At 43.0% G+C, this 71,563-nt stretch overlaps 5 protein-coding genes across 5 annotated transcripts in view; 3 read left to right on the forward strand and 2 right to left on the reverse strand.

The window, feature by feature from the left end:
- The first annotated feature begins 3,024 nt into the window (after window positions 1-3,024).
- On the forward strand, window positions 3,025-8,645 carry ramp2 (receptor (G protein-coupled) activity modifying protein 2). The gene is made up of 6 exons (XM_071925754.2): window positions 3,025-3,282; window positions 4,008-4,073; window positions 4,200-4,235; window positions 6,366-6,398; window positions 6,625-6,802; window positions 6,904-8,645. Exons 1-6 carry the CDS (start codon window positions 3,123-3,125, stop codon window positions 7,151-7,153), a joined length of 723 nt encoding a protein of 240 aa, XP_071781855.1. The 5' UTR covers window positions 3,025-3,122; the 3' UTR covers window positions 7,154-8,645.
- A 2,546-nt stretch (window positions 8,646-11,191) lies between these two features.
- On the forward strand, window positions 11,192-15,039 carry LOC139932054 (keratin, type I cytoskeletal 19-like). The gene is made up of 8 exons (XM_071925728.2): window positions 11,192-11,554; window positions 11,831-11,913; window positions 12,063-12,219; window positions 12,302-12,463; window positions 12,662-12,787; window positions 13,751-13,971; window positions 14,415-14,467; window positions 14,747-15,039. Exons 1-8 carry the CDS (start codon window positions 11,192-11,194, stop codon window positions 15,037-15,039), a joined length of 1,458 nt encoding a protein of 485 aa, XP_071781829.2.
- A 2,417-nt stretch (window positions 15,040-17,456) lies between these two features.
- Window positions 17,457-19,337, reverse strand: apnl (actinoporin-like protein). Its single transcript, XM_071925707.2, has 3 exons — window positions 19,179-19,337; window positions 18,460-18,596; window positions 17,457-18,333 (listed from the first exon to the last, which is right to left on the reverse strand). The coding sequence occupies exons 2-3, from the start codon at window positions 18,561-18,563 to the stop codon at window positions 17,883-17,885; spliced, it is 555 nt and encodes a 184-aa protein (XP_071781808.1). The 5' UTR covers window positions 18,564-18,596; window positions 19,179-19,337; the 3' UTR covers window positions 17,457-17,882.
- An 806-nt stretch (window positions 19,338-20,143) lies between these two features.
- Window positions 20,144-23,097, reverse strand: LOC139932079 (uncharacterized). Its single transcript, XM_071925770.1, has 3 exons — window positions 22,962-23,097; window positions 22,416-22,524; window positions 20,144-20,667 (listed from the first exon to the last, which is right to left on the reverse strand). Exons 2-3 carry the CDS (start codon window positions 22,517-22,519, stop codon window positions 20,223-20,225), a joined length of 549 nt encoding a protein of 182 aa, XP_071781871.1. The 5' UTR covers window positions 22,520-22,524; window positions 22,962-23,097; the 3' UTR covers window positions 20,144-20,222.
- A 42,661-nt stretch (window positions 23,098-65,758) lies between these two features.
- Window positions 65,759-71,563, forward strand: part of c1ql1l2 (complement component 1, q subcomponent-like 1-like 2) — a 13,067-nt gene continuing 7,262 nt past the window's right edge. The window contains exon 1 of the mRNA XM_071925750.1: window positions 65,759-66,367. Within this exon, the coding sequence (XP_071781851.1) occupies window positions 65,759-66,367 (609 nt within the window). The remainder of the gene's footprint in view (window positions 66,368-71,563) is intronic.

A 71,563-nucleotide genomic window follows, 5' to 3' on the forward strand; every position in this document is an offset into this window, starting at 1 on the left:
TAGGCCTATATGTCATGCTGAATAAGCCTGTAGTATCTCATTAATTATTTGAATCTTGCTCCAGGATGCATTTAAAAATCTAATTGGAGAGGGTAATTCCTCAAAGCTGGTAAAAAAAAGAAGAAAAAGAAGCAAGTCTGTACCCCTCACTTCTGAAATGATGTCTCTGCCCCTGTGTAGACATTTTAACTTCTCTCATCACTGCATCCAGATAAATCACATCTGCTAATACAAATGTCTTCCAGACAAGTTCATCAGGTCAGCTGCTGCCAGACAAATCTACACGTAACAGCCTACATCTGTTAGTAGAACACACAAGTTTAACTTTATTTTGATCAGGTCTCAGAAATCTCAGAAAGTCACCTTACAGACAGAACCGAGGGCATACACAATACATGACTTGCTGCTATTTGATTATGTTATATTTAATTCCATTCTAAACTATTTAAACTAGTTGTTAATTAGGTTCAGTGTTATTGACATATCAGGGGAAGCAGTCAAATAAACAATTTGAGGGATAAAAGTAGGCTACTGTAACATGTAACTCTGTATAATTTATATAAGGCTGCTAGTCGGTCTTACTGTTCCATTATTATTTTTTTGTAGATCAATCAATGGCTTAGAGCAACGTCTAGTTTGGAGTCAACTTTCCAGAAAAAAATACCAATTCACCATCTTATGGTTTAATGGAAACTTCAAGAATGCTTTACTTGCACACAAGGTGGCACTGTTAAGCTACTTTTTTATCCTATGACACAGCACTTGCATGCTCAATCACACACACACACACACACACACTCTCACATGCATATACTGTATGTCTGATAAGGCTGATTAAGCCTGGTCTGGAATGATTTGCTGTGTAATAGAGCTATTCCATCATGATCCACTCCGCGGTGCGTACTGTATATCATCATGTTTGCTAAAGAAGAGTTATTGAGCAGGACTGGTGGTGCTAATGCAGTCAGATTCAGATCACTGTGATGTTGCTCATCCATACTGTTGTGTGGGTCCGCTGTAAAGGCTTAGCATTCCTGGTCACTAGTCATGTATTCAGTGAGCACAGTATCTCCTACTGATACAGCGTGTCTGGCATGTGTGTTGAAGTCGGCCGTGCCATGTTGATACTGAACTGTCAAACAAAAGCAAACACACACAGGAAGATAAGCTTGGGAGGGAGGCCTTATCAGCGGAAAGTTTTTCATTATGTATAAAGTAAACTGTGTGTGTTGGTCTTGGCACCTGAGATTGGGACTGATATCTTCAAATGTGCTGCAGCCTTTCTGATCTGTGTCAAGAGCCTGGAGATGAAACGGCTCAACAGATTTCACAGTGCAGCTGAAGAAATAATTACCTCTTAAGTCATTTCGAACATTACTGTAACTGAGGTAAGCGTTCATTCAAGGGAGATGTGCTAAGTTGAGTAGCAGCGAGTAATGGTAAAGTTTCACATATCCTGCCTTGCATAAATAAAACACGTGAAATGTGTTATGCTTTCCCTCACAGGCAAATCCATGCAGGGTATTCAACTTCACTCATAAGTTTGATGCAGATGTATCTAAGCTTCTATTTGCGTTTTTTTTCAGTTACATGAAAAGAAAGCTCTCGTTTATCTGAATTAAAGATGTGGAAGCAATTTTGGCCCAGGGCTGCCTGGCCCCGTCCCAGGCCCAGCAGCTGAGTAAGAGAGGAGCAGTGACGTGGATGAGTGCATCGTTCTCCGTCTATACTGGAGGTCCCCGCTGCCTCTCTGTGCCACAGCAGCTCAGTGTGGACGTCAGTCGCATGGGGAGAGGCGGTGGGGTGGGGTGGGGAGAGGCGGTGGGGTGGGGTGGGGTGGCGTGCTTGTCATCATCAGCGATGGCCTAACACAACACAGATACTGAAACTGATTCCTCACGCACTGCCAGTGACAGATACAGTATTCCCTCACAACAGGAAAGTGAACCCATAATCTGGATGATGTAGCCTTTATAGTCAGTGTTGAGTTTGTACAGGTTACATTTGTTTCCCAAGGGTGACATATTACAGCAGTACAACAAAGTCAGACAACATTTCATAACCTTTTATCTCATAAAAGTGAACTTTTGTGGCATTGTTTTTAAAGCTGACAACCATGCACCTTTTTTTAATTTTAAGCAGCGAGCTGACTTCACGACTCCACCGGTTATGAAATGTACTCAGCGCAAAATGACTCTGCAAAGTTTCAAGTAAAACAAGCAAAACACAAGTTGTCGACTTATCAGATATTCGAACAGCAGGGTGAATCCATTAATTTCAGTCCAAGATGAGTCACATGCTATCAATAGTTGGCCTTGTAAGTTGTACAACCACTGCTGTGTGAACCTTCAGTTGACATCTAAAATGTTGTTTGTATTGATAAAGGGATTAAACAAAGACAGAGGGAGAGATAGAGGGAGTAGGAGAGAGAGGAGGAGAGAGGGTGGAGTGAGAGAAAGAGAGAGAGAGAGAGAGGGTGGGGGAGAGAGAGAGAGAGAGACAGATAGAGAGAGAGTAGGAGAGAGAGGGAGAGAGAGAGACAGAGAGAGACAGACAGACAGAGAGAGAGGGAGTGGGAGAGAGAGGGAGTGGGAGAGAGAGGGAGAGAGAGAGAGAGGAGGGGAGGGAGAGAGAGAGAGAGAGAGAGAGGAGGGGAGGGAGAGAGAGAGAGAGAGGAGGGGAGGGAGAGAGAGAGAGGAGGGGAGGAAGAGAGAGAGAGAGAGAGAGGAGGGGAGGGAGAGAGAGAGAGAGAGGAGGGGAGGGAGAGAGAGATAGAGAGAGAGAGAAGGGGAGGGAGAGAGAGAGATAGAGAGATAGAGAGAGAGAGAGGAGGGGAGAGAGAGAGATAGAGAGAGAGAGAGAGAGGAGGGGAGAGAGAGAGAGAGAGAGAGGAGGGGAGGGAGAGAGAGAGAGATAGAGAGAGAGAGAGGGGAGAGAGAGAGAGAGAGAGGAGGGGAGAGGGAGAGATAGAGAGATAGAGAGAGAGAGAGAGAGAGAGAGGAGGGGAGAGAGAGAGAGAGAGAGAGAGAGAGAGAGTGATGGTGGTGGACCGGTGGACCACAGTAGTTCTCCCCTTATCAGGGGCTCTCTGTCCCATTGTGGGAATCCGCCCATCCTAGGAAATGAGAGCTTCCTGTTGTTTTATAGAGCCTTCCTGCAAAAAGGTTGAGATATGTAATCCGTACCCACCAGGGAAGAGGGACAGAGCACTGTCAGGCAAAATGACAGCCACCAGTTCCTCACCTATGCTTTCTGGGTGTTTTGTGACGCTTCTCCTCTGGGGTAAGTAAAGGATTTACCACTGTCCAGCTCGGTGCTCTTATAGTGAGAGGCTCCACCACAGCTTTTTCTCTTGCCCTCTCTCTCACCTCTCAAGAGGAATGCTCAGGAACTTTCAGTGATTGAGTGGCTTTAGAAAGGAGCTTAGCTAGTCCCATGATTGAGTTTTATACCTAAAATAGTTTGGCGTAAGAAACACACAGTGATTCTGATTATATGTTGAGGCAGCAAAGTAACTCTTAACGTTTAAAAAGGATTTTTTGTGTTATTGTTGAAAATGTTATCAACAGGATTATTACAGTTTGCTGTGGTTATTATTTGGTCTTCATTAGTATATTAGCTCAAACTATCTTATAATCCTTCTGAGTGGAGAATGACTAACGCCAGGTCTACATGACCAAGTCCTTTCCTTGGAAATATCCAGATTTCCTCATAGCAGTGGAAGACAAAGGGAGGATGCACTACTTACCAATGACCCATCCTCTCCCTCCAGCTTATTCCTTCTTCTTACTTTCTTTACCTTCTCTACGTTCAGAAGTCCTTGTATGTGTGTGCTTTATATTATCTTTATTGTCTTCATTTAAACATGTTAGTGACATTTTTAAGCATAGGCCATGTGTGATGATATTCAGTTTTAATAGTGTATGTGTTACTAATTGTAATATATTCAAGCAATGTTCATTACTTATCTTAATAACAATCCTACTCTTGTTGTATTTCTCCTACAGCGGGATGCACAACAGTGGTCGGCCTGGTTGATGAAGAGTTAGAGGTGCTACAGGTCACAACACCAGGTAGCCTTTGTGTATTTTTTATTTTTCCAAACATCAAGAAAGACAAAATCCAGTAAGCGCTTGACTAACATATACCTCATGCTTTACCACAACTACTGTGACTAACTTGACATCCCTTCTCTACAGGGTATCACATAACAGAGACAACGAATGGCATTGCTAGTAAGTTTACCGTTTTAAAACCCTTTCCTGATCACACATCAGAATATATTGTGTTACTATGTCAGCATCTCCCTGACTAATGACTTGAATTTGCCAAATGATCTGCATTTCCCATCAGCATGTTGATTTAGCATTATATCCTTGACATGTTAAGCTTTGACATGAAATGTATACTATATATTTCTCATATATTACATAATTATACATAGTGATGATAAATTTGGATCCATGGGGGACTGTCCTGGACCGTTTTTCCTAAACTCATTTTCCTGGCTTGGGACCGACAAACGTCTTGCAGAGAAACACACAACAGACATCCTGCATTCTGCCAAGATCTCAGAGTGTGTGTATTGTCATGAGAACCCAAGACAAACTCCTGGGGAGGTCTGTAACAGTGAGGGGTCAACGGCAGTAGACACAAGGCCCATAATTGTTTTGGGTCAGAGGTTAACTGAAACCTCATTATGAGCAGCCCCCACCTGGCTTCGCTTCCTCTATTTGTTCGTCATTCACCCCATGCAACGTCTGTGATCAACGCATGAACTCTGAATTGTGAAACAACTGGAACTTTGGAACAGCCCCCCTTTCACTGTTCCTCATCCCGTGCCTTCCTTTTTTTTCTTCCCCCGACTGTCCCCCCTCCTTCCCCTGCCAACTCCCCCAACTCTGAGCTCCTCCTCTGCTGAAAAGACACATTTCCTGATGTCATTACTAAATCAAAACGTTGCTCGGCAAACAGATGTTGTGAGAGGCCCAACATGTGGATGCAGTGACATAAATTAACATGTTTGTCCTGAGAAAACATGCAACTTACATTTGAGTTTCCTTCAATCAATAAAACCACCTCTGTCATGAGGTGCTTCAAGACTTTAATCATTCTTCTTTGAAGATTATGGATTGTGTGGTGACTTAATGAGTTGCCTTTGAAAAGCAGTGTGAGACAATGAGAAACCAGTCTACAGATGTAGCACACTCATGAGCTCCGCATAGCAGGGAATGGCCTATTACATAAAGAACCAAAAGTCCTCCCATATTCCCACACTTGTGAAGTCAGGAGGTCCTACACTGTACGTTTTTCTTTACTAGCCTGTGTGGGGGGAGAGAGTAGGTCTTTAAAAACAGCTGGTTAGCACTGACTAACAACTTCTTCCAGGTTTGATCAAATTAACCCAAATATGAAATCATGGCTGTCTGCACAGCACACCCTGCAGAGTCATGATTACATCCACCCCTAAACGCTGAGCCCTAAATGTTTACTTATGTTTCCTATTTGGCAGAGGCAGCCCAAAAGGCAAATAAATCACATGCTGTGAGCCGGCCAGGCCTTCGACTGTGAGAAACTGAGACTAAAAAGCAGAACAAGAGTTAAAGAGTAAAGGGTTTTCAGATGTGAGTCCAGCCCAGCTTGGGTGTGCTCCCTTTTATTTGGGAGAATGGAGAGGACAATCTTTGTTGCCTCCACCCCTTTAAAAAGGAAGAAAATCCCAAAGAAACGTGTGTTGGAGAGGGGAAGAGCTGCTGCCAAGGCGCAGGGCAGTCAGACAGAACTTCGAAGAACATCTGGTAACCGCGGGTAACACCGTTTGGACATCTGGTAACCGAAGGTTACACTGCGTCTCTTCCACCCTGTCGGGTTTCCTGTTATGCCTCGCTGTGCACAGTCTAAGAAGTTTAGGTTCATTATCCATGGTCATCAGTTGGGGGAAACGCACCTTTATTCATTTTTTTTCTGACATGAAGGGAGCGCTTGGTTTCATTGGGGTATTCCTCTCCTTTCTCTCCGGTGAGTGTGTGGTCTCCCTTCTACAGCTGCAAATGCCTGCTTCAGTGCTGGAAATGTGAAGGGACTTCATGAGCTCTAGAAAAGAATCAGATACAATTCTGCTTTACATTGAAATGTGCTAGCATGCATGTCTTGTTTTGTTTACTGAACTGAACTGAATGGGCCATGACTTGGCATTTTAGGCTGCTTTCATTAGTGTTAATGTTAACTATGGGACTACAGTATGTTAACTACCAGGTAACCTAAACATATGGAATTGTCAATAGCCTAAATCAGCTACATGAAATGTTAGAAAATCTAGGTCTAAGTCTAAATCTAAAAAATGTCTATTATTTTTCTCCTTTTAGATACCAGTTATGGAGACTCTACCAGGCTGTTTGGTAGGATGACATTTTATAGCCTTGTATTATCATTCTCTATACAAAGAGCCATCCAGAATCCAGAGATCTTTTAAAGATGTCCAACACATGTTTTGTAATTTTATAATCTCTCTCTCTCTCTCTCTCTCTCTCTCTCGCTCTCTCTATCACACACACACACACACACAAACACATACACACACATACGCATACAAACAACACAAACCCCTTTATCCATTTCATGCAGGTTGCGGGAATAAGACTCAAAACTGTGAAGCGTTTTGCAGCCTCTGCAATGAATTGTTCTTAGCACCAACAATGGAGTGCCTTGGCTTCCTGATTCAAGGGGTATGTGTCAAACCATTTGAGGATGCTGTGGGATCGCTAAACAGCACTGACTGGTGCATTTGGAGTAATGTGAGGGGGTAAGTAGACTGTTAAGTAGTTGCAGCTGAAGTTAATTATTTTTATCATTGAAGATATTAACAATAATCACCTCCCAATTCTCCCTCTGTCCCCGCTGCAGTGTGTATAACAACTTCAGCCTTTGCACAGAGGAAATATCTGACTGTCTTCTGATCCCGTGGCCCAACCCTCTGGTGGAACAGACCTTTGTGGATATCCACTCCAAGTTTTTCCAGGACTGTCCCTCGGAGGAGCTAAGCGACCCGCCACCAGGCATCGTCTTCGCCCTGGTGATAACTCCCATCTGCCTGATCCCAGTCATGGTCATCCTGGTGGTGCTCAAGACCAAGAATGGGGATGGCAGCTCCTGATAGTCCCGGATTGTGGCTCTGCCCGCAGCCCTCCCAGAATATCCCATTTCTACCCTTCCCGACCTGAGGACCGCAGCTTATTTACACATGGAGCTTTCATCTCACCGGTGACTGAACCTTCCCGACAAGTTTACCTACACTTCACAGCCTCGCGGAGTTCTGAAATATCAGCCGCACAGACAACAACACAACAGACAGACGACATGCGGTATCGCACTGATTCAGAGTGAATGTCATGTCAGTGGCATCAGGATTATTGTGGCTGTTCAGTGACAAACTCCCCTGGGAGTTAAGAGAGACTTGTTGTGACAATATCTATTTTAATGTGATTCCTGTACCCTACTTCTTCTCATAATACTTTCTAACAAACAGCGGTGATGAAAGTGATGTTTTGAACCACCCATCTCTAGATCTGAGAGCGAACACTGATAAATGTTGGCCACATCAAAATGTACACATAAAATGTCCCGAAATCAGAAAACAGTGCTTCATGTAAACTGGATGAGTCTTTTGTTCTGCACTTTGTTATTTCTCTATTCAGGGTATGATGACAAAAGCTGTCAAGCTTGCAAATGCCAAGGCAAAATATATTCATGTTGACGCTCATCACATTGCTGGGCACTCTGGTTGAGTTGATAAAAGGCATAAGGTAATTTTTTGATAGCAGAATTCCTAAACTCTTCATACTAAATTCCTTTTTACTGCCGTTCAAACTCTTTACTCTGGTCTGAGCGAGCAATTATCCATAAGTAAAATGTGCCACAGCAAAACAGACGACATATGCCGCCTAAAGTGGCTGCTTTGGTGTTTTTCAGTTCATTATGTGAATTGAATAGTTTGTCAGGCTTTAATCTGTGATAAGGGTCTTCTCTGACTACCAGTATAGCGTGTAGGTGAGGGAGGAGAGGACAGAGACTTGGGAGAGTCTGTTGTATGGATTTGGTTATGTGAGTCATAGCACATGGAAGGTTTGGGTCAGGGGTTACAGATGGGACACAATGAGGGGGTACGCCCAGAATAGGAGATCTCTTTCCTGGTATTGTCTATTTTCTGAACCGAAAAATAAATCCTTCAGCACTTTCCTCTGTCCAGACGATGACAATCCTCACTGTCCTGTGATGAGCCGGCTGAGGCAGAGTCTGTACCCATCGGCTCAGTCCAGCATCAAAAGTTCAGACCGAAGACACTTGGGCTTGTCTGTTCAGCATAGCGGTAAACACTGACCAACGACAGGAAGATAAAAATGTTATCTTTCGCCCGAATCATGATAACGTGGTTTTGTATTGTTCAGTCTCGGATGACAATGAAGCATTGTAAGTGCTTTCAGATTTGGAAACAAAGAAATATATGTGTATGTATATACTGTATTATATTTCTGCCATTGTCAGGACTAACTGGACTTACTGTACTGTCTGAGAGAATACATCCCGTCTGTTCTCACACTATGTACTGTATGCATTTTGATATTGATACAATTAAATCTACAATCGGATTGTTAGGTGTTTGATTGCTTTTACTGATCTGAATCTCCTGGTGAATTAATTACATAGGAATGGAAACCATCTAAGTGCATCTCTGAAACTTGATCTCTGTATTAAAACCTCTTGAAATACACAGCTGATCCTGACATGAAAGAAGCAGCAAGTTTGTTTCCATGTTCAGCTCAAGAGGATATACTGACATTCATTCAGGCTAAAGAAAACTTTAACCTTTCTCTTTATTTGAGTAAACACTCCTGTCCCTTGAGTACAATGCAGGCGCTATTGCTCTATGCCTCTGGTAGCATTTCACTGTATTTTCAGTGAGCAGTTTATTTCAGTGCAGTTGCTATGCTGTGCAAGTGCTGATGTAGTGAAGGAAGCAGTGACAGCAGTCATGTATCACACCCTCATCTGGCACACACAACACTGCTGGGTGGGCCTGTGTGTGTGTGAGTGTGTGTGTGTATGTGTGTCTGTCTGTTTGGCAGGGTTGGGTGGGAAAGTGTGTTTGGTGACCTTCTTCCTCTCTAGAAGTCAGGTCATCCTCGTCCCCGCCCCCTGCTGATCTCATCCAATTCTGTATTACTCCTTAGTGTTACAGCGGGCCAGAACACTTATTTTTTCCAAATGATGTTCAAACGTGTCATAACTATTGTATTGGTACATCCATAGTGCACACACTCTAGTTATTTCCTTTTACAAGCAAAGCCACACAACATTCATACAAGACGGCACATATTGAGCCATACTAAACCATACCACACCATACCATAACCTACAATACTATACCGTACTGTTCTGCTTCATATTGTACTGTACCACAACGTATCATACTAAATTAGTCTTACAGTACATATAATATAGACAGAAACATGGAACCACACCTTTGATGCAATTATGCAAAATGTGGCTGTGAAAACATTACTGATCACATTTTATTTTGTTAATCACATTAGATCAATTGTTGTACAAGTTGTACATTGTATTTGACATTGTATTGTGTACAATGCAATGTCAAATGCCCAAGGGCAGCCAGCTTATTAATACATGATGGTTTTAAAAATGTTGAATATTTCACTTGTCAAACTTTGCCCTCTAGTGGCTTTATGTGCTGGAGTGATGAATCACTGCTTTATGGCCCAATAACAGTCAGGTTTATTTCAGCACCTACCAGGATGTCACATATTATTTCATATATTAAAAAAATCGACCTCAATCTTGATGGTAACTCAAAACTAGTAAGTTTTGATTCAATGTTTCCTGAGCAACACTGACATCACCATTACTGCCATTACAACAGCTTACCTGCTACAAAGAAGCACCATTAGTGTTTATAGATTTGAAACAGACATCCTGCATTCTACCTACACTAGGTCTGTAGCAGGGTAATCACACATGCAGTTTTATAGCTAGTGCCACATATATAGGCTGGATTTATATTGGCATCCAGCTGCAGGTGGCTCCCCATGTACATGTAGCACATGTTGAATATGTATACAACAAAACAAGAATTAAACCATATAAAAATAGGCTTATGGCTACAGATTTGGAGCATGTCTCTGTCCAAATTTGGATTGTTTTAACACCATGTCAGTCATTTTGAACACCCACAGCATCCACCATTAAGATAGACAGACTAATGGTAATGCAGAACCAGCATAGCTGGCTGAAACAATGCAACCATGAGTCTACATTTAACAAGAAATTCAGTTTTGTGATCCAGATATGATTTTTTACTGGAGGCTAGACATGACTAAAAGGTCACTGTAATCTTAAAAATTAAAATTGGTGTTCTTGTATAAACACAGACATTGTCTTGCAAGAGGATTATTATGCTATCACCAGAAATCTTTTAAAACAGTTTTGGAGGCCAATAGTTAATTTCCCATACCCTCAGCTGTGCCATAGCATAATTACATAACATTATGAGATGCCTCAACTTGTACATAAATCAACCGATTAAAAGTGTCCCGTTGGCCTCGGTTTCAATGATTTGTGCTGACATGGAGTGGGTTGACATGTTGCTGTGGGGCTGTTATCGCTTTCTACTGAAATGACCTGGGGAACATGTGTGTAGACACATCTTGTTATGTAATACCTGGCAGATTTATGGAGCGTGTATTTAGTGTGTTTAAGTTAGTATTTAGTGACAAATTAGTCAAGTAGCTTATTAATAACAAGAAAATCAGGGAAACAGGAAACTTGAGCTGAAAACTAAAACTGAGCTGAAAATAAAATAAAAACTAATGAAAAATCCCAAACTATAATAATCCTGGTGATTGTGTGTGTGATCCTAGAAATAGATTGATCGCTTTAGGCACATTCCACATGCCTATGAATTAAGCTTGATTTCAAATTTGAATGTCACACCCACCCAGTCGAGGATATATATTTCTAGGAGGGGGACCAAGGCTGCACTGAGTTCGAGGACAGCAGGCACCTTCCTCTCTCTGCAGTAATGATCGTCCTCTCCAGCCGCAGCAGCCTCTTCAGTCATGGGCTGGGCTCTGGAGCCTCTGCTGGGGGCTTTAGGTCTTCTCGCTCTGGGACGGCCATCATGTCCCAGAGATCTGGCAGTGTGTACGGAGGGGCAGGGGGTAAGGGCATCCGTATATCCTCTGGCAGATCCAGCATCATGGCTGGGGGCTTTGGCTCTGGAGGCGGTGCTGGTGGGAGCTTCGCTGCCTTCTCCCTGGATGCTGGCGCTGACCCTGAAGGAGCATTCAGCAGCATAAGCGAGAAGCTGGTCATGCAGAGCCTGAACACCCGTCTGGCCGAGTACCTGGAGAAGGTCAGCGTCCTGGAGCAGGCCAATGCCAAGCTGGAGGGGCAGATCAAGGAGTGGGTTCTCAATCGTGGCACTGTGGCAACTCGAGACCTCACCACCCACCTGAAAACCATCGATGAGATCCGGGCAAAAGTAAGGCTCTGCACAGGTTCCCACTGCTATGTGCATATGTAATGTAGCAATAGATCCGCTGCTGTTATGTTTTAGATAGCTCACTCAATGATGTCTTTAATTTTGTCAAAACAGTACCTTTACCTTCATCTGTGAGCATTATATGTTCTTTCTCGCTGACTGATTTATTGGAGCATGTGCACAATGGAGTTTTGCCAGACTTGATGAAAATTAAATGATTGTGCCCATTGATGCGAGTTATTCAATGTGACATGAGTAATTACTTTCTTGTGCAAGATCCAAGCAGCTGGCACTGTTGTGTCAGAGCTGACCCTTCAGCTGGATAACACCAAGCTCTCAGCAGACAACTTCAGAATCAAGTAGGTTTGACATCAATACTTATTGCTCCATCAACCTGAATAAACCCATAGAAATCCACAGCATAAACATTCTTAAATACTCTACACCCGGCTGTTTGAGACTTTGAGAAGTGACAAAAGTCAGATATAGTCTTAAATCCTCCTTCAAGGTTTGAAAGTGAGCTGTGCCTGCGCCAGTCTGTGGAGGCCGACATTAGCAGCCTGAAGAGGATTCTGGTCGATTTGTCCCTGGACAAACAAGGCGTGGAGGGGCAGCTGGAAAACCTGAAGGAAGAGCTGGTCTACCTGAAGAACAACCATGAGGAGGTGGGACCAGCAGGATCAGGCTTACTGAAATTATCTTAGAACTAACATCGTTTAATGTTTTTATCATTACTATCTCTCCTAGGAGACAAAGGAGATGCGGAGCCAGCTGAGCGGTCAGATCCACGTGGAAGTGGATGCAGCTCCGGCGGCTGACCTGAACGCTGCCATTGCTGACATCAGAGAGCAATATGAGGGCTTGGTAGCTAAAAACCACAGAGATGTTGAGAACTGGTTCAAGAGCAAGGTAAGGGGCCATATATCACACTGGCATGAGTACAACCCACGCTTGTGAAATAGAGTGGTCTAGACTAGAGTGCATGTTGAGCAGTAGTTTACCTTCATATCCTACTGTGTTTGAATGATCTTGTTACTTCATATCAGAAATAGGTAACAAATGAGAAATGTGGCAGGTGCAGATTTGAGTGTGTGTGGTTCCTCTCAGGCAGAGGCAGTGCAGCAGGAGATGAGCGTCCATACAGAGCATCTGCAGACCTCCAGTGTGGAGCTGAAGGAGGTTCAGACCAAAGGCAGAGACCAGGAGCTGGAGCTGCAGACACTCCTCGCTGTGGTAAGCAGTGTTGGCCTCGATAATAAGTAATAGATTACTCAGTACTCATGGCTCATTTCCAAATTAATAGTATCACTTTACTTATTACTCCCGGGAAGAAGGAATTTGTTGCAGTTGTATTACTCATCTGTAACACCTCCAAAATTAGCGCTTGCACTGTTTGCATCTCTTATCTTCAAAATTAGGGATAACTGAATTGCCTCTCCTGTGTGTTTCTGTGTGAATGATCAGGGTAACTAAATGGTGTTGATGTTCATTGTTATTGTCATCTCTTTGCTCATTAAAATCAAAGTAGTGAGAAAACCTCCACTCGGGGAATGTAAACCTTTGTGCCATTTTGAATATAAGCTAGCTCAGTGTGTGCCTCCGTCAACTGAGAGGACAATGACAAATTATGACAAAAACAATCAGGGGTTGGGGGTGGGATATAGTTTTTGGATAGCTCAACTTCAATCTAATATTTGGAGGGGGTGATAACAAAAGTACCAACTTATTTTTGATTGGTAAATGTGATATTACTGGAAATAAAAATAGGAATGTAACATGTAACTGAGTAATGCGTTCACACCCAACACAACTCATCAGCTAAATTCATCAAACATTACAGCCACAGAGCAGCAAGACTGAAGCATCGTAGAAGGTCATTTCCCTGCGATATTTTAAGAGTACAGTAGAAATTTAAAGTTTCCGCCCTTAAGTGATCTGTATCATTACATGATACACATCTGTGTCGCTCCCTGCATGCTGAGAAGCTCCAAAATAACACACTAACACAATGAGACAATTCCCAAAGCCTGCCAGAAATAACATAACCTTCAACCTTCACTTCTCGACTGTAGGAACTATGAGCAGTCTGTGGAAAATAACCCACAGAAATTTACAAAAAAACAAAACAAACATGCAGCAAAAATGCAACTCCAGCTTGGCTCAAATCTGTGCGACTGTATGGCTGTGCCCTTGCAGAAAGCCTCTCTGGAGGGGAACCTGATGGAGATTGAGGCCCGTTATGGAGCTCTGATGGTGGGGCTGCAGGCGTCTGTTGTCAGCCTGGAGAGCCAGCTGACGCAGATCAGGGCAGACACACAGCGTAGTGCCCAGGAGTACCAGGCCCTGCTAGACATCAAGACCCGCTTGGAGAAGGAGATCGCAGAGTACCGCAGGCTGCTAGAAGGAGAAGACACAGGGTGAGCCAACCAATCAACTCCCACCCCTGCCGAGCCACATTAATAGCCCTGTACGCTGATAATGATGGGTTTTCTGAAGACACGCAGTGCTGTTCTGCTCAAAACCTGTCCTTTCCAGATTTCAATATATTCTACATACATGCATTATGTTTTTCTTTTACTGCAGTATTACTACAATGTCTAGAAATGATTTTGAATGATTTGCAATGGTGCAAAAAGCCTTCTGAATTTTTTTTAATTTTTTTGACTAGGAATGCCTATAGTGCTTAGAGCAGTTAAGCTGTAAATTGTGTGTGAATGTACCTTTGAGTCACCTCTAGATGGCAGCCTTTGAGAGCATATGCTGTAGTTGAAGGCACCCTAAAATTGGACCTTTTGAGTATACTCCCGTTCAGTTTGGGAGAGAATACGTAGTCTCTTGCTGATTGTACCTTTGTTCACAGGTATGCAGTGACATCAGCTGTTGAAAGTGCTGTGGTTGACACTGAAACCTCAGGTCAGGAAAACTCAATCCTCCTTTTTATTCTTCTGTTTGGACACTCCCATATTAAGTCAATATGCAGTACCGATATTATTGTGTGGGCTTAATTTTAAAGCAAACAGTACGACCGCAGTTCAAACAGAACTGAATCTTCCATGCAGATCCAGTTTGTGATCTCGTGACACTCCAAAGTGAACCGTAGCACCCTGCGTTCGTCAGCTCAACTTTCTGTCTAGTGTCTGTAAAAAAAGGCACCGTTAAAATGTATTGAGTGTGTTCTTTTTATTTCTGCAGCATCCACTGAAGAGTCAGAGCCACTGGACGATCCCAGTTCGTCAAGCATCACTGTTACAGTGGTGACAGTGGCAACAGAGGAGGTGAATAGAGAGCTGGTCAACTCCACCACAACTGTAAATGCAGAGGAGGTGAATAGAGAGCTGGTCAACTCCACCACAACTGTAAATGCAGAGGAGGTGAATAGAGAGCTGGTCAACTCCACCACAACTGTAAACACAGAGGAGGTGAATAGAGAGCTGGTCAACTCCACCACAACTGTAAACACAGAGGAGGTGGTGCTGGAGGCTTAGCTTCACTCTGCAGCCATTTCGCTCTTCATAGCTTGAGAACTGACGGTTTGCAAGAAACAAATAAAGACAAACAATATTCTGTTGCTGCTTTGTGAGTCTCAGTAATTTGTGATTGACAATTTTATTTGACAATTGAACATTCTATTTTATGCATATCTGCACTTAAAATACTTTGTGAAAATACATGCAAAACTGAGATAGGCTATCAGGAAAATTATAAGCATTATTGCATCGTGCCAATGAAGGCAAAACTGAAAAAGTAAGAGACCCGGAAGCCAAGTAAATGTGTCAGTCTATTTGGAACATGGAGTTTCTTGGCTCCAGACCTTGTTTTCTAGTTTTGATTTCCAAAAGCCCTCTGAATTCAGGGCATGTGGCTGGGGAAAGTAAAGGAACTGGTCCTTAGGAGTAGGAATTTCTTAGAGTATCCTGTGAGATCCTTCTTGCAAGGCTGATCCAGAACAATTATTTGCCATCATTCATCATCTTTGCTTGTGTTCTTGCAGTAGCTGTAGCCTTACGATGGTTTGGTGTGATCAGTTGATTTTCGTATCAATGAAAAGATTTTATAACCTCAGTGGAATATCGGCACTCTCCTATCCCCCTTTCCTCTAACATCCAAGAAGGATTTCAATAGAAGAACTCGCCTTAGCTTAATGGCATGAGGGACAGTTAGACCCAATCCTGTTTAGTGGTAAATATCATCAGTCTCAATCCACAATGCTGAGCTGCTTAAGTTGATCTACACAGGGAAATACATTCTTCATGCATACATACATTCAGAGATGCTCATGGACACAAGTGTGCGCACACACGCACACACACACACTCACACACACACAAACAAACACTCATACACAGAAACACAAAGACACACACAATAAACAATACCATACAATACATGAAAGAAGACGTAAATGTATGCAGGTATAGAGAACACACGAGGGAGACTGAAAGCAGAAATGTGAAAGGAGTGTGTGGGAATTTATCCCCATTTCAAAGCTGCGGCATACAAAAGTTTCTGCTTAGTGTGTCCCCATCTGTTTATAGGGACGGCATGTCATTCCTCCAATACACCACTCGACAATGCTTCAGGGATTGAGCCTAAACAAGCCTAGTTTATGCCTCTATATTATGTATGGCTTTTATGCAAATGCAAACGGTGACAGCGAGCAAAAACCTTTGATCTGGGCGTCTTTGTGGCAGGAACCAGTTAATGCTGCAAAAGCATAATGAATCTAGCGGGGAAGCAGAGTCAGAAATGCAGTGTTGAGATTGTAAATAGAATTGCGGTGAGGAACCCAATAACTTCTGCCTGGGATGTAAATTGAGAGCTTATACACTGCCTCCTCCTTTAGAACGCCATATTTTCCAAAGGTTAATGACTGCATCTGCACAGACGTAGCTGTGCCAAGACAAAGTGTGGAGGATGTTTGATGATATGATAACACATCAAGATTGTCATTTCTCCCAGGTAGAGAATTATGAGCCTGTTAGTGAACGTAATGAGTTGCTGGACAGTAGGGAAATAATGGGGTCTTCACCTAAATGCATTCCTGTCTCACACTACTTTGTTTGTCGTCCCTGCTAAGGTTATAATCACAAAAGGAGCGTCTATGGAAGCCCTTGTGAAAAATTTGACAATAATCACTCAGTTGAAGTAGTTTTAGTGTTCTGTCTTCTATGCCATGATGGTGAGGAAGGTAGTTAAAGCAATCTTTATCTCTAAAATGCTATTTACTACTTTCACCAACTTGATCTTCTGGATACAACTACAGTTGTGCTATATAATAATTCACATTAGTAACTTAGACTAATAACTACTATTGCATTTAGCCAGTACTTGAGGTTTTGAGGTCTTTGTAGTGAGATTAAATGGGAGTTTTCACCGAGACAGATTTAAAGAGATTCATCAGTTGTGTCAAACTGGACTCATCAGTACATAACTTTATAATTTTAATTATAAAAATGTTGAATGTTGATATAACTTCAAATATAATATGTGTGATTTTAGACTTATAAAGATTTAAATAAATTGAAAATAGTCTAATATTTAGTTTAAATTGACATTGACTTACATACATACTGCAAGTTTCAACAATGCTTTGGGCTTCACAGTGCGGGATATGCTTTGATGCTTTGATGCAGTCAGCATGAGAAAGGGTGTGTCCTGAACCTGTTCTTACACAATTCCCATGGGAAAAGCTGCACCTTCCACTTCTCTTCAAAACTCAGTTCCACTTCACAGCAATCGTTTTTAATCCGTTGCAAATGCACACTCGAGCACACTGTGGATGGTTAATGGTAAGCAGCACATTGAAACGATCATTCGTATTCATAAAATTCAATATTATTTCTCTTTAAGGACTTCTTGCACTATTCCGAACTCAATCAACAGACACTCATACACAAATAGCTTCAGCAAAAAAAAAAAATGTTTATTTTATTCCTCCAGACTACAGTGTCAAGGTAAATACAGACAAGCTCTGAGTGTGTTCTATTAAGCTATGCGCCCTCGTCCTCCGGTGAGTCATCCTTTGATTTCCATTTCTAAAGATGCCATTTTAAAGCCGGATGCTATTGAAGCAGACAGAGGCTTCGGCTAAAAAGAGGGGATATTGCTGCCTGGATTTATAAACAAACTAAACTCTGATCTTAAGCAGATTTACTGAAGGGTAATACCTAGATATACAGACACATGTCAGCAACAATACATCTGTTAAACCATGCATGTCGACTGTAATAGAAGCAGTCTGCCAGGTAATAGCTTGAGGTGGGGGGGTGGATTCTGCCATAGGGACGCATCAAAAGTATGACAAAAACAGATGGAGGAGGGGGTCTCTCTAGCACGCCTGCTGGCCCATGGGTATGAAGAGCTTATCCCACACCTCCACCTTCATAACGGCCTTGCCCAGCGGTGACATGGTGGCCCTGATGTCTAGGTAGTTCCCCATATAATTGATTCCTGAACCAGTGGCTTCCTCCCTGACAAACCCCTGCTGGGTCTTGTCGTAGTACATCTCTTTGTACAGCGACTCATCGCAATTACGGCCCTTTTTGTAGATGCCCACCGCGAACCAGTTCTTGTACAGGTTGTAGTCCCAGGGAACGGAGAACATGATGGCCAGGGTCTCGATGTAGTCGTTCTGCGACCTCTCGAAGAGGTCATAGGTCATCACGCCAACGCTGCCGGTTGGTTTGCTGCTGCACTTGCTGAAAGTGCAAACCTCCGTCTTTAGGGGGCGCACCGTAGGCTGGGGCGGGTTGTACGTCTCCCCATTGTCCAGGAACACCCTACACACACACACACACACACACACACACACACACGCATTACATGTTTTATTTGTATCTGTGTAATTGCTTTTGTGCACTAACCTCAAAATACATGACAACCAGTCCAATACAATCAGGACTTACCTGGGGTTGACGAGGCAGTAGTTGTTAGTGATGTTGCTGATCTCAATGGTAACATTTCTCCTAGTGTTCACATTAGCGGCTACGGCTTCGGCTGTCTCTGTCATCTTGGAATGGCTTTGCTGTCTGCTTGTGATTCTCTGAAACAGAGGCAGTGTCAGTGTTAATCAGCTGAGGCAGACGGCTTCAAAGCTGCACATACCACTGCCACTCCCATTCCTAACATACTGGAGAAGAGCATTCCCCTTATTACAGAATACAGAATATCCTCTTGACCTCTCTTATGCTCACTTGCTCTGTTGGCAATGCTTTGACATTCAGTTGCACACATAGAATCTATGTCTTTCCTAGCTGGGTGTGTACGATATACATCAGAGGCTAATGAGACAAATTTCAAAGCAGTTGTGAATAATCATAGAGTAGCTGCTGACTCTTTTTGCCTCATTAGAGCATGTTAGAGCATCTTCAATTACACCACTAAGTACCATGCAATAATGAAGTTAAAGTGGAAAAATACTGGAGAAAATAATCATCCCTTTAATCAACAGATACAACATACAAATCAAACAAAAGTCTCATACAGCTTCTATGTGCTTCTATAAATTGCTGTTTTCTTACACACATGAGCTGTTGCCGATGAGCCCTACTCTATACTGTCTTCTATCAAATTCTCCTGTATTCCAATAAACTTTGTTGCCCAAATGGAGATCTAGCGGTCTTACCTGTTGAGAACCTCTGCTCGTGCTCCAAGTTCCAAGATGAGAAAAGCTTAACAGCTAGAGGGAGGTACCGATATTTTTTCAAACAAGGATATATGCCATCACCCAGGAAACCCTCCCACTTGCAACATAACCCCAGTGGGACAGTATCCACCCTCTTTCAACACAGTTACTAATAGCCCACGGCAAATATAGAGATGAAACTATGAAAAGCAAATACTGCCTTGTTTTCTTTCTCTGGGAGAAAACTGCCACACCCTAGTCTCTGGCAAAGTTGCCAGACCTGAACAATTTCCAGCAGTTTCCCATTGGATCCAGACTTGTTAGGTAAACAGGGATCACTCACTCGGCACTCATTTTGTCCTGTGTGTGCTTGGATGTCTGACTGACTGAGCAGGATAGGTATTTCGTTCCTGTGGTATTATGCAATAGGAACAATATGCAGACTGAACAAGTTCGTACAAGCATCTCTGGAGCCACTTTACTCTCAGTCTTTCTTTGGTTCGACTTGTTGGAGACCAAGGACCTCATCATAATCAAATGTTTAGAACGAAATGGAAAGCCTCACAGCCAGTGAAGAACAATATTATTATCATGATGATTAAAAAACATCTATGCAGATATTCCATCTGTTTGCTACTCATTAGAATTGGATGAATCTACCTAACAGATTGAAAAATGATTATTGTTCATCAGTACTAATGAAAGCATACTGAGTGAGTGCACATACTAAGGAGCGCTGCAAACAAATCCCACAGAAAGCAACACAAGCATTGACTCAGAATGTTTTATTACCATAATCAAACAAAAGTCAGTATATAATATACATAGGCCCAAGAAATAGGCTAATGGGGAATCAATGAGCTGGCTGTCAGATATTGATATCCTTCAGCTGACACAAAATACAGATGACAGCGAAATCAGTCTTGCTCCTCTGGGTTTTAAAAGATGATAACATGAAACAGCAGTCGAGTCAAGTGAAGTTTATTTGTAGGGTGCAAAGGCAACAAATGACATGAAAGCAGAATCCCAGTAGACTCTTCTACTCTAATGACCCATTTTATCATAGAGCTCCACCTTAACAATGGCTTTGCCAATATCAGACATGGTGGCCCTCAATTCAACATACGTAGCCTTATACTCCAGCCCAGAGCCATTGGTCCCACAGCCGTTGGTCCCAGAGCGGGTGAACTTACTGAGGTCCTTCCCATCATACATCTGGTCGTACAGGTGTTTGTCGCAGTCGCGGGACAACTCAAACACGCCCACGGCCAGCCGGTTCTTATACAGGTTGTGGTCAAAGGGCACAGAGAACATGATGGCCACGCGCTCGGAGCAAACCCGGCTCTGCATATGGAACAGGTCGTAGGTCAGCACCCCCACGGCGCCCGTGGCCGTGTTGTCGTCCTTGGTGAAGGAGCACACCTCGGTGTTGGTGGTGCGGATCGTGGGCTGGGGAGGGTGCTGACTGAAGCCCTTGGCCATATACACCCTGGGCAACAGAGAGAGAGAGGTGGTGTTACCCTAAAACTGGTACACACAACTGCTGAGGATCAATGCTAATCAATTGAGAACCTGTACTTCAGAGTTTCAATCTGGTTTCCTGAAGTCTTGTGTTTTTTTTTTAACCTCTTTGATGAAAAAAAAAAACACTTTAGTAACTTTTGCTGAGATGTTCAGAGTACTTTCTGAGTGTTGAGTTTTTCCGGGGCGAAACAGCTTATGCTGATGGATGGAGTGTGACTGTACAAGTACTGCTATGGACTTGTAAGCAACGGTGAGTGAACCTGCATGCAATGTGCAATGAGGCGGTGTGTGTCACCGCATGATGGATAGGTGGATGTTCTCAGCAAAGTGATGTCACACATGAAAACCACCCATCCAAGATATAGTCTATCCTGCCAGAGCCAGATAAATGTAGAAGCATGACACTAATACCAACAGACTTATGTAGTTGTCATTTGTTTGTTTGTTTTTATTCATTTGCCCTTATATTTGAGGTAGAAGAGACCAACTGGAAAATGGAGATGATGTGAGTGAATTTAGTGATAAATTGATTTTATTATAGTGTCATGCACCATACTAGTGCCCAACCCATATAGGCTTACAAGACACTGTTAAACAAACTGATCAAAACAATAGGTACAATACTGATAAACATAGAATACTTACTGTCAATAGATCTACAATTCACCTTCAAATTACATTACAAACAATTAATTTCAGTATTGTAAATATCTAATTCGGAATTCCTAACAAAATAAGGATTCCCTCCTTCTTTCCCACACCTTAGAGATTTATTGAGCAATGTCAAAATGAGATTTTCTGTCTTCGACCATCCTTATGCTGAAATAAATCGCAATGAATTAGCTTATTGCGCAACTTAATTCTTAAATCATTGTTTAAGGAGCAATGAAACATAAAGTGAATTTCATTTTTCAGTCTCACCTAAGCTGCAGAGTGAACATGGTCCATGGTTACATGGCTAAGAAATAAAGGCAGCAAACTAGAAACATTGATTAAAATTATGGTAAAGAGACTGAACACTCTCCTTTCACTTGCATTTTTTAAATCCTTGAGCTTTTACTTTAAATTAATACGAACCTCCTTAAATGGACATAGATTTTTTTTTATGAAAAGCTGCTGGAGAATCAGGGCTCTTTTGCTACAATTATCAGATAAAAAAGTCTGGGATACTCCATATTCCTGGAGGGACTGCGTGCTAATGTAATCAAAACATTGATTTGGAACTGTAATCAGCCATTTAAAGCTGAAAGTACTTCAAAGCCATGCATTTAGCCTTTTGAAAATGAATGCATATCCCTGGAGCCAATCAAACTTGAGTATACGCTATGGCCATGATGCTCTGCAGCAAGGCTATTGGCTAGTTATGTACATGTTGCTAATGGTGTAACTAACCTTCACTGACCTGCGATTGATGCAGTGAAGTATTTCAGCCATAAAGCAAGAGAGCCAGTTAAAATCAATTTAACATAACTTTTGAGGAAGTTCTTAACAAACTGAAAATGTGGATATACTTAGTGGGAGGTGCAAGTCAACAATCAGTTCATCATCATCTTTGCATTTATCAAGTCATTAATTTGAAATTTCAATTTCCATCACATCAACTTTTATCTTTAATGCTATGTTAATGCCATCTTATTTATACATGTGTTTACTCTCTTGTTCATTTTAACATGTATCATACCGGTAAATCCGATTTGTTAAATTCCAACTTACTTGGGGTTGATGAGGCAGTAGTTACTGCTGACATTGGTCATTTCTATGGTGCAGTTTCTGTTGGTGGTGAGAGTGGCTGACACAGCCTCTGCTGTTTCTGGCATCTTGGCTGGAAGTAAAACGGGACTGAAAGCTTAGAATTATATACTCTATAAACAGATCACCATTCAGAAGTTATTGTACAGTAGATAATTCTCTTTTATATAATAGACGTCAACTAAAGACTGAATGGCTCTGAAAGTGCAAATATTTTTTGTAAATTATATAATTTCACATTGTGTCTAAAGACAAGAATCTTTTATCTTTTATCTTTTATATGGCAAACCTTTCATGGCCAAATCAAGCTGAAGCACTTACAAGAGAAAATTACTGTAACGATTTATCATTAGTTATTCATGTGTATACAAACAGGCACACGTTCCTAAAATATTGCTGTAAGAATTGCCCTTCTCTCAGTGTCTTGGAAAATGTCTTCCTACATGATATTTAAGACATAGATCATAATTAAGTTATAATCCTGCTAAAAGTAAGAGTATTTATATTCACCTTTTGGAGTTGAACACCTGAGTTGTACCAGACAGCGTAGAGTCCCCTTCTCTCAAATCCTGTGGAGAGGTGGAGAGCGTCTCCCCTCCTCCGGTTACACCTCCACAATACTTGTTCCAACACAAATACAGGCGTGTCCTCACTGAAATGACACACTGGCATTCATAGAAAAGCATGTTTCAAAAAGAGGCACTTGAGCTACCTAATGTCCTGCCATAATCACCATGATACAGTAAACATAACCGGCTATATGCTAATGAAGTACTACTGAGAAATTACTAATTAAGCTAAGTAATGCTTTAATTAGTAAATATTTCTATGTCAGCATACTTGTGTATGTGCATTAATATGAACTCTGTATCTTAAAGCATCAAGGAGTTATAGTGGTTTCAAGAAAATACATTTTTCCTCATTAATATGCAAATGTATGCAGCAAGGAAGTATGAAGTTTCTATCATGTACTGTTGTGTCCGCAAGAATGAGTCTACACACAGACAGACGTCACCATGGCAACATAACGTCCCGCGTACCATCGACCGTGGTGGCAGGACATAAAAAGAAAGAAGTATATTTGCAATGAGAAACACCGTGAAGTGGATCATGACTGGACTAAACTGACTCCTGGTGAGACCAACTCATCTGAAAGTGTCAGACTGCAAACTGATGTGCTCAGCAGCCAAGATGCAACACTTCCACCATGTTCTCTTGGGCAAGTTCCAGCAGCACCTGTGTTGTGGTGGCACCTACCGCACATGTCATATACACTGTTTACTAGGTATTGCATATGTGCTGCGTTTATACCTAGCTGTGAAACCGATGCACTTCTTCAATTAAAAAGGCTAAATCTGAATTTTATCTTTCAGTTACTACAGAGAACTTGAACAATCCCAGACAGTTTTAGTCTATAAATCTATAAATTCAACATCCTCCAGTAGTAACTGTAGTGTGTTCCCACCTTGTATTGTCGAGGACTCCCTGTACTGGACTGTCCCTGGACTGATTGTTTTAATGAACATTTCATTGAATCTGGCACTTTGTTCAATTCCTTATCCTCTGTGCAATCACTGACATCTACTGATAAAGTGCGACTTTTGACCTGTGATGTAAATATTGGTGAAAATCGCAAATTCTGTTTCATGCCATTCTCTGTTGTTGAGGCAGGACCGGATCACCTGGACCCATGCTTTTTAAAACTGGCCGTTGACTTTATTGCTGAACCATTATGTTATTTTATTAATCTCACTCTTATTAGAAATGAAATTCCTCAAATCTGGAAATCAGCCCACGTCCTCCCATTGTTAAAAGGTGGTGACTCTACTCTTTTGAATATCTAAAAGCCAATCTCCAAACTGTCTGTTTTAGCCAAGATCCTTGAATTGCTGATTAGTGAAAAGCTAAACAAATTCTTGCATGACACTGATATTCTATCTGAGCACCAACCTGGCTTTAGAAGGACAGCACAATTACTGCTGCTTTAAAGGTGTTAAATGACATCACTTCTTGTGATCTTGCGCAGCTCTTTCCATTGATCTGTCTAAGGCCTTTAATACAGTTGACCATGCTATCCTAAAACCTATACTTATGTTTATCTGATGTTGCTGTTGCAAGGTTTATGAATTATCTCTCTGGAAGAACTTGGTGTGTTTACCTGGATGGTATTTCCTCAAGCTCACTGAATGTCTGTAATGGTGTGCCCCAAGGCTCAGTTTTAGGTCCTCTTTGTTTACTATCTACATCAACAACCTTGGCCAAAATGTATCTAATGCTCAATTCCATTTCCACACTGATGATACTGTCATCTGTCTTAATCAGGCTCTTGAATACCTGCAAGTAGCCTTTAACTTTGTTCAGTTTGAGTTATATCAGCTAAAACTTGTTCTGAATGCAGATGGTATTCACAAACCCCCAAAATAAGATACTTATTATCCAGAATATTGTAACCATGCATGGCAAACTGATCAAGACAGTTTCTTGCTACAAGTATTTGGGAATTTCAATTGATGGTTGTCTCTCTTTTGAACCTCATATAGATAACCTTGTAAAACATTAGTGAAACAAGGGTTTTAGTTTAGAAATAAGTTATGTTTCTCATTTAAGGCTAGGAAAACATTGGTTGTGTCCATTTTGTTTTACCCCTAATTGGTTATGGGGATTTGATTTACATAAATGCATTAAGTCATCGTCTCTGCTAGACTCATCATGGAGCCTTATGGCTTGTTACTGGCTTGAAATCAATTACTCATCACTGTACCTCGTGTGTCAGAGCTGGCTGGCCCTCTCTCTCCTCTCACAGACTAAACCATTGGTATAGTTTCATATATCAGTCCGTTCTTGGCTACTTCCTTCATATCTTTGCAATTACATTTGTCAAAGGTCTGGTGGAAGTTACTGTCTGTGTTCACGAGACTTGTTCCTATTGTCTGTGCATAAAGACTGTACAGAGTTGGATAAAAGGGCTTTCAAATACTCTGTCCCTTCTACTGTGAACTCCCTACAAATGATTTAAAACTGGATCACCAAGTGTCACTTGGGGAATTTAAAAACCTCATGAAGGGCCTTCAGGCAAATTCCTTTTTAAACTGCTCCTGCCTTTTGTAGGCTACACAGTTTCACCCTGTTTTCACCCTTTTCACCCCTTTTGACCCTTCACCCTTTTACAATGTATTGTTTTTGTTAATATTTACCTCCGCCAAGGAGGTTATGTTTTCGGTGCCGTTTGTTTGTTTGTTTGTTTGTTTGTTTGCTTGTCTGTTTGTCTGTTAGCAGGATTACGGAAAAACTACTGGCCCGATTTTCATGAAACTTCGTGGAAGGGTGTAGCATGGGCCAAGGAAGAACCTATAAAATTTTTGAGCGGATCCGGATCCGACTCACAAACAAGCAATAATAGCACGAACCTTGGCGGAGGTCTGCGCTCTCCAAGTGCCCTTCTAGTTAGAATCTGTAATTTTGTATGTCAGTTTATTTGGTTTCATGTTGTCTGCAACTTTTATGTATAGTTTTTGTGCTGCTGTTTTGGCCAGGTCTCTCTTAAATATTATCTCCAATTTTTATAAAGTGATTATCCCACCACCTTTTATGTACAGTGTTACACTTATTAGGCCTAATTAGACAATAGTGTATTTGAGAAGCGAGTTGGGTAATTGTTCAGCGTTAGCAGAGGTTTGCCCTCTCCGAGTGCTTTCTAGTTTTCTTTTTTTTTTTTTTCACCACAGACATGATTGAATCCATCCTACTATGGTAGGCAGATTTTAATTACAACCCCCAGAAGAAATTAAGCACTCGATGTTCATCTTACTCACTCTAGGATTTTACTCTAAACTAAAAGCCGGCTCAACATAAACATAACACAAAACTGCAATAAACCTGTTTTAATATATTAAATTATATTAAATCATATTGATTTAATTTCATCATATTTCAATGAGCTCATCTCTTTGCTCTCATGGGACCCACTGTAGCTCAACACATGCACTTCATAAAGGACCTTTATGGAGCATTTCATGCTCTAACTCGCTTAAGATGAAACCAAACTCTCACGATTGCACAACTGGTTGTTTTTGCTGCAGGTGATGGCAGGTGACAGATTCCTTGGGGCGCCACCCTACCCCAGTCACAAATTTCAACACACCGCCAGACTCTTAAATTATTAATTCTTTTACTGCATACTATGCTCCCACTGGAGTATGGAGTGGAAAAGGAGCCACTCCCTTCTTCCACATAGGAGCAAGTTACAATAACAATGTATTATGTAAGAGAGAACTGTACAGAACAGTGTTACATTTAAGATTATAGGCCCTTTGGGTCTTCCCAATTAAGTATGTTTTGCAAACTTTGTCCGTTTTGAGATGTGTTCATTATACCACTGACCGATCCAAGTAATGTGTGGCAGCTGTTCAATTTTATACATCAGGCGACTGGAACTGGATTTGAATCTTTTACAGTAACTTGAACACTTGAAGTCACCAGATGGCACCAAACATGCATTTGCAAAAATACATTTGCACTACACAGACCTTCTGGTAAGTTTATGTTTGCTGTCTGATGGGTATCCAGTGACCATGTCAGAAAATCTCTAAATAACAATATATATATACAGCATACTGCTCTTCCGTTATGTCCTGAAAAAAGGACATGGCTGCATTCAAATAGTCAAATTTTAGGTGCTATACAGTATTTATCTATCTATTATCTATAATTGTGTTGATTGAAAAGAATAAAAAGGAGTTGACACAATCTGCCATAGGACCAAGCCAAGGACTCATCACTCTACTTATGTTGCAACAAAATAATATAAAGAGTAGGTGAAAATAAATAAAAAAGATCAAAATATATCATGAATCATATTGCAGAGGTTCTTGAAGTGTTGCTACAACAGTACTACTGCCTGGACTTACAGGACTGTCCAGTTAAATCGGAGAGGGGAAAATGAACGAGCAATGGTCTCCACTCTTTCAATAAGTACTGCTGTTGCCCTTGAGCAAGGCACTGAACACCCAGGTGCTCCAGCGAAGCCGCTCAGTGGCCGACAGCAGTAGACTGTGGCAGTACTGATCGGCTCCCATGTGTGAGTGTGTGTAACATTATGAATGTGACGCAGGGGCACGGCTGAAAAAAATCATAATGTGGTCAGTAAACCTTGTTTGAATAAAGGTTAAAAATACGTAATTAGGTATTTGAATATAGGCCTTTACACTAAGTTGATATGAGGCTGATGTCAAAGTTCAGAAAATACCCTTTCAGTGTATTTTCACTCTGAGAAACAGGAGCTACTAGTTAGCATTTTAGCTAAAGGACCAGTCAGAGTTTATGATGGAAGACCACAGAGAAAATTAGCAGAGATTCATTCATTTTGTTTTATTCAGACCAAATAAAGGGTCGTCTCTTTTTCTCTAGGGGAACATCATCAGTTTTTTCATTCTAATTTTCTTAGAAGTTTTATATTTTGTCATTGTCAGTTTCAGAATGTGTAGGAAAATGAATATATCCCATGAGCCAAATGTCCCTGGAGTCTTTGTGTTTTCATGAACATGCTTTAGGATGTCATGCCGTCTCCAGCGGTGCGTACGTACAAACATAATGAAGTCAAGAAGAAGAACAAAGACAGAACTAAAAGTCTTGAGACAAGTTTTGCGAACTGCACTTAAAGGCTTCTCTATTGTCTGTTTATGCAGAGGAGACACTTGAAAAAAAAAGATTTTTCTATTTTGGACAGAAGGTAATAAGGGGGCTCCCTCTGTCCTGCAGTCACATGGTCGCCCATTAAGTAATGCACATATATCACTGTCAATTGATTTATGTCAGAACTGAGTCAAAGTCTTCCTTCGTAATTTTAGCATGGCTATTAATTATTTAATCAAGCTGTGGTATTCTCTATCTATAATTTGTAAGAGCAGTTACTAAGAGGTAATATCGAAGAATAAAATATGAGTAATATCTATTCACAGGTTGCGAGGGCTTTTAAGGTTTTATGATGACGAAGATAAATGTATGCTGAAGACAAAACCTTATTTAAAAATTACAGCGGCAGCAGCATCAATAGCTCAACTTCAATACACTTACTCACTGTCCTCTTTTCTGTCGGTTGGACATTTTGTCTTGCCCTCTTTTCTCCTCATTCTTTACTTCCCTGTTTTTTAAGCCTCAGTCTACCTAATAACAGATAAGAAAGATTTAAATTTAACTGAAGAAAGGTGCTTCAATTTGCATGCCATGTTAATGCTTATTGTTGAAATAGTCAAATAGTCATCATAAATTATTTTTGTCAAAGTCATATAGATAAAATGTAACAACAACAACAACAACAACAACAACAATATTTTGATAAATATTACTGAACACTCCTCTCCCATTAGTATGTGTGTTTTTCTCTCCTGCATTTCCCCTCTTCCCAACCACTTAGATGTCTGTAAAGTGATTAATGGACATGGTAAAGCTGTAAAGTGAAATCTTCTCCCTTTGAATTGTCACCATTGAAAGCTTTACAATTAGCCTGATTATACTGCTCTGAAAATAGTTCAGCCATGAACTGCAAGTTCATTGCAGTAATTGACAGAGGACTGCACACAAACAATCACGACTTGCAATTTTGCTTTAATCAAATATGCCAGAATTCTATAAGTATATAATCAACCATTGAAAATAAGGGGAATTTTACAGTGTATCACACACTACAACACACACACACACACACACACACACACACACGTCTTGCTTATTCTTCCTAGTAGCTTAGAGTGCTTCTATAGGGATATGGCTTTTTATGGCTGAGCTGGCCTTGTTTACACAGTGCCACATTATATAATAATGACTCTTAAAACCCCAAATGTGTTCTCAAGGTTCATGGTTTATAATTTAGGTTATCTGCCATCTCACAAAATGATCAGGCTAACACTCACTTGAATAAAATGATCAGAGATGGTTTATATCGTATATGAGAGCAAAATAAGATGGATCATTTTCTTATTTTCTGTGTTCATCCTAGCCAGACCATTACCTTATCCAGTAACATTTCCTACCCCTCTCATTAGTCCATATACACTCCATTTAATGTTGAATGTGCAATGTGATCTTTAACTCACCGATTCAAATGATTGGTGCCAAGACAGTTCAGCTATTATTGAAAATTGCTCAGAAATATGGAGGATTGATGTGAGACGGGACAACAAGGGGGAAGAGAGAGAAGCTGGGATCGCCGGGTCCGTAACCAGACTCCATTTGTCTAGCGCTGGTGAGATTTCAGCCTTTTCAATGAGCCCATCAATTTTGTCAGTGGGCCTATAACTGCAAAAAAAGCCACTGATTAAAACTAACAAGTTGTTTTTAAAAAGATGTCTTTTGTTCATTTATGTAACCTATGTACTGTACATCCATTTCTCCAGGTCCATTATCACACATAACCAAGCCCAGTCAGCTAATGCTTAATGCCTGACATTGTTTTGGCCTTTCTCCAGCATTACTACTTCTTTCTTACAAAGGGATTTATTGATAATATGGAGCTCTGGGATGTAGAATTGCCCACTTAGGACCTGGGAAAGCAACCATGACCGCAAATTGCTCCTCCAGCGCTAGCTTAGGCAGATGTGCCTGTCCGATTTCGGTAAGTAGAGATTAAATTGACTTTGCACCTCTAAATATGTGTGCATCGTTAGAAAATTTGCCATATACATTGGCAAACCTGTTTGAATACCGTGGAATGAATGTTTACGGGAGGTTATCGTCCACATTTTGCAGGAAAAAGGAAAGAGGCACATCATATGTTTCTGTTAATGGATGTCTCGCATCTAGCAGTTCAATAATGGACAAATGGACGCTAGCTAAACTTACCAGACACATGCTGCTGCTCTTTTATTGGCCAGAGACAAAACATTACACAACTATTCATTTGATAAGAGATTTGAATTGCCTCCCAAACAGAGTAGTTGAAAAACCAAACCAGTTTTGCTTCAGTTAAACTACAATGCCACCTCCCTTATGATTTATAGACACGTTCCACCCTGTTCCAGCCCATTTTCAGCACTGCACACATAAGTCAACCACTTTACTAACTCTAATGAAGGTGCAATGACATTGACATTTCTCCCCCTTGAGTGCACACTTTGGTTCTCTCTTTATCTCTGTATCTGCGCTGTAATACCTGCTGAAAATTGTTTTCCTAATGTAGTGCTTTTTAATTGGCACTTACTGGACCAATCATTCTATAAAGTAGTGCCAGGCAGCCATCCTAAGAACTGGCACATTTAATCCATGTTATAAAATGTAATATAGCTACAATTAATCTGCTGCATATTCTCCACTGTTTTTGAATTGCTCATTACTTTTAGCTTACCACAACTTGTCACTACACAGGGAGTCTATAGCTTTAAGTGGCTATTGACAGCAACAAGGAATAGACTTGATGCAGGTAATGGTGAGATACACAAACACAAATAAAAAACACATAGGAATTATCTTTCAAACAATGACCATTTCAAATGTAATGAATAGAAAAGTATCAACTGATTTGGAATAATTTTTGTCATTTTGTCATGTTAAGCGTCATTTCTGGTATAGAGGAGAGTTTTTTAAGATACAAAGGAGGATCAAAGAAAAGTTTTTTGCTTGAGAGAGAGAAAACTCAACTAATCATTCAAATTCCTCTATGTAAAAAACATACAATCCCTAATGGGAACAACTAGAAAGAGCAATTGACTGTAAGTCTTCACGCTGATTAAAACGTGGCTGAAGAGAGGGTTAAACATAGATTAATCGCGGTAAAGAAAGTGCCACTCTGGATGACAGTGACTATGGTTACAGTACATGCAGCCTGGTATAGCACTAATTGAGCACCACTCCAAATGAAACAACCTCATATAAACACTTCAGTGAGACCAGAGTAATCTGACCAGTCTCAACTGGGCTGAAATTGCGATATGGTTCAAGGACCTGGGTTACCTCGGAAAGTCTGGGGAGGAGGAGAGAAGTTTAACTCGATGGCCTTATATAAACGGCTGATTGGATCAAACAACGCTGATGCACGAATTGATTCACACAGCAGATGGCAATGTGGCAATTTAGTCAAACAATTCCTAATTAGGAGAAGAACGTAACAGGTGGAAGATGTGCAATACAAATCTGTTTAAGTTGATGTCACTGAAAGGGTGAAAGATGCTGAGTTAAAGAAACCCATTGAGCAACGCACAAACACATGTACAATTTGTGTGCATATTGCATATGTATGACTAATTTGAATCCGTTGTTGCAATTTGAAGTGGAAAGCATGCCGTGCAAAAACATTCACCCTCTGATGCACAGGTGGGAGCTCTGCCATCACACTTTCATTTAAACTGCTGCTCAGGCAAGTGTTAAAGAAAAAAATCAACTGCAATATGTGAGAAAAAGCAGAGTATGCTTCAATTCAGTAATTACAGGCTGCACCGGTTAACAGCTACCCATATGAACTCTTTTCCATGTAAACTGTTAACACACTCCAATAGTCAGGCTACTGTGCCTGGGTTTGAACAGATCCATGTAACAATAATCAGTAGAGGAGTCATACATGGGAAACACAGTTGAATACTTTCAGAGTAGCAGAAGTACAATTGGTACTTTCAGAGAGATTGAGTCCCATCAATTCAAATTCTTAACCATACACTAGATGACCGCTCCACATTCTCTATGATATCCCACATGCTTTGATGTGGCCTATACATTTTACAGTCAACCCGCTGGAGGTAGCACCATTTGGGATTTTGGTTGATGTGGAGCCACGTACAGTTACTCAGATATAGAAATGCTAAATCCCTGAGAATCAGTTAAGCTACGGATCCAATCACTGAATATAAATTCCCAACCTTTTTTTTTTTTATGTATCATATTACCGCTGCATAACGTCTTACAATTTCATCAGCCTTGAGAATAGGAGATTTTGATTAATCTCTTCAGTCATCAGAATGGTCTTCAAAGGTAAAGGTTCTCAAACGTGGGGTAATGGGTGGGGGGAAAGCGGAGGGGGATTATGCAAACTTCACAGTGATTAATTTTGGCCTGGGACGTATCTCCAGTGATGGTGCTATAGCGGGGAGAGGAGCATATTGATTGATTGCTGCAGGGGGCGCGAGGTTCTGCACGTTCACTTTTTGATGAATAGGCTGTCAGGGCCGCGAACAACCAAATATGGCCCCATAAATGAATGTTTAAGCGATTACGGTATAAGTGTAAATATTACACGTCCATTAAGGAGGATTACACTTGGTGCCACTTTGAAGAGGGGAGGAAATAAAAGGGACAAGCTGGCAGAATATCCCATAGCAGAGTAGGTGCATGGCGAAATGTGGTTTTAATTTGCATTTATAATGTTTAAGAATTCTAAACAGGGAAGTCCTTGACATTAATCTGAGTGCGCGCGCGCGCGTGTGTGTGTGCATGTGCGTGTGCGTGTATACATGTTTATGTAGGCCGGCGTGTGTTTTTCAAGAGGGCAAGGACTGAAGATGGGGCTTTAACTTGACAGAGCATGCCAGTGCATCCACCCTCTCAAATTACCACGCGATAAAACGCATCCAGGGTGCTGCACTGGAGGTGAGAGTGGGAATAAATGCCTGCTTCAAAGATGATTTGTGCTCAGCGCGGATTAATTCCCCCTCCAAAGAAAAATCAATAGCACCGTGTGCAATAGGAATACATTTGTGTCACCTCTTGGGGACAAGGAAGTGGAAACACAGTTCAGAAGCAAGTTTAGACAATACACATCAAAATGACTAAAACCCAGCCAACAACCAAACTGGTTAGAAGGCTCATTCTGGAGAGCTGCCAGTAATTAGGGATTCTCTCTCTCTTTCTCCTCTCTCTCTCTCTCTTTCTCTCTTTCTCTCCATCTCTCTCTCACACCTCAATGTGAATTCAATACATTTTTCCAACATTGCACTTATGCAATCTTTAACTTTTGAAGCTTCAGCATTTGATCAGTCAAAATATGCAAATATATTCAACATATTCATCATTCATTGTTCAAGGAAGCACTTTCTATCTAATTTTTGGCGTGCAATCCCCTACTTTTGACCCTCGTATCAGCGATCTATTTAAATTGGGGACGGGCTATTTTGCTTGATTTATAATTATTGCAAAGCATACATTATGTACATAAACACTATCACACACACACACACACACAACACACACGACACACAATGCACAGCGAGATACCGATTTCAAACACAAATTCTGTTGGGAGAAACACAATGTTTCTCCAGACTGCATGTCAATGGCCTGAAATGAAAACAAATCTGTTATTCTCATTGTTGGCTCGTTTTTTTCTGCTACAATTCTGCTAATTAACAAATGTGAATATTTGATGCCTCTTCCCATCCTCTCACTGTTTGTTATCTTCTCTGAACGGCAACATGAACTTTTGCCCTTTGTGGTGAAAGCCGGCGCCGTTATCTTTCAAAGACATTTTGGGACAAATATCTGCATGTATGCATGCAAACATGCTGTATCACAAAGTTTGCCGTACATTTCCATATCCCCAGACACAGCGTCCTCATCCTTCCATTGACTAAATGATAAACACCAGGCCTCTGTTTGCCACTGATCTTCTGAAGGGAAGACGGACAGGTGATCAATAAGCTCCCCACCCTCCATCCCATCTCTAGGCATTGGCTTTCCTTCTGTTCCCCCCCTCCCACCCCCGCTCCACCTCCGCTCTTCCCTAATGCGTCGCTCTGCCATCGCATCCTCCATCAGCCCCGGTGCAGCCTCTCTTGACGGCTCGATCCTCGCCCTTTCACTCACTCACCCGCAGCCCCACCCCCGCCCCTCCCCGCCGCCCCCACCTCTCTCTCCCTCCCTCCTCCGTCCCGCTTTATAAGAAATATAATCCCATTGATCCGAAACCCGATGGGAAGCGTTGCTCTGTAAACAGACGAGTGCTCAATAAGAGGCGTCCAGCCCTCAAGGGTGGGGTGGGGTGTGTGTGTTTGTGTGTGTTGGGGGTGGGGGGGGTTTGTGCAGCTGGTACTGGAGAGGTGTGCTTCTAGAGAAGGGTGAGTGGAGGGGGGGGGGGGGGTGCAGTCTAGTATCAGAGTGTCTCGGCATCATTTATCAGTTTTATTGCTTTCTTGTCTTGTTGCTGGCTGCCATCACCCCTCACCTGGACCTACTGCCCCCAGTAACCCCCCCCCCCCCCCCCCCCCCACACACACACACACACACACACCCCTCCACCCCCCCACCACCCCTCCACCCCCCCACCCATCCCTGCTGCAGGTTGAGTTCGATCACACTGTGTTCCACCCGCGCAATTAAACATCCGCAGCTCAGGGCGAACAGATGAAAGGTGTGACATTTTGCTTTTGACTACCGATGAATTCAGAGTGACGGGCCAGACAGACGTGCCCAGGCACGGATATGGATTTATTTTTTCCTTATGTTCCCACACTCCCATACACCCCCCCCCCCCCTCCCCTCCCCTCCCCTCCCCCCACCTCGCCAACACCTGCCTCCAGCCTCATCCTAAATCATTACTTGACAGTTTAAAAGGGCACAATGCAATGGATGGATTTTTACTCTGCGTTTCCATGGTTATTTTCTTTCTCTTAACCCGTGTCTTTCATGCTTGTGTGTGCCTTTGATAAAGCGAGTGTGTCTATCTGTACTTACACTGCCTCCGTGTCGAGGTTATTTGTCACTGAGTGAGTGAGGTGCGGACTCTCTAGCCACACGGAGGGTTTTCATTGGTTCATGTGCAAGAGGTGGACCGTACTCACATACTGGATTTTACCTCGTCCATCTAAACTGAACTCAGGCTAACCTGGACCATCTCACAGCCACAGGTGGGGGACGCACACACAGTAATGGCTTTTTGTGATCCGGATATTGATCTAAACTACATGTCTGCCTCTCCAGCTTTCAGAGGACACTCCAAAGTATTATTCACATGGTCAAAGTCAAGACATTGAAACATTTAGGAATAACCATAAAATGCTGCACACTATGCAATAGACTGAAACTGAAATCCAAGTTACACACCCCTGGGATAGTACAATTCCAGGCACACACAAATAAATCACTTTTATCTAATTGCATACTAACTGTGGATAAACTGTGGATTCATAGATAATCAAAACTGCTATCGTGTGACATTGTGCATATTGGGATTAAGGACCACACAGTCAATGTGAGTTTTTTCTTCAGTCACTGAAGAGTCATCAGATACTTAATAACAGGTAATTGCCAAGATAATCTTCATCTAATGATCAATCATGAGATGATGCTATGTCTATCCCATTTTATTAATTCTGGAATTTGAATCAAGACAGATACAGAAAAAATAGAAAAAACTGTATATATATACTGTATATCTAGTGAGAAGTATTTGGCTGCCAGCAGCAGTAGTCACAGCTTTCCTTTTTGATTAATAGTCTGGAAAATTAACTTCTCTTGCTGATATTTTGATCAATTGGGGACTGAAGAAGCTGCAGAAAAAAAGTCTTGCCCAGCAACATTGCCTTATACTTCAACACCGGCGCATATATGGACACACCTACAGTATTGATTGCCACAGACAGAGGTTTAATGTCAAAGGCACATTCTTGCTAATGACTTGTGGAAGGAACTGTACAGCAGAAAGGTAAAATCAACAGTGACACGCTGAACTCTACTCCCTCAGGTCCCTAACAGAGTGTGTTTACATGATAACTCATCTCTTCTTTTTCCAGAGTCCAACTGCAGCTCCTTTGTGGCAGCCTGTGAAGCAATATGTACATATTATCCATCTATACCCATGTAGATGTTTAGCGTATCCGAGTACCTCCTCATTACAATGAAATCCAAGCACCTAAAGAGGAGACAGGTTAAATGAAAGAAGCTCTGTTCCTTGGTATATCTGCATGTCCCACTCCTCATCCAGTGGACTATAAATAGCTGAGCTAGACTTTATTCAAGCAGTGACACTGAGCAAGCATGTGTGCATTCTCCATGTAGATCTACCTTCACCGTGAAAATCTATTCATGCATTCCCCCCCCTACTCCTCCCTCCCATCTCGGCTTACCAGTTCACAAAATGTCAAGAACACTCCAAGCATGCCGCATGCACAGAGGTCAGCAGGTCTCCTCCTGTACTGAGGCGGGTCAACGGCGGTCTGGGGTACGTGCTGTGTCCTCATGGAGGGCTGTTAGTCCCAGGTTGACTCATGACCTGTCGCAAACAGCTGGCGAGAGAAGCTTTTTTAGAAGAATCTGAAACAATCTCTCTATATACAGTATGGACTGTATGTTGCATGCATAGGATGACAATAGGTTCCCTCTATTGGCTTAATGGACAAATCACAAGTGGCAAGCCATCCATCAGACGCCATCTTGACCAATCAGGACCATTGATCCACTAATGTTCCCAATCAGCAATAATCAGCTGGCTCTTAAGCTCCAAGGGTATCACACTTTAGATCCAAATACTCTCTCCGACTCTTCTACTGTAACAGGAATTCATTTCCATATGGGCAGAGAACAGCAGAGCAGGAATATCTTCAAATAGGTAAGTCAAACTGATGCCAAAAGTACAACTGATACTGTTGGCTTGCAAAGAACCACTCGGCAAAATTCAAAATTCATACTGGCCTCCATCAAGCAAATCACCAGTACTACTATTGCATAATTAGAGCAATAAGAAATTATCATTCAAAGCAAGTAGTTTTATAAAAAATTAGTTTTCAGTCGTGTCTTGGAAGAAGATACAGAGTTCTGTTCAACTTGTAATGAAGCTGAACAGACAAGGTCATCTCAGTTGAAAACAGGGAGCCAAGAAAGTTAAACAGTTTCTGCCTCAAATCAGATCAGAACTCAGACATTTTATTGTCATGGCTGTTTGAGCCAGCTGTGTTGAGTTAGATAATACTGCTTGCCTACTTTTACAAGTGTGGGGTGTTGGGATGTTGGAGTCTGGCATTTTCATTTACGATATCTTATCTTAGCTGTTCTGCTTTTTGATGTGTGGCGATCTGTGTTTCTGTGTTGTATGACCTCTTTCTCTCTATTGTCTTTGCATTTTAATTTAAATTTTATACCCTGTCCCCTGCTAGTCAAAAGGCCTCTTGGCTTTCTCCCATGCTGAAATTTTAAATAAGAATTTCTTTGGTATTAATATGCTCAAATGAACATAAATATATCATTATTTGAAATAAACAAGCAAACAAATGAACAGTAAGTAAATACATATTTGTAAAGTAAATAAATAATTGAATATTTCACCCCCCCAAAGAAACGGTTTGGTCTCCTTGATGTTGATAATAGTCCACTTAGTTTGTTAGCAAATGACTGCAATTGCTTGGCAGATGGCTCGGACAGAAAAATCCTGAATATCAGTCAAAGTCATGCAGTGTTCATACATATTAATTGGTGTGTGCATGGTTTGAACAGGACATGTTATTCATTTTCAACCAACAAAACAGGCTTGTAAAGGCTCTTGGTTGTCTTTATCAACTCTCTTCTCTCAACTCTATCAACTAATTTGTCCAGGGTGAAGCTGTTGTGGACATGCTGAAGGAAGAGAAATGTCTGATTGTGTTTTGTGAAATTGGCATGAAGCAAAGTATTTGAATCTAAAGTACTCTTTTTTTACCAGACCAGTGGGCTGGCATTGTTACTGGGTGAATGAAAACATATTTGAGTAGCAAAGAAACATCTCATTTTTTGCACACTGCCTCTCTCATTTACTAACATTTTGACAGACTTCCACATATCAGCTCCTCCAGTTTGCAGTACATTCTTAATTGTGTTTCACTTGACTAATACTGCGTGAATTTTCTGCTGGGTCTTTCCAGAAGGAGTTCAAGTTCACATTCAATAAAACTACTGCCATGTAAACATAGTTGATTGGAATTTGCCTCAGTGCAGCTCCAGGTAAAAACAACAATAACACAACAGCAGCAGCCAAACATTACCACAAATCCATATAAATACATATTGCCCCAGCGCATTGTTGATTTCACCATACCAAGGTTCACAGTACGTGTTCAACATTGTTGCTGGAGGACAGAAATAGTATGGGGGAGATAGGCAGTGAGAGGCAGAGGCTGTTGTCAATAGCGATCAGTCAGCTAAGGATGATAGTAGTCTGGATCTCTATTCACACAAAAGCTGCTTGGTGACCCAAACAAAGTCACGCTCCGGCTGGCTGGGAGGGAAAATGTGGCTGTGAAAATGCAGTTGGCACTAGAGCTGCAGCCAACACATAGAAAAAAACAAAACTGTCAAACAGTTGAAAATGCAATTTTGTATAGCCTGATGCGATTTTGGTCAGTTGATCTTTAAAAATACAATATCAATACTTCGAGGATGGGATGGATGAATTACATGGAACATTGGTTACACAGATTTGAAGAAATACCACTGCTCTTTAACCTCTATTCACACCTGTGGCTGTGCTGGCATCTTTGTTTGCCTCTATTCACACCTTGTCTTTACTGAATAAAAACATCAGGAGATTCCTCAGAGGTTGCCTCTAAACCATTGCCTGAGGCTAGAGAATGAATAAGCAATGCTTTTTTACTGGCTTACCTTTTGATTTCTCTGATTGTCTTCAGTCTCCACTACATCTCCCCACAGGCTTCGGAGCTTTAACCAAAAGACTTTGATGCTGCGGGCGGGGAATAGATCTTCACTTAATTGTTTTGTTCACTTCGGAAAAAATCATTAAGTGTGTGTGTGTTTGTGTTTGTGTGTGTGTGCGTGCGCATGTGAGTGAGTGTGCGTGATGGGCCGCGTTGCCAGCCAAAGGAATCTGGGGAGTAATCAAAGATTGATCTATAGACATCCAGTAGAACCACCGGGCTGTTTTGGCACCTCTGCAGATGGCAGACCTTAAAATATCAGTTTCCTCACAGAGGTGAAAGCTTGAGAAAGAGAAACACCAGGCCCCTTATTAAAACTCACTGCAACACATTGTCAGAGCAGAGACAGGGGGAGCCATGTGCAATTTGGTAGCTGGGTACTGACGGTTTGATTTTGATGGAGATCTTTGATCAATGATATTGATTACGCAGGTTTTGCACAGTCCAAATACATGGAAAATTAGATATATAAATATTTATACATCTTAAATGTTTACCTTGCTTGTTTTGTTATTGTCTGAATATCATTTTGCAGCCATGAGCAAATGAATAAAAATCATCATCATTATAATCATCATCATCACTGTTGCCATCATCATCATTATCATCACCACTGTCGTCATCGTCATCATCATCATCATAATTGTCACCACCATCATCATCACCAGACTGCTTGTCTGAATGAGTGGACACTAACTTGGGGAAAGCAATGTGGGGACAGGCTGGACTCTGGACTCTGGACTCTGAACTCTGAACTCTGGACTCTGGACTCTGGGCACTGGACTCTGGACTCTGGACTCTGGACTCTGGACTCTGGACTCTGGACTCTGGACTCTGGACTCTGGGCACTGGGCACTGGACTCTGGACTCTGGACTCTGGACTCTGGACTCTGGACTCTGGACTCTGGACTCTGGGCTCTGGGCTCTGGGCTCTGGACTCGGGCCTCTGTGCTCTGGTCTGTGTCTGTGTCTGACAAGATACACGCTCTGTGAATTGTCTTCCTGCCGTCAGCCTCAGACACCGTACCTGGCTCCAACCCCATCTCTCCGATTCAGGTCTAATAGGCAATCCGTCCATCCCCGCTATCTTCACCCCTGTGATAGGCAGCTAATTAATCACAATTGTGCAGGGCCTCCTTTTTTTCCCCCTCTGAACCCCTTCCTCCACCTTCCACCCCTTTGTCCAAGTGTTGTCTCTTTTATCCTTCTGCAGTAAGTGACTAAAATCACACAGTGGTCCGGGAAACACTCAGACAGCATGATAGAATATCACAACAGTTTCTAATTGCTATAAATGTGAAACAGAATTATACATTTTTCTGTGTGTAGATGTGCGTCTCTGTATAAGTGTGCATGCATGTGTATGTGTCCATCCATGTGAGCATACTGTGTGTATGTTCTTATGCCCGCAGAGATAATGATGTTTTCGTCATTGAAGCGATGTCAGTCCAATATTATTTCCTGAAAAAGCTTGAACTAAGAATCAATAGCCTGACGTTTATGATTTAAATGGATGTGACAGAGGACAGACAGTGAGAGAGGGTGTGCAAAGGAAGAGGCGAGCTAGAAGATGCCAAGAATGGAAAGTGAGAGAGAATGGGGGGGGGGGGGGGGGGGGGGGGGGGGGGGGAGGCAGAGGGAGGCAGGGAAGAAAAAAGATGGGCAGATGAAATTACACCTGCAGGTCTGTTAGCTTTAGCAGCCGGAGTCTAGCAATGTGATGTCCCATAGCATACCCCAAGGGTCCATAAGGAATAAAGAGTGAGTAAACCTCACATATCAAAGTTTCTTTTCTCTCACACACTTCTTATTGCTCCTGTGCCTATCCTTGACAGCCCCGTGATTCATTTCCTCCAGCCTGAAAGACGGGAAATGAATAGAAAGCTAGGATATTGTCAGGCGCTAAATGGAAAAGCAGTCGCTCTGGAGACACGGTGCAGGTCCAGGTAAGAATGGCGAGTTCAGTTAGAGATGCCGCTCAGTGCCGCTACACAGTGCGCAACAGCTGCTCTCTCACATGACTGAAGAAATGGATGGATGGCTGCTCAGGTGCATGACATTTACACACTACCACGGTTTATGTTTGAGTGGCACATGCATTTCATAGGTGTCATTCCACAAGTTGGTGAGTCAGACCGCAGCATCCTGATGCGTTTCTTTTACTCCTGCACAGTTGACACTGTTAGCGTTGTAGACCTCATTTTAGAACATTTGCATTCAGCTGGGGAAAATATGCCAGTTTACCTTCTTTTGATAGACAACACACTGGCAACCAGTCGTGTCTGTCTGTCTGTTTCCTGCGAGACAAACCTACAGTTCAGATTTTCAGGGCTGCATGTAACCTGTCTGGAGAGGTTTTGTTTACCCACAACACCTTGCATTCTTCCCTACGGCCTGCTTAGATGTGCACAACAGTGAACCATAAATCAGACACACACAGACACAGAGAAATGGGTACGCACACAACACAAACACACAAATATGAATGTCTCTTACAGTATGTAGAATGTAGAACATATGAATGAGGTAGAATATTAAAATGAGGCGTAATGGTCGACGCTAGTTTATGAAAGTTAATGACTGAAGGCTTCCATGCTTAAAGAAACGGTCTGATTCAATGAGCCGTGTGATGTGTCTTTACTCTTACAGGGTTATGATCTAAGGAACTGCCCTTGCAGTAGATCTGATGAAACCAGGTTTAACATACCATGTTCAGAAAAACCAACACTCCAGGCTTACCTAATCAAAGGTTGTAAGCGTGGAAGCTCTATATGGGCCCTGCCTCGCAAGCCTTGTGACAATAATATATCTCATGTGACTTTAATGTCTCCATACATTTTCATTAGGGAGAGTTTTAACCCACACAGTCCTGGGATGACAGTAATACACCGTGACAGCGGGCATGAAGCGACCCGGGGATGTCCAGAATCAGAACCAGAGGCCAGAGGCAGCTCTACAAGTCGTGGTTTCCGAAAGGCTGGATGACTCATGTTTTGGTTCAGCGTGGTCAGTGACCTTAGGTTCAGCTGGTTGTCTCTCTACATGGGTGCTCCATGGGGGCTCACTCCTTGTGTCTGATGGTATTGGTCTTGGTCTGGTGTAGTGCTCAGCATGGCTCTGAATACTGTGCCTGAGGTGGCCGCCTGCTGCGATTTGGACTCCTCCAGATTGTGAGGGAATGGGGTGAATGGATGTTAAGCTAAGGACAACTTTCTTTTGCTCTGTCTTCATACTCCACCTATGCTTTAGGATGAGATTGTCCATACATATTGCACTTTTTTGAAGTTCCTTTGTGGGTCTAGCCAACTGTTCATTGCTGTTGAATTTTAGATATGTGGATGCATGCATATGTATGTTTGAATAGAGTTGTTTAAAAATGGTTCAAAATTCTGATTGTGTTTTGAAACCAAGAAATCAGTGCTAAGCTGAGAACTGGCAAGGAACTAAAGGTACAAACACAATTGCACATTATTTGATGTAGGCTACTACCTATTATACTGTTTCATACTCCTCCATGAAATCAAATTCCAACTGGTTAAATTAAAATGAAAAGGTTAAAATTTCAGTCATCTTTGTTGTCTCTTTTGAGCTTTATGTATGTAGCCATGACACCAGTATAAAGGTTTTGCAAAAAAGGATAACAACCAAGTGTGGTGGGCATTGATGGGACGAATGCAGTCTCCTGGGAAACTATCTGTGTACTTGCATGGGTTTGAATTTGGCAGTGTTACATCTCTGTCCTGTCCAACATCTCTCTGTTCCTGCCTTCACTGAATAATCATGAATGTTCACAATGCCAAGAAATCTACTTACGTGTGTAAGCATAAAAAGCATTGCTTTACTGTATTTTTTTAGAAACCTTTAGAAACCTGATAATCTTCAAGTTGCTAGCGAGCACAGCTTGTAATTCCAAGAGGAATCTAACCACCTGGCACTGAGGATTAGCTCACCTACAATTTAGCAAGAAAGATTTCTATTGCTCAAGAAAGTTAATGCCTAGCTACTGGTAGTATGGCTATTTGCCTGCTGTGCTCCGATGAGTTGCAGCAGTATGCTTTTTTGGGATCACTCATCCTGCGCAATAATTCATCACTTTCTGTATTGCTCTCCTTTGGCTCAAGGTTGCAAAACCAAAGTTCTTTTTACTGAGCCTGCAACCACTGAAACCTGGCTCTGCTTTGAGTAAAGCTGGTGCTCAGAACAATATGAAATGCATGACCCCTATAGCGTGAACCAAGCCTTCCCCGACCACAACGGCCTGTTTTCTTCACTGAATAGAGCTGTTAAATGCCTGATGATAGTGATGAAGACAGAGAACTGGAGGAAAGAAGAAACGACTCGACTGCTTTATTGAAATGTGAGATTGCTTAGTTGAGAGAGAGCAACAGTAGTAATTCAGTGGGAAAAAAGGTTTTGTGTCCCAGCTCTGTCCAAGACAATAGACTGGGAGATGGAGACCAGAGAAAGAGCGCGCAGGGAATGGATGCGGCAGGCATGACAAAAGGTTTGCGTAATGATGTCGCTCTCAATTACTAACCTCTGTCACCCTGGGGTACCATGGAAGAATTTTCACCCTGAACAAAGAGAGGGTCCCTTCACCGAACACAACTGGGCCAGAGCATTCAGAGGGGCACAACGCTGAACTGAATGTGGAATTTGGCTGATTTCACTGCTTCACCGCTGCTGTGCTGCTAATTTTAATTTTTTTTTAAATTTTTGTTGCAGACTGAATTGTGTATTTACTGTACTGCATCGTGCACTCACTAACATAATGCACTTGTGCTGCACTGTATGTGTGAGAGGGCGTGTATGAGTGTTTGTGACGCTGGAGGTACAAGTGAGGCTTGTCTGTGCCAGAGCCTGCTGCTGCAGAGTGGGCCTGACACTAGATTTAAAAGTCTTCATGCCGGGATGCTGAATTAAACATTGCATGCGTGCCACCCTCAATCTGTGCCCGTTCAAACATTCCAAGAGTGTGTAATTAGTCACGTGGTGCTGTTCTCTCTTTCAGAGCTGACTCACGCCGCACACACACAAGGCCAACATCGGCATTAACACATGTGGACAAAGTGCCCCACAATGAGGAAGGACAATCATGACAGCTTGAATCTCACAGCACGTCCCCGTGGCGACCATCACTTCTCGTAATGCACCTCTTGTCAAACTGACACCTTTTCATAGGAGTTTTCTCACCGAGTTTGTTGCCACTGCTCTTAGACAATCAAGCCACCTGTCAATCACTGGAATAACGCTCGCGGAGATGACACAGTGTGTGACGGAGCAAGAACCTAATTCTGTTTCAACCACGTTGTGTATCTGTTGTTATGACATGGGTGAAGGATGCATGGTAGTGCGGATCCATGTCAACCTTCTGATGAAGCAAGATCAAGATCTGTGCTTCTGGTGCCACAGAGTCAGAAGAGTCAACTAGCCCCCTGTAGACAAGCCATATGGCCTAGGAAGAGTTTCAGGGGTGTATATGTGCGGCGGCAAGCACCATGCCAGTCCCTCTGCTGATTTCTCATTATCGAGGAATAAATAGAACAAGACAACAAAACAGTGGCCCTGTTGTGTCATACCCATTCTGACTTCGGCGTGGGACAGATGGTGCAAACTAAATGGCAAGATTTGAATAGTTGGGAAACTGAACAACACCACAAAGTACAACAAACAGCAACTGTAATGAAGAGAGCTCTCCTCTCCACCTCCGCTCTTTTCCAATGTTTTAACGTGAATAATACAGTAATTATGTCCCTTGTCACCTGTGTTCTGCTGCATGTCCAAGTGTCACTTTCAACAACGATCAGAATGACTGTGTGTCCTCTTTAGTTCTTGCTTTATTGCCTGTGCAAGCAGAGTGTGTGTTTGTGGCAGCGGCGTGGGAGGCTGCAGGGGAGTCACAGGGAACAGCAGATGCCAGGTCTCTTCCAAGGCGGCTGACGGGCAGGCAAGGCGGACAAGCGCAGGAGGCGAAAGCTGAGGCAGAAAGGCTACCTGTAAATATAGCACAGCAGCTCAGAAGCTTCGGTTTCCATTAAATAGCCATGTATTTCCCAGCTCCTGGCTTTATTGCACCGTTGCTTCGGGAGCGAGAGCCCAGGAGGCTCTTCAACATTATTAGCAGCTCACAGTACATAATCCCACAGCAGATTCTCGTCTATCTTCAGACCAGACCGAGACGCAGAGAGAGAGAGAGGAGGAGTGAAAAGACAGGTGGGGGGGAGGCAGACAGAGAGACAGACAGCTCCAGTCTTTGAGAGTCAAAGCCATCGACAGGAAGATGCAGAGAGACGGAAAGTAAGGCAGGCATAGATTGTAAAGCCTCGGTGTTTCTCGTCGTGGTGTCAGCACAGCTCACTGACAGACACCAGATGGTGGCCTGTCTCCAAAGGTCCCATGTGTTTCAGTAAGTCATCGGGCCTGACACTGTGCCAGCGGCCCCCCTCTCTCATCCCTTTAGATGGGGATGGAGCCACCTCTTTCAGCCTCCCTGATGTCTCGGCCTGGTTCTACTTCTGATGCCGCTGGACACTCTCAGGTACTGTCTGCTAGGGGCGAATTTGAGAGGGGATGAAAGGAGGTGATATTCCTCATATTAACACAAAATATGAAATGCATCAATCCTTGTCCAGCTGAAAAATGAGGGAAAACATAGCTTTAACTCCCAACCATCCTCCATCTTGAGTTTCAGAATCAATCAGAATCAGAGGGGCTTTAATTTGTGAAGTACAACGGTTGCACAGGGAATCTGACTTGATTGGTGATGACATGTTACGGCATTTACACAATACAGGATTGACACGCTAGGTGCAGGACAAAACAAATCAAACAAATTCACACTGATACAGTGACAAATTATAAGCAAATCCACATAGTGTTAGTAGTCATAGTATTTAAGTTAAAGCTGCACTAGGCAGAGAAAAGCATCCCATCCCCACTAACTGTGACCCTGTAGATTTGTAAAAATGAAATTCTGGTGTGAGGTATTGACACTTCTGCACCCACAAGAAATGACAAATTGAAACTTATGAGTGAAATACAAACTGTCTCCGTCCAGAGAAAACTGGACTCACCAACGTCAGATCTTTTGCCTCTCTCGTCCCTTTGGTATCTTTTGGTATAAAGCATCACAGACCGGCCGGGTTTGCTGACGTCACATCACATCATTTCTTGATACTGAAGCTCAAAGTTTTTGAAACAGTCGACCTCTCGCTGCCATTTGGGGTTTTCAACATGCAAAGATGCCTGGTGCTGTCTTAATGGAGCTAAAACAGCACACTAACTCTTCTCTTAGACAGGAGTGCTGAGGCAAAATGTTTGTAGGTTGATGGGATTAAACCAGCAAACATTCCACTACAAGGTAGCCTTCCAGCCCAGCGCACCCTCATCCAGTATTTTCTTTTTGGTGTCAGCGTATAAAGAAAATGGGAGAAAGGAAGCGGAGAGAAATACAAAGGCGCTGCATGAACAGGAATTCAAACCCATGCAGTCACGTGTACATGGTATGTGCTCAAAAATAGATGAACCCACCAGGATGCCGCCCCACAATTAGATACTGTATATGCACATGCGAGTCAGACACTGTGTCGTCGACATCTGGTGTCAGAAGGTGAAGATGCAATCTTAATATCCTTCAACGAAATGTCTCATTAACATTCTTAACTCCTGTGGTAGATGTGATGGCACAGCACCAGCCCATTATCAGATAATCACTAAATCAGGAGTAGCGGGGGACAGGAAGCTTCGGCACAAGTGCGGAGTACGAGATTCCTCATACCGCAAGCCTTTCTGAGGAATCTGTTGCCATGGTACAAAGCATCTCATCATCCTGAAAGGACCTTCCCGACACTGTGATTAGGCCACCGCTCTGATGGCACAAATAAACAGTGTCAAGTCAAACCATCCCACTACCCTAATTATTTTTTTCTCCTCCCTCGAGGTTGTCATGTAAAACATGTAATCTTTGTTCTCCTTTGTTCTGCGATGCCTTGAAAATGAACTGATCTGAATTTGTTAGCGTAGGCAGACACCCGTGGTTACAAGAAATACTGAATGGTCGTGGAAAGAACTGGAGTGTTTTTCATTAGCAAACATTTTTGAGAAGAGTGTTTCAATTGATTGCCTATAACTGCAAATGATTACTCACAATCGCAATTCATCAATTGCGATATAAACCTTTTAGTGTGCTCAAGAAGAATTTATAAAAATGTTCATTGACTTTATACTTGATCCCTTATTGAATATAATAAAAAAACAGCATGAAAACTATATCAACAGAATCTATAGCTTTGATAATGACTGTAATTAGCTTTAACTGCCACAGAAAATTTGGGAAAATCAGTGTAGTACACCACTGATTTTGGTCTGGATTTGGTTGTAAGCACAATATTTGTTTTATAAATAAGACCAGTCTTCTTTAGGGGAAGTGCAACATGTCTGCTGTATGTACATGTCATTGCCTCATATGTATCTTTACTGCACTCTCCAATGGAAAAGCCTCCAGCTCCCTGTGCCTGGCTGCTGCTCCGCACCATCACTGTCACCGCTGGCCAGTTAGCGTCTGCCCAGCACCGCTCTCAGCAACATCTCACGTCTTCTCTACCCGCCAATATCCTGCCCTCACCGGTCACCCTCCCTGCTCACTTCACACCCACCCACCCCCCTCTCCCCTCCCCCCTCCCCCCTCCTGCCCTCTCCACTCCCCCTTCCCCTGCCCTCCCCTGCTCTCTCTCTGGCTCTCTCTGCTGGCTGCGCTGACATTTGCCATTTAAATGAGGGAAGAGGGACAAACCCTTATCCAAACTCTGACCTTTCCTCCCCCCCTCTCTCCCTCTCTGGCGTGTCCACAGCCAATTTCACTGACAGTGGGTATCAGATACTAAAAATACAATTCAAGATAAAACTTGAGCGCATGTGGCACTGAATGTAATTGACTTGTGCTTTGAATGTATTTTATCTGGGTTTCTCTATCCGATGATCTTTACCTGATAAACTGTCTGGAAACTGTAACTAATCGCTTACTTACTGCAGGTAATCGCTGCAGCAGCAGTAAAGGTTAATGAATGCTCACTGAATGCCACGTCATGGGCAGCTTTGGGGCATTATGTATTCAGCTTATTCAGTGTTTGGCCCACCGATGATCTACTGTACATTTTCTTTCCACAGGAGAGCCACGAGAAAAATCCTCTCGAGAGGGTATAAATATCTCATTATTTCCGGACTATATCCAAAAGGCAGGTGCTAAAAGTTAAAACCCACAGTGCTCTTTGGCTGCCATCGTCTATTATAATAACAACTTTACTGTCAGAGCAGTTAAACAACATTTATGTTTTTATAATCAGGCAGATTCTGTCATTTCACAACAGATTACCGCTGATTAAATGGGCGGAAGGGCTGGAGAGATGGCGAGTGTTTGCCGTGTTAAGGCCTGGGCTACCTGACATGTCAAAGTAAGATCCGCCCAACAATCACCTTGTCAAAGCTCTGATCTCCCTTTTCCTCCCTCCAGCAGCAGCAGCAGCAGCAGCAGCAGCAGCAGCAGCAGCAGCAGGGTGCTGGTGACACATATGGCCAATTATAGGTGGAAGTGGAGAAGATGATGTGAGCTGAAAGCTTGTTCACACGTGGTGGGTGTCCAGACGGCCAGAGGCTGCATGGTGGAGGGCCGTGGGAGAGAGAAACTCATCAATAGCTCTCCCCTCCTCTCCTGTCCTCTCCTCTTCTCCCCTCTTTTCCTCTCCTCTCCTCTTTTTCCCGTTTCTTCTCCTCTCCTCTCCTCTCCCCTTCTCCTCTCTTTTCCTCTCCTCTCCCATCCTCTCCTCTCCTTTTTTTCCTCTCCTCTTCTAGTCTTTTCTTCTCCTCTCCTATCTTTTCCTCTCTCTTTTCCTCTCCTCTCCTCTCCTTTTTTTCCTCTCCTCTTCTATTCCTCCTCGTCTTTTATTCTCCTCTCCTATCTTTTCCTCTCCTCCTTTCCCCTCTTCTCCTCTCCTCTCTTTTCCTCCTCTCCTCTCCCATCCTCTCCTCTCCTCCTCTCCTCTCCTTTTTTTCCTCTCCTCTTCTAGTCTTTTCTTCTCCTCTCCTATCTTTTCCTCTCTCTTTTCCTCTCCTCTCCTCTCCTTTTTTTCCTCTCCTCTTCTATTCCTCCTTGTCTTTTATTCTCCTCTCCTCTCCTCTCCTCATGTTCACATTCCTCCATTCATCCCCAGCTCCGAGGCAAATCAAAGACTAGTTTTTCGACGATCAATACCGCCCCTTAACTTCCCTTTATTACTCCACCGCCAGAATAAGGGGCAGGAGTAGAGAGGGAGATGCAATATTCACTTCATAAATCATGCAGTAAAAAAATGTCAGGGGGGTAATTGTGGTTTTCTAACACCCTTTAAAGGGAGGCAGATTTTATTAGTGGGTTAACGTCGCCGGGCGACCCTCATTCCTTCTCATTATGGGCCCATGGAGGCATCATCAAACCTTAAACGTTACATCGCTTCTCGGCGGACTCTGGCCTCATTTCTCAAATACACACCTCTGCTGAACATGCAAATACACGAACGAAGTGAGTGGCACTAAACACGTACTTAAACAAGCAATCATTGTTTATTTGTAAAACGTGACAGTATTTGCTCGGTCAAACTCATTCTCTGGGCTTTTTTTATCCTTTAATCGTTGATTTGTTTTGTGTATTTATTTCTTTGCTACTAGCTTCCTGAACAAATAAAAAGGGTCCTTTCTAGGCGCAAATAAATAGCACAAATAATTGGAATGATTGCCTCATTAAGGTGCTACAGAATACTGTTTTCTAGAAGTCTTTCTCCGCTCCCTCTCTTTTTCTCTCCCTTTCTCTCCTCTCTCCCCCTATGAATTTCAATTGCCCAATAATTTCCCACCATATCCCTGACTTACAGCGTTTTTGTCACATCTTTTAGTGATTAAATGGATCGATTTCTGTTCTCTGTGGGTGATTAATCCCACGGGGTTAGAGAGATTACAGAGGGAGAGCCACAGAGAAGCCTCCTTAATGGATTCACACAGAGAGCCTTCCATTCATAGGGCTAATGAGATTGGATTACAGGACCGGGCTTCAGAAAGGGAGAGGAAACTCACAAGAGGAAACTCGTGTCTAAGATGCTCCGAATAAGTTCAGGGGTTTTATGATAAAAGCGAGGCTGCGTTTGAAAGGCGAGCGTTAGTATTTAGACAGCAGTCACATGCAGAAGACGCTTCGCCTGGCACACTGTCCAAGCGGCCCCTTCTCGCCGTTGACCGAAAAACTCCACAACACCTGCTCGGCTGGTGGGGGTTCATACCTCGCCACTTATCTCGCGTAACACTCTCGCAGTGAAGTCTCACATATGATGGATCACGGTCATTATTAGTCAGTGGGACGGGTGAGCAGTGGAAGGGATCTTCACAGCGAGGCGCCGCAGTCATCTGGGTGTCCCACATACCCCGGTTGTTTTTGGCATGTCTGGAGGTGAGGGGAGGCTGGAGAAGACTGGGCCGAGGCTGAGGGTTGGGTGGGGGGTTGGCGTGGGTGAGGGGCGGGACTGGAAGGCAGAGGCTCATATCTCTCTTCCTCAGCTGGAGATGGAGGCGAGAGAGGGGGGGGGAAGGCCGTGACTCGTCTGGTCCAGAGGACTGGAACTCTCCCTCGGCATGGCGATCTGTGTCACGCCCCGCGGCGTCAAAACCTCCTCCAAACCTCCGTCAGATCTCAGCAGGACACAGCGGCTGTCTAAGCAACCCACCAAACGCTTCGGGGGGGGGGGGTGAGGGGGTGAGGGGTGAGGAGGGGGTGTAGGAGCTGAAGGGAGGGATGGGAGGGGGGAAAGAAAGAGGAGGAAGGAAAGCGTATAGTGGAGTTTTAAAACACATGTATGACCCACAGGGGGGATCAGAGGCCCCAATCACAGCTGGAGGTCATCCGTATTACTGGGAGGGAATGAGAGGCGAAGCCGGCGGAAGGCGGTTACTCCAGGTCACCGCACAAGCGATAGCCCCATTTCATCTGGAGTGAATAGTGTAAATGCCTACAGAGTGTAACAGATTACAGAGTGGAAAGCACACTCCCTAATCGTCCTGTGGTCTCTCACCGGATCTCTGGGTCGGGTGAAACGGTGTATATGTGTGTGTGTGTGTGTGTGTGTGTGTGTGTGTGTATACGTACATCTGATATCTGTCCATATATATGATATATATATATATATATATATTTGTACAACATTTCTGACTACGCATTGTGATTGGACGAGAGGCATTCCATGAGTGCTTTAAACCGCAATATACAAACTTGTACCTCATAACTCAAACAGTATCACTCCGCCTTGAACTACAAATGGAATAAAGCGAGCAAGGACGTTTATTGTTTAGCAACAGGGAATTCATTTTTTGCCGGCAGAAGACCAAAATAAAATTATGAAATGAAATACCCAATTTGTATCTTTGCTGAAAGTTTGATACAATTGTAAAAATGTAATAAATGTTATATAGAACAAATAACACACTTAAGGTTGTGCTATATTGTGGTTACTGGCACTGTGGTTGACACACACACACACGCACACACACACACACACGCTTAGTTATTTCTATACTGGTAGACTGCTTGACTGATTGTTTTATGTGTGTTTTATATGTGTGTTTGTGTGCATGAGAGAACGTTAGGCAGATCATGGGATGGGGATGAGTTTATGCAGCGAGAGTTGCGTGCTTGTTGTGTGTTGGTCATAGCAGTGTACACTCAGACGAGTAGTGACAGGTCATGAGAGGGCAATGAAGAAGCAAACAGGGCCCTGAGGTGCCGTGTCTCATCGCACGGCGAAGGGCGTCGCTGGCAGGAAACAGCGAACAGCAAGGGAGCAAACAAGCGCCCTGCTGCCCTGAGCAAGAAGTCACATACTGTCCCCAACCCACCCTGTCTGGTCCAGCCTGGCCATGAGCGCACACACACACACAGACACACGCACACACACACACATGCCCAGCCTACTGTTCACACTAGCCTAATGTGATACTGAAGGACTATGTGTTTTTTTTTAAGGCTAGGCTGGTTGTGTTTATTGAATGCCCGGTTATAAAGTGACTGTCCTTATATCGCAGGTGTTTTTTCAATGTCGCTGTCTGGGTTCACAGTTTATAGCTGACGTTAGCTGACAAAATGAATAGGCAGAAACCCACTTCAATAAAATGATCAGAGATGGATGGATGCATGCAAATGAGAGGAAAATGAGACTGAGAATTGTCTCATTTTTCTGGCTGTCAGATTTGCTCATTAAATCTATTAGCTAGCTCTCTGTAGTAGATAAAACAACATAAAACATACTCTAAGTGATCCATGCAAACACTGCAGGGGATTACCATTTTGACCAATTGCTAGACTTTTACAGAATCTGCATTAAATCTGTAAAGAAAAAAGAATAGAACTTTGATTTTCACAAATCACGGCAATTTCACTGCGACAATGAGTTGATTACATCACTTATGGAAAAAAATATTATTGTAACATGGTGCTGGTGACTCGCAACTTCTGTTAATCTTTTATCGCAAATAAAGAATCAAAAACCGCAAAAACTCGCTGCGCAATTTTTCAGTAAAAACACAAAAACAGCTGCAAAATACAGCGATTTTGGATATAATCATCAGAAAAAAACTTTGTGAAATCCCTGAGGTTCTGTCTAGTAACCAGTACAAAAGAAATCAGCATTTACAGTAGATTTTGTGACTCACATATAAGCCAGTGTGAGCTGTGCTAGTGTGCTAACCCAGGGTGAGTTTTTGGAATCCAGTCCAAGGTTAGTTTCGTGTCACACACGTCTGACGTCAGAAGTTGCAGCTAAAGGGGCTAATTATGGACCAACACTGGGGGATTTCTGCTTCTGGTGAAAGCTGCTCAGGTGGAGGGGCAGCCGTGCTGACTCTCAAAAAACTATATGTCTGTCTGCGTGAATCAGATGTGTGTTTTGATGAGAGTATACATATATATGTATATATATATATATATTTATATATATACATATATATAGATGTGTGTGTATTCTGTGTGCGCAAACACCCGAGTGTAAGTAGCCTATATTTTTCGCAGTGCGAAATGTCTCCAGGTACAGAGGCGAGAGTTTTCCCCTCAGTGCAGAAGCCATTAGTCAGAATGGAGGTGATTTATGGGTTGTCTCCTTGCAGAATTTAAATTAACTGCCATGCTGTACGGGGGAAGAGGGAGGGGACTGCTTTTTGGTTGCTCCCCTTTGCACTCCACCTCTCTCTCTCTCTCTGTCTCTCTCTCTCTCTCTCTCTCTCTCTCCCTCTCTCTCCCTCTCTTCCTCTGCCTCTCTCTCTCTCCATCTCACGGGAGAAATTTGGATCGCTTTTTGGATCCAGGTGTGTTGTCAGGTGGTCAGCTTGCTCATAGATCTCGGAAGATTTCACTTGGAAAAAAAAAAATGTTCAGCCAGATGAGACAATTTTTCTTAGTGGAGAGAAATAAGCAGAAATCAAAAACCAAGACAGACACACACAAGGTCAAGGTCAGCAGGCGCTGTGCAGAAGGTGCTGTGTCTTATATGGAGCTTCCAGCATACAAAGCATGGCATGTGCTGCGAATTAAATGCACCGTCCAGATAAAACACACTGGAACAGTCACACAAGCATTCAGTGTTATACTTTGAGCGCGCTGCAGTAAAAGTCCTTTAAAGACACAAATACGTAATTACACTTTTTCATGTAAACGCTGTAAATATGCATGTTTTTGCACGCGTGTTTCCAAACGCTAAATAATAAATGTGTGTCCAATTGTAGAAGGTAGAGCAGCACTAATCAAGGGTTTCTCATTATATCAAGGCGGGCCCTCCCTGCTCCCAGATCCATACTAATGATTTTCATATTAATGATGTTTTGTACTGTACACTCCTCCCTGATAGCTAGATGATATATAACTGAGCGGGGAGAGGCGGGGCCCGCGGGCCGACATGGACGCTGATGGGACAGGAACCTCATCAGAGCTCCTTCCACACTGATCGTGATTCATCAAGATGACTTCATACACATAAATACTTTCATACTTGTTACGCACTAAAGCGTGCGGATGGTCCCCCGCTGCGAGACGGAGGGTGCTGCGGCGGGCGGGGGTCGGAGGTCGGACGACGGAGGTGCCTGGCAGCGGGAGGGGAGAGAGTGGGTGGGCGGGAGGGGAGAGAGTGGGTGGGCAGGTGGGAATCCACATGGCATTGTACTGTACTATGGGACTGCTTCACTGCCCACACAGTTTTTACATGACATACTGTAGCTGTGAATATGGATTCATGGACATTCATTTTATTACTTACATACTAGATAGATAGATAGATAGATAGATAGATAGATAGATAGATAGAGAAATAGATAGATAGATAGATAGATAGATAGATAGGGTTAGAGTTATCTCTGTGCCTCTGTCTTTACATTTGCTTCTCTGTTAGTCTGCATGTGCATTTCTCCCCTTTTTGCCAATGAGCGGATGCTTTATCAGCAGCATTATTATACTCAATTGTTTCAAACCTCCCCACCCCCCACCTACTCTCTCACCCACACACCCACGCACACACACACACACACACACACACACACACACACACACACACACACACACACACACACACTCCCCGGCTCCCTCCTGCAGACACACTGGGCTCACAGTCGAATATGCGGGGATATCATTATGCATCCATTTCCCGTATATAGCCATGACCTTTTGTGTATTTGTGCAATTTTATTGCTGCTAAGCTAAAAGAGGCACACAATTATTATCTTATATTTTACTGATATCAATATTAATATCACTACAAGGCAATACATTTATCATTTTGCATAATTTAGAGTAATTTCAGATTCATAGTGTAGCGTTCTACTGTAAGTTATTTAAGGACAGGGGCTACCAGCCAGACAAAGCATAATGAGATTTTCAGTATGAACACAAGGGCTTGGTATTGCAGGAAAAGTTGGGATAAATATGTGAATAAATTTCAAAATCAAATGAGTCGATAAAATCAGCAATGGTTCAACTCCATATGAAGGTAGAGAGTTTACCCATTATTTTTATATGTGGAATAATGTTTACCTGCATTTTTAGGCTGACATGACTCTGTCAGAACATTTCTATCATACTACGTAGTATCAAGCTGATGTAAGTTACTGTATATGAAGATAGGGGGAAAGGCATAAATCACTGCTTGTTTGAAAATATAATACATTTTTGTATATTGGCGGCTGTTGTAGCTTATGATGATCTTTACTGCTGCGTTGCTGTTTGTACATTTGTGTACAGCACAAACCCTTCCAAAATCTGTTTCATCTAATATCAGCAGTACTTCTACTGCACGCTGGTTCTTGCAGGTAAGATGATAAGTGACAGTTTTCTGTGATGAAAGTACAGAAGACAGGAGTTTTAGCACTTCCTCACCTCATCCCTTCATCCCGTCTCTGGGGACGCAGCCTTTTCCACCGCAGCTCCCTTTCCCCAAGGAGAAAATATTCCTCCACGGTCTTCTCTGCTGCAGCCCCGGCATGCTGGGAGCGAGGCCAGGCCACGCAGCCCCATCGCCGGACTCCAGCTGAGGTTTTGACAGGCTCTTGTCTTCGATGCCTGGATGAAGGAAACCACCCTGGGACTTCCCCTGGGTCAGAAAAGAAGAAGGAGAACAAAGACAGAAAAAGGAGTATAACACAAAAAGTCCTCACTTATCCACACAGTGTATCTTCTGACGACACCCAGTTGAAAAAGTTGAAAATACTGTTTAATAGGTATTTTTTCAATACGCAGCAAATTTTCTAGTGTTAATAAGCAGTGATTTTTCTGTGACATTTATGCATTTGGAGTTCACAAGTGTTGATTGTCCTCTCATAGAGCTGATATGGCTCTGAGGCTCTAACTGACGGGTGTGGGCTTAGACAAACACTTGCACAGGGTTGGTTTTTACACTGTCAGAGTTCAATTAACATAGACAATTTCGCAGTGCAGTGCATTTGAAACCATTTCAAGAACGGTGAGCACTGCGCACATAGGCTCATTGCAAGTATTCAGCTTGTTCCCAACAAACTGAATACTTAAGGATCCAGAAATCAAAGTTGCTCGCCCCTTGTACCAGGAATACAAGATTTATTTCAGATTCCTCTCAAAAATAGAGGCATCCTCCACAGTTGTTGTGCTTTTTTTATTTTTATTTTTATGAAGGCTGTTATGATACACTTGACAACTCTTTGGACCACACAACAGGTCAGTGGACCTATCAGCAGGAACTGAAGTGAGTTGGTTTAGTTTGCCACTTCCATTCTGTCTGTCTTTTTATTTCAATTCAATCGGCCTGACTCATCAACACACACACACACACACACACACACACACACACACAGACACACACACACACACACACACACACACACTGAATTTCATGACCTTGAAGCAATATTAAGGATCCAGTCGGGGACTGAAAACAGAAAAGGCAGGGAAGGCTAAGGCATGGCTGAATCATTTATTATGTTCTTCCTTATTTTAAGGTATTATTACCTTGGCTATTCTTTCTACTCTTTACAAAATAACAAATGTTCCACTGCTAAATCTTCAGGAAGGGAAAACATTTTAAGAGTGTTTTCTTATGTTATTGCTGTTATTTCCTTCTGCACACTGTGCCAGGAAACGTCTGTATAGTTGCACTCCATAGTTGCCTGCCTGTATTTTCCCAGTGGAAGGCTGAGTATAACCTTTAACATGAAGGGGGAACGACAGCCAGTGAACTCTACAGGCTGAGCCCTGTTTCTGTGGGGCGAAAATACACAAGGAGCACAGTTTATATTTTACATTTTAGGCATTCGGCTGTCGCTGTTATCAAGAGCGACTTACAGTGAGAGCAACAGTAGAATAAACTGAAATTCCTACATAACCAACACTGCAAGCAACAAATGGTAAGGAGTGCATGACGCATCAAAAAACCCAGACTATAAATATGACAAATATTTCTGTGCCGCAAATAAATTTGATTATTACCTTTATCATTATTATTTTACACGACAGGAGTAAAATCAGATGCAAGTAGAGGAGGAAGGGAGAGGGATGGGAAGTGTTTTAGTGAAGAGATGAGTTTTCAGTTCCCGCTGGGAGAGACTCTGCAGTCCTGACTGAGGTGGAAAGGTCATCCCATCATCTGGGATCCTGGAGGGAGAGGAGTCAGGACCGGGCGGAGCCGCGACCCGCTCGCCGCAGGGAGGGGGACGATAACGCCCGCTAAGAAATTGTAGACACGATCGCGTAAATATAAATACACATCATCACCATAGATAACCTAGATATCCAACACAGCTTCATAAAAACTTGTGAAATGAGAACAAACTGCGAAATGCAGATTACGTGTTGTGGACACGAATTATGAGAACATTACGTTTCGCTGTCACAAATCAAATTGTGTGACAATAACATGAATCGGACACGCCATTTTCCACCTGTATGTCATGTAAATAGTTTAGTTAACGGTTAAAGTCTGAAATTAAAAATGACTTTTTTTCCTTTTTAGCTCATAGACCTATTTGACAATTTAATTTATGCCAAACAAATGACCAAAAAAAAGATATTTTGTTGTATTTTTATATCACAATTACATTACTTTTACTTCCTGGAAAATGGAAAATCTGTAGCTGTGACTTCATTGTGTACCAGGAGGCGACATAAAAATTCCAACCAATAAAACCATCACAGATATTTGAATAATCCCGCCCCTCCGCCCCTCCCATCAAATACAACTGCCTTTCTCTCCCTAACTGATCTCCCATTGGTTCACACTTTGAATGATCCCTCCCTGCGTTAGGTCCCGCCCCAAAATCCTGTTTCAACAGAGGCAAGAAAATTTCAAATGTCAAACTACCGCCTGTTTCTAATTGTGTCTCTTTCACGTAATCCATTCATGGTGGGAAAACGTATTTTTCTCACTTTTTGTGCACAGAGAAAATACTTCCATCATCCGTCCATCATTCCACAAAATTTCGGCAGACCGGGCTCAGATATATCATCCTAACATTGCCAGGCTTCTTGTCCCTGCAGTGAGTCAGTGTGTTACTCCAGGAGCATGTCTTCATTGTCTCACTTGCAGTCCCCTGCTGCCCATCCTGCAGGCTGGATGACAGAGAGTTTCGCAGCAGATCCCCGGAGCTGTGCTGCTCAGTCACAGAAAAGAAGACAATATGTAAACAAGGATCAAGCCTAAAGATCAAGCTGTGCTCATGGGTGACAAAATTTGACTGTCACTGAAATAGACCACCGAAGCGTGACGCAAACTTTCTGTCCAAATAAGGGCTTCCAGTTCCAGACTAATGGGAAAATGAACAGGCTAGGGGGGTAAAATGATGTTAATGCCTCTATGTTCCACACTTGTGCTTAAGATCTTTTAATTTAATATGAATTTCTTTATTTGTTAAGGCGGGTGTGGATCAGTTTTGAAGCCGCAATGAAGAAATGCAAAAAAACCCCACAAACGCTAGCATTAACTAGCTTAGTATTTCCGCATGTGACACTGATGTCACCTGCTCTGTGCGCTAGAGAGATGCTCCTGTGACACTACATCCGTGCCTAGTTTGTTAGCAAATACTTTTACAAAAATAGATTAAGTCGATAACACATATAACTAGATGGCACTCAGTAGAGCGCATACCTCCGCCAACACGATGCATTTGTCAAAATATGCCAGTTCCACATACCAAAAGCTAATTAATTTCTTCCATGCCACATTACCAACTTGTTTCACAACAGGAGATGCTCACATTTTCATGACCTGTAATGGGACCTGAGATCTGCCTGTTCAAATTCTAGCCACTTTTAAGCATTTTAGCTGATTATTGCAACACCACATGGCCAGTCAGCTCTATATCTGTTCAGTGGCCATTAGGGCCGCCCTTCTACCACTGGACCACATTTTGGAAAAATTAGCACGGAGGTTATGTCTAAAGGAAGTGAGCTCGTCAGTGCCCCCATGCTGTTTGATTGGGCAAGTAATGGAGGGTTGGCCTCTTCTTATGTCTGTTGATATAGGCCAAAAAGATTGATGGTGTTACATTAATCTGTTCGGAAGTTATATGCCTTTTTATGAGAGGCCATGATATCATCCATTGAGCCGTGTGATAATTCTAATGTCATGGTTTCACATATTTAAAGGACGAAACGATTGGTAAATGGGAAGGCAGAAATCCTATTCATTTTTGACATCGGCAGCAACACTTCAGTGGTCTGTGTCTGTGCGGCGTCCGATTCGTCCTGCTGTTGGATGATGAGTGTGTCTCTGTGTAATCCGCCTGTAAATATTTCATAATCTTGCACTGTGATCATGCAACTGTAATCACCTCATTGCACTGAAAAGTGTACGCAATAAACGGATGACTAACTGCTGCATAAAGTGCACCGTGTTTACAGCATGACCTAATCATTTTGGTAATAAGATCTACTGTAAACCCATGAGCCCCCTACATGAATGAATGCAAGGCTGACTCGCCCTAAGTGGATGATCTCTGGCTGGCAAAGTCAGCGTCATTATGTCCTGTAAAAATGCAACGCTGTCACATGCTTTAGTAAACAAGGCAGATGTCAGGCTTGATAGAACCATGACTGCTGTGGTGAGGAGGAACACATGGCCTGAGGGTATTCTCTCTCTCTGTGTGTGTGTGTGTGTGTGTGTGTTGCTTGTTTCCTCTGGAGTCATGTCCTTCACTGTTTCTGCATTCACCTGGATATATACTGTGCATGAGAGTGCGTGTCAGCAAAAAATCAGCGAGGCAGAGGAGGCTTAAAGCAAATACATATTAATTTTCCTAGCACATATATAAAAACAACCCCTCCCCAGACTCGAAGCATACCCCCTCTCTCTCTCTTCTCTCTTTCTGTCATGCACAAACACACATACACACACACACACACACTCTTAACTCCACATACACTTTGCAGAAGCCATGGGCAATTCTCTTCTGAATGCAGCCCTTTCCCTTACCAATTTCCCCACAAATGCACCATCTACCCTTCACTCACCATTTTCAATTTTGACTTCCTCTGCTCTGCCTTCTCTGTTTAAACTCCCCCCCGCGCCCCCTCCGCCTCCCCTCCCTCCCCACCTCCAAACCACCTCAGTGGGCGCCAAGCAGTCACAGCAGTGGCTTGATCCTGGCACTTATGAAAGGAGCTCTTTGATAAGCCTCGGCCAGGAGCAACACAAGGGAAGCAATCAGAGACACAAACTCAACTGGAGATGAGGCATCTACTGTGTTTGCTTGTGTGTCTGCGCTGTTGTTTTGTTTCTTTGACCTGTTCAACTTTTCTCTTGAAGAAATCAAATCCTTAAAAGTCTTTTTTACCCTTCCATGTTCAGTGATTTCCCCTTGCGGACCTCTGAAACTGTTGGAAACACATTTTGTTCTCCCTCCCCATCTCTTTGTAACCAGGGAGAACAACAAAGTGATTGAGTGCTTTTGAGCTGTGTTTGGATGTGGCTGATGCCCGGCCTCGGCGCTACTGAGGTTGTGGTTTCCTGTATACTTCGCCCTCCCGGCAGCCCACTTATTGTATTTCAAAGCTTTACTCTCCCATCACTGTCTCATCACTGCAATTCACCTGGCAAAACTCCCATCTACGCGCTCTTTTAATAACAATCCACGCAGGAGTGAAAATCAGCCCTCAAAAAAGGAAGTTCACAGCACATTTCAATTCAATTTTTTCAGCTTTTGTTTCCATTTTTCATGACACCAGGAAAAGAATGACCCAACAATTTCTGGTCATAGATTAAATTATTTATGGCTGGTGTGGGTTACTGTCCTTAGGTAGAGAGCGCTGCTTTTATATCAGTGAGCACATGAAAACAGTTTTTACGGGTGCATGGGTATCAGAAAAAAGCAGAAAAACAAAAATACGTCGTATCACAACCATCACGGGAGCCGAAAAATAAACAAAATGGATTTTTGATGTGAGAAAGAGATTTTTGAGATTTTTGATGTGAAAAAGGTGACTTTAATTCATGTGCCAAAAAAATACACAGTGGCAAATGTGGATGCACAGGGAGAAACAGCAACAAACAGCAAGACCAAAGCAACAGATAGATAAGGCTGACCATGTAAACAGTGGATATTTGTGTATAACAATGGATTTCTGAGATTTCTGGCCCACAGAAAAAGCAAGAAAGTGTAACACAAACCTGAGATACTTGGCGAATTCTCATACAACGCAACAAGAAGAGGAAACAAAAATGGCAAATTGGAAAGGACATCATTAGGCAAGTGGGAGGCGGGGGACGATGATACATGCTGACACATTTGGAAGGAAGAAAGAGACGGATAATTAATTACAAAAAGCGACTGAGGTTGTTCTCTTCATTCACACCATAACATGCGAGAGCTTTCATTTGAAAAATCCATTTGCTCTCAAGTCGGAGGAGCCTTGTTCCTTGGTCAGCGTGTCGGCGACGCGGTAGAACCGAGTCTATACTGCAAAAGGACAAACTCTCAGCAGGGCCTTTTGCCTCATTGAAATGTTTTGTCACTGAGGACCTCTCATCACCTCTCTTAAGGCACTCCTGTGTTCACTGATGCAGTAGTGGAGCTGGCAATTTTTCTTGCCCATATACTGGAGGCCACAGGGTCACGAAAGACGGCAAATGGCATTTGTAAAGCAACAAGCCATCATTTGATCCGCTATTCCTTTTGAGAAACATGTTTCATAAATGTATGAACTCACGGCCCTGGAAGACACTTTGATAAGAGCGACCTCCCAGTGGAACGAAAGAGTTGTGAAAGCCTCAGCTGAAAGAGCAGATCCAAAGAAGTGAATGTTGACTGTCTATTTTATTTCAAAGATTATGGGCGTGATGTCATGGTGACTTGTTTAGGGTTTTAGCGCTGTTATTGCAAGTGCTCTTTGTTGAGCTCAGCAAATTATCCTTATTGAATTACAGGGAGCACAAGGTTAAGCCTATTTAAGTGTTTGTTTCAAAGCCCGAGAGAGATCTGACAAACTCTCCGTGAGAAGCATGAAATTTACTGCTGCTTGTAAGATTTAAAATATTGAAATATCTTGGAAATCTTGGAAATGAAGGAGGATCAATTACTAAAACCCTTCAGTTAAAAGCCTTCAAAATATAACAAATCCTTATATTGCTTTTAGAATCTGGTGTTCGATTCAGACGCCACAGAAACGGCAGCTCAGACCATGAAAATCTGCTTCTACCACATGTAGCCAATCAGGATCTCCAAATGTGTTGTCACTTCGTTAAAAGACATTTCACCAAGACCAATCAATGGCAGTAAAACTGTGGCATTGACACTCATGGATTCCCTCCCTGTACTCTCCAACAAATCAAGCAAAACAAACCGGCTCCACTGATATAAACCTCAGCTGCCACTGCAGTTAACTCCCTCTCCATGTTGTACCTCTCGCTCCCCCTCCGCCTCTCTATTGCTTGTCTCCCCCTCTTTCTCATCTCTCTTTCATCACTATCGCTCTCTGTTTGTCCTCTCTGGTGTGCATTGATCTCTGTGGTTCAGAGATTTAGAGATTTGGGGCGCAGCGATCTGACTGGCAGGTACAGCAGGCAGGTGTGAAGAACAAACAATGGCCCCCTAAACAAACCCCAAAACCAATTTAGGGCTTGTGTGCTTCCTCATATAGGCAAACTCCATGTCTGTTATGAGGAGTAAAACAAAATAGGCAAATACGCACCGCAGGCACACCTGGTGTGTGAGTTATTTGGGTTGCATGTCTCACAGACTCTGCTCAGAGATAAATTAGAAAGCCAACTGGTGATGCCATAAGTTAGCGACTGAAGTTTAATGATGATGAAGAGACAGAAATGCAGTAAAATAATTGGTGACACGTCAAATGTACCGGTGACAAATAGTCAGGCATCCTGCGCATTGATCCATCTCAATCCTCCACAAAGGCTCAGTCGAGCTCTCGCACAAACATCGTCTAAGCCGGGGATGGGCAACCATGTGCCGCGAAGGGCCGAGTCTGCAGGTTTTCATTCCAACCGACCGCTACAGCGGCTGATTTCACCGACTAACACACCTTCCATCAGAGAGGAGGGACTATCGACTGAAATCAGCTGGTATAGTGTTTGGTTGGAAGGAAAACCCGCCCACTGCAAAAGCTGAACAATAGTCCACAGAAATAGCGTCAATACAACATTATCCATGATGTTGTATCCTTGATAGAGCCACTTCACTGTCCCCTCACCCTATTATAGTGTGTTAAAGAGAGAGAGCATGTGCAGCTTTATATAGTGTTGTGATAAGTATAATGATTATCTAAAACTCTATGTCTTCATTATTCTGATTCTTCTTTTCCCATGACTGGCATTGGAACTATATGTTTTAGTACATGGTGCTAACAGTATTGTGTTTTTTCTAAATAGTATTTTTGTAGTCTATTTATCCCCTTTGTAAACTGACAGCTTTGATATATTTTTCTAGAAAACTTGTATACCTTTCGATGTGACTTGGAGATTTTGACATACAGTATATGTACAGTATGTTGGTTGACAATGCAATTTATCCATGTAACTATTAATATAGATTAACTGTATATGTTTCTAGATAACGTGTATAATTGTTGATATGACTTGGAGATTTTCTTATGTATGTTGTTTGACAATGCAATTTATACATTTATTTGGTCACATGATCTATGTGCGGCCTCTATATCACACCTGAGATGTATGATGTAATTAATGAGAAAACTGATGAAGCATGGATGCGAAACACGTCGTTCACACCTGCTATGAAAAAAATAATAGCAATAATAACTGTTGTTGGTCCAGTGTTTTGGTGTGTGGCTGGCTTGTTTATAGATGCATTATCCTCGATGCATTTGGCCATTTGCATAGTGAATTGTTGCATTAGTCCGAGAAAATGACCGGCTACATCAAAGATAACCCTCTGTGCAAGCACAACACATATTTCACATGATGACTGTGTTTGTTTACCGTTTACAAACTTTGTCATTTTCTTTCTTAGTTTACCATTCATCACTCTAAGGGATGAAAATGTCAAACAAATGACATCACTGCCGCACATAGATTTTTTTTCTCGCAAGCAGGACCCTTAATTTGATAAAAAACCATGGAATCAATACCTAAAAAAAGACACCAATAAGAAATGGTGTCAGCGCATTCAGGCGGAGAAACAAGGTTATTGACACAGAGAGAGGGCAAAGAGTGGAATAAAATAACAGCAGAAGAGAGTCGATGTCAGTGGCCCCTAAAGCAAGGAGACACTTGCCCCCCCTCTATGCCTACAAGTGGTCTTTATACCCTTTGGCCTTTGCCCTGTGTGTCACCTGCCACTTTGCCCATCTACTGGGAAGCAGAATCAAGTTTTGAAACAGTTCCTCTAAATGTACAGTTTGATGTTTCATTTGTGTCTTACACTTGAAGCGGTTGGCTCCTGTGTTCGTTCTTGGCATTAACTTTTGTAATTAGCACCTTTTTTATCTGAGAGGCTGTTAGTACCTCCTCGCATAGCAGATTTGTCTGGGGTGTCTGTGGAGTTTGTTTGTGTGCGTGTGTGCGTGCGTGTGTGTGTGTGTGTGTGTGCACATGTATGTGCGCTTACATCTCTAGAACCCACATCCAGGAAAAAAAAAAAAAAAAATCAAATAAATAAATAAATAAATAAACAAATAGAAAAAAACAGTTTCTTTTTTCCACAGCTCCATCTTTATTTTTAGAGGCTGGATGCTGATGAGAGAGAGAGAGAGAGAGAGAGAGAGAGAGAGAGAGAAGGCAAGGGAGTGAGAAATGGCGTCAAAAGTAGAGAAAGGGAGGGAGAGCAAGGAAAGAAGAAAAGAGGAGAGAAGGATGAAAGAGAGGGAGCAAGATATGGGGGGGAGGAGGGGCGAGGTGGGGTGGGGGTGGGGGGGTGTTGAGGCTGTGTTGGCTCCTCACTGGTTCAGGAGAGTGGTAGAAAGTAATGCGATGTGATGAGAGCCCTTCCTCTGAGTGAGCCGGAGAGAGAGAAGGGGACGTAACCACGCCAACCTCTCTCACTCGAGGAGGGGGGGATGAGAGGAGGGAGGGGAGGAGAGGGAGGAGAGGGAGGGGAGGGGAGGGAGAGAGGGGAGGGAGGGGGGGCTCCGCTGCAACCGCCGTATAAAAAGCCAAGCCTGAGAATCCGGCACCACAAACACACCACACACACACACGCACACACACACACACATACAGACCCAGTGGCTGCTCTGTATCTCTCTCTCACACTCACTCACTCACTCTCATTCCACTCTCACCACTCTCTCTGTTTCTCTCTCTCTCTCTCTATCGCTCCCACTGTCTCTCGCTCCATTCCTCTGGGCTGTGCATCCTCTCCCTCCTGCTTCCCTGCTTCTTCTTCTACAAGTGAGAGTGAGTTTTGTGAGTACGCGCCGAATGTCTCCTTGTGTATGTTTGCGTTCCTCATGTCTGCCTGTGCGTGTGAGTGAGTGTTTGCCTACTTCAGTGTGACTGAGTGGAGCAGTGAGGTGTACCAAGTGTATGTGGGTCTCTCTCTCACCCTCACACGCTCGCCGCTCCTCTCGCAGCTCCTCCCGGGATCTTTGGGTCCCTTTCCTCGGTGGCAGGCTCCCCACACCAAGCAGTCACCATTTCCGCCCCCGGGAGACCCACGCTGGCAGCGCAGCCCCTTCCCCGACTCAGCATCGGGAGGAAGACCCTGGTGGCGGCTGCCGTCGGGGTTATGCTGGTCCTGGTGCTGGTGGTGCTCATCCCCGTGCTCGTCAGCTCCGTGGGTACGGACGCCAGCCACTATGAGATGCTGGGCACCTGCCGCATGGTGTGCGACCCCTACCTGAACAAGGGCACTCCGGCCAGCAGCACCAGCTCCACTGGCCTCCAGGCTGAGGCGGAGGCGCTGAGCGACCACAGCAACATGCCCCCGCCCTCCACCCTGCTGCAGGGCCCGCAGGGGAAGCCCGGCAGGCCGGGCAAACCCGGACCGCCGGGGCCGCCGGGAGAACCGGGCCCGCCGGGACCAGTGGGGCCCCCCGGAGACAGAGGGGATCAGGGAAGGACTGGGATTTTGGGTCTGGGGGGGAACGGAGCTATCAGCACGGCCACCTACAGCACGGTGCCTCGGGTGGCCTTCTACGCGGGGCTTAAGAACCCCCACGAAGGCTACGAGATCCTCAAGTTTGACGACGTGGTCACCAACCTGGGCAACAACTACGACGGCATCTCGGGCAAGTTCATCTGCAGCATCCCAGGCACGTACTTCTTCATCTACCATGTGCTGATGAGAGGAGGGGACGGCACCAGCATGTGGGCAGACCTCTGCAAAAACGGCCAGGTTAGTGACAGCTGGTGCCCTTTTCCTGCTTTGTAACTTTCACTGAGTTTTCCTGCCTCAGGGTCAACACACCTGATTCCCCTGATGCTCTCTCTCCTCTCCCTCTCTAGTTATATATATATATATATATATATATATATATATATATATGCCTCTCCTAAAAATCCAGACATTTTAGGAAACCGCTTTTTGATAAAGCCCATGAATAAAATAGGAAAAGTGACATTGTGGGTCAAGCGGTGCGCATCTGCCGCGCGCCTCCAAAGCCCCAGAGCGCACAGCTGTGGCACCAAGCGCGCCTGGAGAGAGAGATGTGTTGTCTGGCTGCAACTCCCGTCCCCTCTTCGCATGATGCGTCCTGACATTGCCGCGTGCCGCGATCCAAAGGACGGTCACTTTTCAGTTGAGCGGAGAGTCGGCGTCCTCTTTGTTACACCGATCAAATGTAAAACTCGAAAAACGTTCACGCACGGTGTCGTATTTGTCTGGATGGGGATTATTGTGTAGAGGAATTTTATTCGCAGATGGTGAAGTTGGTGCTTGACTGTTTTGAGTGAGATGGGGTTGAGGGTTACGGGTTGAACAAGGTCGAGTGACAAAGAATATAGAATGAAATTTACTAAATTGCAGGAGTTGGAAATGTAGGAAATCTGTAGGCTAGAATAATGTATGTAACAGTAATGAGAAGGTCGCATTTATAGCGTATTGTTTGTATCGTCCAGTGTATTTGAGAAGTTATTAAATTATTATTATTGTTAACAATAGTATTATTATTATTGTTTTTTATATTATTATAATATTATCATTATTATTATATTTTATTATGTAAACAGTTAACTAGTCAGTTTGTGCGCGAAATTCTCTCCCGTCTCTGCTGTTAAAAATGATAGTGACAGGTTTCCCCTCAGTTTAACCTGAGCTTTGGTGGCTGTGTGCGCTAATACGCATTAGTGTAAGGAGGGGTGGGGAAATACTGGAAATGTCGCTTAGAAAACAAGGACCGTACCTGTATGTGTATGCTAAGTATCGGATTAATATGCAGTGTTGTCTGTCCGTCGCATGAGTAAGGATGCATTCATCTCTTTGCAGTCGTTTTAAATGCAATAGGACATCTACATGATCTATTCTCGGCTGCTTTGATGCATCATTTTAATGGGGCTGTAATTGTATTTTGCGCCCCGGAGGGTCCACTCAGGTTGGTAATGTGTGCGATGTGTGACTTGGTTTAGTTTCCAGCCTTCCGATCAGCCGTCACATCTCTTATCTTCAAAGTAGCTCCAAAGTACCTTTTGTCTGTAGAAAGATGGATTTTCCTCTACAGTTATTCCTCGCTTTTATTTGCTCAGGTACCACAGTTTCTCTCTCCGCATTTGCTGGCAACAGCATGGAAAAACATGAAATAAAGCATTTATAACTTGAAAGAAATAAAGTCAGGAAAGAGGCAGGCTGTCAATTCAAAAAGAATAGAAGAACCAGGCTTCCATAACCAATAGGTAAACATTTTTCACAGTTTCACAATTTGTTCCTGCAGAAATAAGTTCCTTGGCATCAAAAGATGTACTGTAAAATCATATATCCATCTGCAGCTGTTTGGCAGTGCTTTCAATACTTAATCAACATTTAATCAAGTTTACTTGTCACCTGTAGTAAAGTGCAGTATAACTTCAATGCTTTTATGCCATTTATAGTTGCATGGCTCACTCAGTTGTGCACATGAACATACAGTACATATTAAGTGAAAATGTCTTGTTATCTAAGACTTTGACAGCCTATCTAAAAGTGATCACTATGTCAGATTAGGTCAGAGAAAGAAGAATTAATTCCTCTCCAACACTACTCATGTCTAAGTTGCAATTTATATAAATGTAACCATAAATTGCACTCTATGCACTTAAAGTTAACTGCAGACACGAAGATGCAGTGTTTTAATGAGAAACGCTGCTGCTGACGTGTGTTTTCTATTTGATGGCAAACATTTTTCTCATATGATGAGGTGAGGGTGAAGCACAGTATCACAGAGAGAAATAATATATAGTCAATGTAATGTATTGTCTATTTCATGAGCATTTGGAGATTTTACCTCTCCATCATCACTTTGCTCTATGGTCATATTCAAAGAGCCCTAGTTTCTAGAGCAATGACTTCCTCTGTGGACAGACAAGATAAACAAATATGACTAAAAAGACTAAAAAGCATTAAGTATCTGATCCTCCATTAGTCATTTGACAGTGACTGAGATCGTGGCCCCGCAGCCTCTGCTGCCTCTCCCATATGACCCGTTCGACACCTGCAGGCTTTACCTTATGATGCTAATGAGAGGGAGATTAATGTAAAATAATATTGACATGGGTAATTTGAGTTAAGTGTTTTGTCAGCTCCTAAAGTGTCTCAGGTTATTTTTCCCCCCAATGATATCTTCACTGCTAGATTAAAATAGGACGCTGTGGTCCTATTTTTAGTGTCAGTGGTCTTACATTAGAGGTGCTGGCATCCTGAGACCGTAATACGTGCAGAATGGAGATAAGAACAGTTGGCATCAGCTCGCAGTCTTGCCAAGACAGCTAGAGGTTAATTCATTTGCCCTCAGCAAGTTCACACACAGCAAAACCCAAAAAATGAGTTACAGCAATGTGAAGGGTCCTCTATATATAACGTCTCACTCCGCAGTAATGTTTATGGGCGGGTATAAAAGCATTGATACATAATAGGCGAAGGAGAACATATGTTCCTATAAAACGCCTTCTGTTCCTGCTTCATTGTGCTCCCAAGAGGTGGGAGTGAAGGCACTTAAGTTAGACACACACAGTGTGCATCTCCAGAGACCCGGGTAATGTTTATAAAGTGGTAACTTGCTCTTTCTTTCCCTCTCTTTCTCTTTCTCTTTCCTATGCATAGCTTAGAGAGGCAGAAGCAGACAACATTGATATAGTTTCCTCTTACCGGAAAAAATGCGCAATCCTTTTGCTGTGATGTTTATTGGGTTGTGTGGTTGGTGGACCCAGAAGGCCCCGCAGCCTCTGTCTGCGTAAATGACTGTGAATGGTTATAAATGTTGGGCCAACTTGTGCTATGTCATTGATGAAGTGCTGAGAGGCAAGCCGATCGTCCTCCAGTCAGCCCGGTGCTTTCCTCAGCTCATTTAAGGCTGCGAAAAAGCTACGCTGTGAGTTGGGACAGGGGAGACCTGGGAATTGCAGACAATACGAGTATTTTATCATCTTTTGGCTTTAGTGAAGCGGCGGGTTTCCAGGCCCCGCAGTGCTGTTTTGCTCCAGCATGTGCTCCTCCCACTCCGGGGGTTCTTACAAGCCATGTCTAACATCAACAGCCATGGGTTTCGCTTTTTTCCCATCTTCCCTTCTTCCTCTTCCTCTTTTGGCTCAGCAGAGTGTAACAGAAGAATCCCAACATTGTCCCCAGAACCTTGACACTTTTCAAGCTAGACCGAAAAGTGAGCTCACTGGTAAACAAACAAATAAAAAGTCTATTTTCAGCACAGTACACTTCACCTGCTTTCCAAGTTCCTCTCCGCACACGCCTTCCCTCTCTCTTTGGCTTCTTCATCACCTATTCTTTTACTTGCATGCCAAATATTCCAACCAATCCTAAACTGTCTCCAATGAGTCGATATTTCGCTGCCGTGTCTTGCACGCATCCTGGGAGGCAAGGCAGTGACAATGAAGACAAATTCATTGCTATACTATGGAAGAGGGAGAAAGAAAAGAGGGCGGGAAAGACATAGCTGTGGCGCTATTGTGCCATCGAGTCTATTTAATTGTAATTAAAAAGCTTGAACCAGATCCAGGATGCTCCTCCTCTCTGTTCCCTTCTTAATATTGTTATTAATCCGCAAAACCGTTTCAGAGTTAATTAAAAGCAATGACTTCAGCGTCAGTCTCTCAAGAGGACCGTAGTGAATAATCACTCTGTCTCCTCCTTTAATAAGCTTCAACGTCCTTCGTGCACATGGCTCTTCCCCAGCAATTACTGCTCCAGTCGCCTCCTCACACACACACACACACACACACACACACACACAAACACAAGCTACTGCATTTGTGTGCGTGTGGGTGAACGTGCTCATACACACACAAACGCACACGCCTGCCCACCCCACCCCTCCCCCCAACCCACCCCGACTGTGCGCTGCCCTCCATCTCTCCTCTATGTTAGGTCTGTAGTAGCTCGCTCTTCAGAACGGGTTACAAAGTTTTCATCTTAAAAGAAAACTTTTGTTTTAAGGAGCGGCAGCGCGCTCAAAAGAGAATGCGGATCGCGGTACCACAGAATCGGTTGTGCTAACACAATGCCATCGATGTTCCTCACTGCTCTCGGGTGATGTATAGCATTATAGCAGAATGAGCTAGAGCTTGCTGTCCTTTTCATGGATTTTCTTTGTGTGCTAACCGTGGTTCAAAGCGACGCGGTTCTTTTTAGCCTGGAGGGACCGCTGAGGTCCGGCGTGGCTCAAGTTAGCGTAGTTGCATGTCATTTCCAATGTCAGACCATCCGTCTCAGCCCATCTCCGCCCCATAAACACATCTCCAGGGGGGTTCTTAAGCTCTGGTGCACATGAGCACAAGATTGTTTATCCTATTGCTGTGTATCCAGGTGTAACCTGCGCAGTGTGTTTAGCATGTGGTGTCAATCCCGACATTAAACAGAGCAGACGGAGCCATCTGGATGTGGGCCTGCTCTGTTTGTTTTGATTATTGAAATATGCTCTAAAGCAAGGTGTAGATAAGAAAAGGGATTCCACTACACATCTTATCATTTAGGACAGGCTGTATTCTTTGTTGATGCAAAGAGATTTGCCCATGTTGTTAGGAAATGTCAAGATGACATCGGGCTGTCATCTGCAACCAGAGGGAAGAAAATGTATCATTTATTGGTGAAGTTTCAAAACGTACTCTAAAACTGCCTTCCACTTTTTACAGTGAGCTCCTCTCGCACAAGGACAGAATACTGCGACAGATTCTTGTCTTATTCAGCTTCAGAATAGAAAAAAAGGCTTGAATAGTGAGCATTACAAGCACTGGACACATTGGTGAGCGACAAGTATCTGTAACATAATTATTCAAGGCCTTCACCATGGAGCACAGATACAGGAATACTTTGACTTTTGATTTTAACATTCTGGTAATGTTGGGACCTGCTATTCTGTATCGTGGTGACTTCAGGACTGAGAGGCCTCTG

This window comes from Centroberyx gerrardi, chromosome 7 (assembly GCF_048128805.1).
Source record: "Centroberyx gerrardi isolate f3 chromosome 7, fCenGer3.hap1.cur.20231027, whole genome shotgun sequence".
In the NCBI taxonomy this organism is placed as follows: Eukaryota; Metazoa; Chordata; class Actinopteri; order Beryciformes; family Berycidae; genus Centroberyx; species Centroberyx gerrardi.

What these genes read in the sequence shown, in the direction of transcription:
- ramp2 (XM_071925754.2), top strand. Translation starts at nt 3,123, where the DNA reads ATGAGAGCTTCCTGTTGTTTTATAGAGCCTTCCTGCAAAAAGGTTGAG. An exon ending in TGTGACGCTTCTCCTCTGGG is followed by an intron (nt 3,283 to 4,007) that starts GTAAGTAAAGGA and finishes TTTCTCCTACAG; the next exon opens with CGGGATGCACAACAGTGGTC. An exon ending in GACAACGAATGGCATTGCTA is followed by an intron (nt 4,236 to 6,365) that starts GTAAGTTTACCG and finishes TTCTCCTTTTAG; the next exon opens with ATACCAGTTATGGAGACTCT.
- LOC139932054 (XM_071925728.2), top strand. Translation starts at nt 11,192, where the DNA reads ATGTCCCAGAGATCTGGCAGTGTGTACGGAGGGGCAGGGGGTAAGGGC. An exon ending in TGCAGACACTCCTCGCTGTG is followed by an intron (nt 12,788 to 13,750) that starts GTAAGCAGTGTT and finishes GTGCCCTTGCAG; the next exon opens with AAAGCCTCTCTGGAGGGGAA. An exon ending in GGTTGACACTGAAACCTCAG is followed by an intron (nt 14,468 to 14,746) that starts GTCAGGAAAACT and finishes TTATTTCTGCAG; the next exon opens with CATCCACTGAAGAGTCAGAG.
- apnl (XM_071925707.2), bottom strand. Translation starts at nt 18,563, where the DNA reads ATGACAGAGACAGCCGAAGCCGTAGCCGCTAATGTGAACACTAGGAGA. An exon ending in TACTGCCTCGTCAACCCCAG is followed by an intron (nt 18,334 to 18,459) that starts GTAAGTCCTGAT and finishes GTGTGTGTGTAG; the next exon opens with GGTGTTCCTGGACAATGGGG.
- LOC139932079 (XM_071925770.1), bottom strand. Translation starts at nt 22,519, where the DNA reads ATGCCAGAAACAGCAGAGGCTGTGTCAGCCACTCTCACCACCAACAGA. An exon ending in TACTGCCTCATCAACCCCAA is followed by an intron (nt 20,668 to 22,415) that starts GTAAGTTGGAAT and finishes TCTGTTGCCCAG; the next exon opens with GGTGTATATGGCCAAGGGCT.